Source organism: Vigna unguiculata, chromosome 11, assembly GCF_004118075.2.
Source record: "Vigna unguiculata cultivar IT97K-499-35 chromosome 11, ASM411807v1, whole genome shotgun sequence".
Classification (NCBI taxonomy): domain Eukaryota; kingdom Viridiplantae; phylum Streptophyta; class Magnoliopsida; order Fabales; family Fabaceae; genus Vigna; species Vigna unguiculata.
The window spans coordinates 34039073-34101661 of NC_040289.1; the positions used below are offsets into that span (position 1 = coordinate 34039073).

The window sequence follows — 62589 nt, forward strand, 5'->3', positions numbered from 1 at the left end:
TGTTATACTCTTCTAATTAGTGTATCTACAGTCTCGTCTAATGTGTATTGTTAGACTCGTATAATATTTTTTTTATACTTGTCTAATAAGTGTGTGAAAAAAATTGTTTGTTTTGTATTCCTGAACCCTCTTAATCAGTGAATCGACAAACTTTTCTAATATGTATTGCTAGAATTGTTCCATAAATGCACATGTGGCATCAAAATAAATATAAAAAAAATGTCAAATGACTAAAAAACTAATTCATAGGACATTTGTCAACAAAATAAAATAGGTAATAAAGTAAATTTTCTTGTATCTTCCTTTCTTATATTATTATAGATTATAGATAAATTTTAGGGCACTTGTCAATAAAATAAAACATGTAATAAACCTGGATGAGTCGGGTCAAAAATTAATCCGTACTGAAATTTATAAAACAAATTTAATCCAACCCAACCCAAACCCATGATGGGTCGGGTTGGCCCGCGGGTTTCGACCCACTTTGTCAGCTCTACTTTTACCCCAAGTACACACACAAACAAACACACACACACACACACACACACTTTTCAAAGCAAGAATTTAACCCAAACCTCACAACACTTTACTACAAGAGTATAAGAAAAGTGAATACAAGCTTAACATGTCTTTGATTTGGGCAAGAAACGCCATGTATTAGAGTCCATTATATAGTCACTAACACTCACTCCCTAACTTATCCTAGGCGATGTGAGACTTTTCATGACATTATTTTCATCAGTCCAACATTCTCCATCCTGATTAAAATAAAAGCATATTCATTGCCTATACCAGCAATCATACTCAACCCTAAAGAGTATAATCACTTTGAATTAAATCATCCTAAGAATTTCCATGCACCCTGCATCAATGCTAACCAATATATGTGTATTTAACACACCCTGCATTAATATTAGCAAATGCACGCGCATAAATACCATACACCATGCATCGATGCTACCTATGCTTGTGTATAATCACCACACATCTTGCATTAATATTAGCAAATGTTCGCACATAAACACTATACACCATGCATCGATGCTACCTATGCTTGTGTATAATCACCACACATCTTGCATTAATATTAGCAAATGTTCGCACATAAACACCATACACCATGCATCAATGCTAGCTAATGCTCGTGCATAATCACCACACACCCTACATCAATATTAGCCAATGCTCGTGCATAAATACCATAAACCCTACATCAATGTTAACCACCGCATATAGCTTTCATCCACCTTGCATCAGTGTTAGCCAATTCCTGTGTATAAAATTACCATTAGAAAAGATTGATCCTAGCACTCACGATCTGTCCAACCAGGAGCTGCCATATCATCTCATTTTTCCTTAAGTAGATCTGCAAACACAACCAACGTTATTCTTCATCACGCAACCACCACTGTCATCGAACACATGTCACAAAAGAAGCCACTGCACCTCACAGCCTTCATATGCCTCGTCGAAAAGCATTAGCCACTACGCAGATCCATTGCACGCAAATCATTGAAACACTAAGTTTCACCGCATGTAGATCCACGAACACAACAACCAAGATACATGTGCTACAACGCACGAACAATCGGAACAAATATGTAAATCATAAAGCACTTCCTCCATGCACATGTCGCTAACCGCTACTCATACAAATAAGATCTCCATCATGCATCACTTACTGAGCCACGCGAGCACGAACAACAACATCTTCTCCAGATCCAGCACAACTCACAGACCTTGCACCTCCACAAACCCGGTTGCAAATTCATCGTGCCAACATGACGTTGACATTGATCCTTCCATCAAATTTTTGATTGCAACTTCAGGAAACAAGGATGATTCTTCAATAACAAAGATTTGATCTTTTCTGGATGTGGAAGATCATACTACGTTACAACCATAGAGCATAATAAAAAAATCTATCGAATCATAGGCTCTGATACTACTTGTTGGAAAAAACGCATCATCAATGAAAAACATTATTGTATTTACTCGTAAGAATCACCCTATTAACATAGAAATAAGATCCACACAAGGAACACAATGATATAACATGGAAACCCTAAAATTGAAGAAAAACCACAATTGTTTCCTAATGACAACCAAAGAATAAGATTATGTGAACATTTGTTGAACACATAGATCACTTTCTCATTCCTTTTAACCCCAAGTACATCCACATTCTCCAAAGCAATAATTCAACTCAAACCTCACAACACTCTACTACAAAAGTATAAGAAAAGTCAAATACAAGTTGAAAGTGTCTTTAACTAGGGCAAGAAACATCATGAACTTAGAGTTCATCATGAACCAAAACTCACTCCCTAACTTATCCTAAACGATGTGGGACTTTCAAAAACATATTATTTTTATCAGCCCAACAGTTCCCTAGAGTCTTAAAAGAGTTAGTATCGGTGCTTGCATATTTTTGTAAGCATATCGAGTTCAAAGTTTTTGATATTTTTCATGAAAAAAATCATTGTGTTGATAAGTTAACTAATTTAGTTTCTATTCATGAAAAATAATATAAGTTATTTAATGTTTTATCTTTATGTATTTATGTATATTATTTTTCATAATAGACATAGTTTGTTTATATTTTGTGAGGTGTAATTTTTTATTATGGATTTAGTGTAGTCCTTTATGCTTTATATTAGTTTATTATTTTTATTATATTAATTTTTTATGTGATGTGACAAATGATTGATAAACTTTGGGGTATGAGAATAACTTAATATTAAAGTTCATAGGATACCTACCATGAACTTATTTGAAAGTATGAAAATAAAATGCTAGATTTAATGAAATTGAGTTATGGTTGGCATATTTACAACAAAGATCTACAAATTTAGTGTTTTAATATTTTAGGATTGATGTAATGTCAAATTTATTATGTAATTAATTTTAATTAGTAATTTGGTCTTATATTTAGACATTTGATTTGTTGTGGTCTTTATATTTATTTTTGACTCAATTGAATCCTAATTTTTATAAAAGACTGAACGTTACAATTTCTATTAAATTGATGTTAGCATTGTTTAAAATTGTAATATGTCAAAATTTGAATTATTTTTCATCTTGAAATCCTCTGGTTTTGATACGTGATACCTTTAATTTGGATTCTAATATATGACTTTGACTTTGATTTTGGCATGTGGTTGTAAACAATGATAACTCTATTGAAATTTTTACAAAAATGTGGATTTAATTTGTTATTATTATTTTAATTAAAAGCTCAATTGAATAAAAAAAATTTAGAAACCAAAATAAATAAAAAATCTTAATAGGTAAACTAAATTACTAATTAAGCTTGTTAAACAATGACTCATCAATAGACTGTGTATAAACTTTATGTGTAGCGATCAGATATTTTAGTATCTAGTAACAAGTTTATGGGCATGATTTATTTGCATATATCTTTTGAAATATGAACGATAATAAAATTAAATTCTCACTTATATGTATAACAATTCAACATCTCTATTAATACTTTCTAATAGTAATATTTATTTTGAGAAAATATCTAGAATGAATATAAATAAACAGATAAAAATAACAAAGTAGTATGATAAATATTCATGGAACAATAAAAATTAAATACTGAGGAAAAAAAACCCAAAAAATTGCATGACGGATACACTGTATATGAAATGAAACCATTTATTTGAAGAAATGGTAGCAAACCTAATTAAGCGGGAGGATTGTTCCCGCCAATATTTTTCTGTAATTATTAACTTTTTCTGAACCAAAAGAAAACAAGGAAAGGTTCTTTGGTGCAACATGCAGAGTCATTACGCTACCTGAGTTGACTCATCATTCATTGCGAGTTAACTCATTTTCTCATTTTTTAAATGTTTAAAAAATAGAATGCTTATAGGAGAAGAAACTATTAGTGCCCATAAAAAAAATACATTAACTACTATGCTATAACGGAATTATTAGTCTGATTGAACTGAATTCTATGAGAAAGGCAAAATATTAATTTATTTGCAATAAATAATACATTATATTTGCAGTTTTTATTATTTATGGTCAATTACTTGGTATTTGTGTGGATGTACTTGAAATACTCACAATTTAAAGAAGTTCTACTGAAAAGTAGTAATGCAGAATACGATGTAAATAGGACGCTAGGATACCCATAATAGTTTTTTCGTATTTTATTTGTTGGATAAATATTTGTTTTATATATGTATTTATATTTGTTAGGTATATGTTAGGAGAGTATTTTATTTAATTAATACAAAAAATAAAAGTAAATATTCAACAACATATTTTAATCATAAATTTAAATAAAATGAAATACATAATAAATTTTAAACAAAGTTTAAATAACTCATTTAAATAGTGTTGAATGTCAGATTAAAAAAAAATGATTTTCTTAAAACTAATTGATAAAAAAATAACTCATTCAAAATCAATATCTTAATATTTTAATCATTTTTTTAATACCCGTTAACATGCTGGTATTAAAAATTCTCGTAGCCAGTATCCGCGGGTATCCATTCATAATATTTATTTCCTATTGATTACGAATTTTATGCACAGATACTCCCAGGTACAAATTTTTTTGACATTTCTAAGTAGAGATGGCAAATAAACTCGTCCCCATTTTGACGGGAAATCCCGCATTGACTGGGTATGGGTATGGGTATGGGAAATCCCCGACTTTTTCAATTGGGTATGGGGATGGGTATGGGGATGTACATATCCCCGCCATATTACCCGCCCCCGTTTAAATTATTAAAATATTACTAATTAATTAAATAACCACACACACACACACACATATATATATATATATATATATATATATATATTATTTTTTATTTATTCTAATTATTTGGGTTGTCATGAAACTCATTTGCATTTCAATTATATTTTTCATCTTATCATAATCTTTATGTAATTATGTTCAAAATATGTATGTTAATTAAAAAAATTTATGTCTCACATTTGAATATTTCTATTATTTTTTAATATTTTTATTTAATGTATATTTTTCTTTCACGTGAAAATGTTTAATACTCTCAATTAAGTATTTAATAGCACAAACATTTCGTTTACTAGGTAATATAAAAAAAATCATTTACTTATTATTCTTATTATTAGTTTTTGTTTCATTTGAATAACTTTTTTATTTCACTAAAACATTTTTTGTTATTTCTCAACTATTGAGTATATATGTTGATATTTGAAAAGTTTTCTTAGATCTATAAGATATTTTTTAACTTATCATACCCTTAATTATACATTTATTTTCTTTTGTGCGATTTCTTTCAATAGTCTCTTAAATTGTTTGTAAACATTTGTTAACTTTTTAATATTTTTATTTCTTGTTTATTTTCATTATGTATAATATTATTTCGATATATTTTATTTAATTATTTTTTATTTTTTAACTCATTATCAATCATACTGTAATTTTTTCATTATAATTATATAAATAAATTTTATTTACTACAATATAAAAATTTAATGTAATTGTCATTAATATTTTTTTATCACCATCCAACATAATTGAAGTTCAAAAGATACAAGATCTATGTTAAAATTTTATTATTATGATTATTGTTTGTTCTTTGTATCATTTTGATTAAGTAATGTATTATAACTTTTATTAGTGTATAAAAAAAAGATTCATTAGAATTTAAAATATTGAAGTAAACAAACATTTAAAATATATTTTAATTTGAATATTTGTTTCCTTTTATATTTTTTTAAAAGTATTTTTAAATTTCATCAACTAGGTTTCATTAATGTTTGCAAATTTAATAAATGTGTTGGTTCTCATGAAATTTTATTTGGTATTATAATCTAAAATGTAAATAATTATAATTTATTTTAAACTTTTATTATGATTATTATTTGTTTTTTGTATCATTTTGATCAAATGATGTATTATAACTTTTATTAGTATATAAAAAAGATATTCATTAGAATTTAAAAGATTGAAGTAAACAAACATTTAAAATATATTTTAATTTGAATATTTGTTTTTCGCTTATACTTTTTAAAAAATATTTTTAAATATTATCAACTAGGTTTCATTAATGTTTGTAAATTTAATAAATGTGTTGGTTCTCATGAAACTTTATTTGGTATTATAATCTAAAATGTAAACAATTATAATTTATTGTAAACTTTTATTATGATTATTATTTGTTCTTTGTATCATTTTGATCAAATGATGTATTATAATTTTTATTAGTGTATAAAAAAGATATTTATTAGAATTTGAAAGATTGAAGTAAACAAACATTTAAAATATCAATTATGTTCTTTGTATCATTTTGATCAAATGATGTATTATAACTTTTATTAGTGTATAAAAAAAGATTTATTAGAATTTAAAAGATTGAAGTAAACAAACATTTAAAATATATTTTAATTTGAATATTTATTTTTCTTTTATATTTTAAAAAAAATATTTTTAAATTTTATCAATTATGTTTCATTAATATTTGCAAATTTAATAATTGTTTTAGTTCTCATGAAATTTTATTTGGTATTATTATATAAAATGTAAACAATTATAATTTATTTTAAAGTATTTGATATGGAAGAAACAAATCATTCTAATATTGAATATTTGATAATATTATGTTTCCTTTATCATAAAATTTTTATTATTTTATAAAAATTAATTAAAATTAATATTGAAGTAGTAAGAAAATGGGTATGGGTATGTGTACGAGATTATACCCGTTACCCGGTGGGGATGGGGATGGGTCAAAAGTTTAATACCCGTTGGGTTTGGGTATGGGGATGGGGATGAATTTTTTTTACGGGGATGGGTATGGGATAGCGAAACTCGTGCCCGCCCCGCCCCGTTGCCATCCCTATTTCTAAGATATAAGATTTTATTTTATGTTTGTGGAAAATAAAATTAAATATGGACATTAAATTGATATGTGAATGAATTAAATAAAATAATAACAATTATTTATTTTATTTCTATATTAATTAAGGCATTTTACTTTTAAGTCTTTATATTTACAAATTTGTATTTTATATTTTATTCATGTCTTTAATAAGCTTTAGCTTTAATGAGTTGAATAATAGAAACCAAAACAAAAATTAACAGTCTATGCATAAGAATAGAAAAGTAATGAACAAGACCAATTAAGAGTTGTTATATATAAAAAAATGAAAAACCTACATTAGTATGTAGTTATCATAAAATGTAATTAGTCGTAGAAGGTTCTGGATAAATAATTCACAATTAGACCAAGTGGCATGAAGAATTATTCGTACTTTTTTTTGTTTGAGATAAAATAATATTCTCTATTAACAAATAATCTTATTTCAGTGTAACACATGCGCTAACATTATTTCTTTATATAATAATAAAATTATTATTATTATTATTATTATTATTATTAATAGCATACACACAAAAGCAAAAACGTTTGTGTCTTGCACCTATGTGTATGTATTTTTTAAATATGATTGATATTATATTAGTAGATAATGATAATGTAATATTATTAAGTTAACATATAAAATAAAATTATATTTATTAGAAATAAAGTGAATAAAATGAAATATTTCAGAAAATATGAAATAATAATTGTTGATAAATAGAAAAAAAAATAAGAAAAAAACAGAGATAGACGATTTTATAGAAGAGTTTGTAAAAGTAACGATTAATTTTTAAAAATTTAATAAATAATTATATTTTAAAGGATAAAATTGGTATTTTGAAATGTAGATACAAAAGAGAAAATCATCCCTATATATTGTTATAGATAAAATTAAATATAAAAAATTTTACTATAAATAAATTTTATTTATTTTATAGTAATTTTATAATTTAAAAAAATTAAATTTTAAAGAATGGTCAAATAAAAAAAAACATTTAAATTAAAAAAAAAAACAGTTACTTAAAAAGTAAAATTAATAAAATAATTATTTTAATTTAAGAAAATATTTATTTAAAGGATAAAATTGAAAAAACAATTGTGAAAAATAAATGAGAATCACTTTTATATATAAATATAAATATTTATAAGGTTCGCAACAAAAATAAAAGCCATGTTATCCAAACTTATATATATATATATATATATATATATATATATATATATAAAACTTATTCTTGTTTAATCAATTTTTTTTTGGTGCTAGCGTTTCTTAAAATATATTAATTTGACAAAAAAAATTTAAAAACTAGTAAGAAATAAAGAAATTATTTGTAAGAAATATCACTATATGTTTCTATACTTTATTTATACAATTTAACTAGATTGCTTTTCTTTTTAAAAAAAATAATTAAATGCAAGTTCAACATGTTTAGAGAATAACGTTTTCAAACATAATATATTTCGAAATATTAAGGGGAATAATAATGATAGCAATAAACTATTGAGATGAAAGAGTCAAAACTATAAATTCCAACTTTGTAAATTGTAACGATGAATTAGTAAATGGAAATCTCATTGAATTTTTTTTTTTTATAAAAACTTAAACTTAAAATCTTATTTAAAGAAATAGAAAAAAAATGTTCGTTAACGCAAACTCAGTCTTTATATTTAGTAGGAATGATTTAAAAAAATAAATAAATATTTTCAGTTATATTTAATATATAAAATAGAATTTCAATTATTTGGTATTGATTTTGTAAATTTTATTATTTCTCCAAACTTTTCCCTCTCTATTCTTTTTAAATTTTGAAATTGTTTTTCATTTTCTTCTTCAATAATGAGTGGTTTAGTAGAAGATAATTGAATTTTTTAAATTTATTTTAGAATTCTCAAGGAGTAAGTTAAAAAAATGTTTAAGTTAGTATTTGGATTATCTATAGTGGAGTTTTGAATGTGAAGTAAGGGAAGGTAATAAGTTTTATTCAATTAAGTTGTTTTGAATTTGATGCTACAAATGGAAACACATAAGAATCTTGTGCAGAGTGAAGTTTAATTATAATGAAAATCGTATTTTATTTATTTAGGAGTTTAAGTTGGTATTTAGTTGAAGGAGTGTTTTAAGCTGTGAATATGTTACTTTAAAACTTTGAGATGTAGTATTTTTTTGCATTTAAAGTAAAAGTTTTACTATCTATGTTGAACAGAAAATTTATGGAATTAGAAAATGGTAAGTTATGTGGGAAATTAAAATGTCGGTCTTGGAACTTGAACTTTGAGTATGTTTATTATGTTGAAAATAGCTTGATGAAATAGTGAACAAAATGTTGAAAATTAAAACTATGATTTGATGGAAATTGATACAGATAATTAAGTTTATTGTATGTAAATATTTATATTTGTCCAAATGGTTAAAATTCGAGAGCTAATTCAATTCAATATGATTTCTAGTTAAATCGGGTCAGAAGAGATTTGTAGATTTTAGTACGAGTCAAAAATTAATCCGATCCATTAAGAATTTGTCATGAGTTTAAATCGAGCTAAGTTTAAAAAAATGTGCAAATTTCAGTACGAGTTAAGAATGAATTTGATCATTTAAGAACTCGGCTCATTTGAGATGAATCTGAGTGAGGCAAATTAATTCACCAACGCAGACATAAAAAAAGAAGCTCACCTCAATCTTAACTTACGGGTCTAACTCAAAACACAAACAACTTTTATTTTTTTTAATTTGTAGGGAAAGAGGTCATGTCCATGACATTTCATTCATTCTCTATCTTTGTCTTTCATTAATCATTCATTTCCATAGACTTCATTCTTACCTATGTGTTCTTGTTAGTCTAGAATCACACATACATGTCCCACTCGTACTCTCTCTCAATATTGATATGTCTTTTGCTAGGTATAATATATGTTTTTGATAAGGAGTCTGCAAAGATACTTTGACACTCAAATTAATAATTTTGACACTAATTTATTCGATAATCAAAATTTTAATAAATAATATTAGTGATTAATTTAAAATTTAAATTATAAATAAAATATAATTCTTTATTTACATTAAATACTATTTTAAATAATAATTTTAATTTTAAACTTATAAATTGATATTTAAACTTATCTCTAAAACGGATTGTTATTTAAAAATATTTTTATAAAGTGTCTTCTTGTAGTGTTCATGTCTAACTTTCCTACTAACTTTACTAATTTTGGATTTAGACCTATCAATATATGTTTTTATGCTAATTATAAATTATCAAGGTTCCAACAAAACACATTAAGATAACTAATAAGAATTTATATAAAAAAATTTCGTAACATTCAATGTTTCTTATTTTTAAACAAATGATCTAGTTTTTTTCTCAAAAAGAAAAAGATAATACATACTATTTAAAAAATATATTAAAAAAATATTTTTTTAAATAGAAGAAACTTCTTTATAAAGCTTTCGTTTTTGTTTTTTACAAGTTTAAACTTTAATTCTTCCGCTCATTTATAGCCAGTGAAAACATATAGCGTATGTGTTTACGTTTTTTATAATAATAAAAAATAATAAAATTATTACTATTGTTATTATTATAATTATAAAATTAAAATATTTTTTATAAATTTATTGTAAATAGTTTTTATTTATTTTGTAAACAGTATTATTGTAAACCCCCTTTTTACAGTTATAATTCTTTGGGCCTGGCCTTTTCGTAGGCCCAAGGCCAGCCCAACTGTAGGACCCCTTACCCCTTTCAGTTCATTCAGTATGCTCTTGTCTCCTTTTTTTTTTTAGAAAACAGTTTCCTCTCCTCTCTTGTCTTCTGCTAGGAGCTCTGCTAGGGCACGATCTTCATCCACTTTCGAGCCAACGAAACCCATCTAGTGCCTCCTGGTAAGTCGAACTCTAGAGCTTTAGTTTAATTCTTCCCCTTTTCTTCGTTGAGGAGCGCAGTGGGTATATTAAGGTTCGATCTCCTAACCCCGTGTTGGTCTGGATCTTCTTATTTCAGCTCTACTCTAGTCCTTGTAGCTGCGATACCTCATAAATAGGGTTGGTTGCTTTTGGTACTCCAAAACAGAGGTAAGGGGAGCTAAGTTTTTCGTCTCTTTTACTGCATGTGCTTGTTTCCACTACTATTATGCATGAAATGACTGAAGAATGTGTGTATTTGTGTAAGATGGAGTTAAAATGCTTGATGTGGTTGTTTCTAGGGTTGCATGCGCGGAACAGTGGGGGAGATCTGATATTCTCGCCCAAGCGAGCTCGTCTCACCTAGGCGAGAATATCAGAGGCTCGCCTAAGGTTCTGCCTCGAACGCTCGCCTAGGCGACCAGTCCACGTTTTGAGCGACGCCCTGTCTCGCTCAGGCGAGGAGGTCTCGCCTGAGCGAGAATTCGTGAAAACCCCTTGTTGCTTATCTCGCCTGGGCGAGAATCCGCTGTTTCAGTGAGGCCAGCTTCTCGCCTAAGCGAGTTTGCGAATGTGTGCTATGTTTCCTTGACTGTTTGGATGATTTGTTGCATATATTGTTTAGATTATTCCTCCTAAATATGATGTACGTGATTATGCTTGGGTGTTTAGGTTTTATGAACGAAATTGACATGCTTGGTATGAGATTGATCATGGGTTGGTGGCTTCGTGATGTTTTAACATAAGTATTGAATGAATGACCAAAAAGAGGTGGGAATTGTATGAGGAACATGATTCTGATTGTGAGTTAGGCGTAATTCCATAAGTCTCGCGGGGAGACTTCATGGTAGCGTGTAGTGTATATATTAAGATAAGGATTCAAGTAAGGACCGCATCCCGAAACTCTAAAGAGTCAGTGAGTCTCAAGTAGAGTAAACTGACCCAAGTGGTGAGAGTAGCGGGAGGCCCTAGTCCATGGCAGGATAATGGCCCTAGACGTTTAAAGGCTAACCTTATGCGTGGTAGGGTGAAACCCATTGGCAATGGCTCTGCAGAGCAGTAGAGGCCACCACAAGTGCAAGCGTCTAGTGAATCCGATCTTAGTATAATTATCCGGATAATTGAGTCATAGTGTCCTGCTTGTTTGCTATAACATGATGTTCTGTGCCTGTTGTGTTGCATGTTAAGGTATATTTAAGTACTTGTCCGTTGTATCATGATAAGATTAAATTACACTAGCTTACCCTTGCATTTCTGTTTGTGTTCCTGTTGTGTTTTCTCTTTTGCTATGATCACCCTTGGTGGGAGCAGATGGAGGAAATTCTGGGAGTATGCCCGGTGGTAGCAGTGGTGCAGCTTAGGGGATCTGTCTGTGTGACTCTCAGGGTTAACCTATGGCCCTAAGTGCCTTTTTGTAACCTCATGCTCTAGAGGAGCATCGCCTTTTGTTAAACTGTTAACTTTCCATTAGGTTGTTTATGGCATGGTGGTATGCCTAAATTTGTTTTCACAGTATACTTCTGGATGACTGTAACAATTACCTTTTCTACGTTTATGTTCATCTGGGTACTTCTCGTTACTATATTTTTGTGATGCTTTATTTAATAGTTTAATCTATTGAGAATGGGATGTCACAATTATCATTAAAAATAATAATTATGTTTTAAAGAATTAATCACTTCAAAGTAAAATAGATAAAATAATATTTTTAATTATTTTTTTAAGAGTATAATTAAAAAATAATTATGGAAAAGAAAGAAAAATCTTCTCTTTATATATAGTATAAATATCTACTCACCTTTTATACATTTAGATAATATTTCTTTTTGTCCCTTTCACAATAATTTTTTCATTATTATCTCTTAAATTACTCATATATTTTCTTTACTTAAAATAGCGAAAATAAAGGCACTGTCTTTGTGTTCTCATTTTTTAATTTCATACAAATTTGAGTTAGTATTAATAATATTCACTTTCATAATTAATTTTTAAAAGAGTTAAACTATTTATAAAATAATTAATTTTTAAAATAATAAGTAAAACTAGAAAAATAAAATATATACACAAAAGAACAAAAGAGGTTTTAAAATAATTGTTAAACACAAAAAAAAAATTAAAATAACGATTGAAGTAAATTATTTATTAAATAATTAATTTTTAAAATAATAATTAAAAATAAAATGGAAAAAACAAAATGTATACAGAGAATCTCTTATATATTATTATAGTTTTATAAACAACTTTTGCGACTTTGCCACATAACAATAGAGATCTTAGTGAAAATAAGCACTTTTATTGAATGATACTTAATTTTATTGTGAAATTATGAAAGAGAATAAATCTCTATTTTATTTAAATATGCTAATATCCTCCAAAATTTCTAGATTAGTCACAACTTCTAGTCATATTTCTTTTACATTTATAAAACTCAAGCTTGACTCAAATCTTATTTAAAGGAACCAAATTCAAGTATATTTTATATTTTTAAATAAGCAAATACATACTATTTTCTATTTTATGAAATTTGATTTATAGGTGTGATCTTTTATGAAATTTGATTTATAGGTGTGATCTTTAATAATAATACATGATAATTTAAGATTAAAATTAATTGCTTGTGTGTATATACATTAATACTTATTTTTTATTTAATATTTATTATTATTATTATTATTATTATTATTATTATTATTATTATTATTATGTTGTTGTTGTTGTTGTTATATGTAGATTCACAAGTGATATATTTGATAAACATAAAATATTTTTGTAAGACTTAAGAAATATAATATAATAAATACACTAGGTATGACGTTAGTAATTTAATAAAGTTTATAACGCTTAAAAATATATCAAAGTTATATATTAATAACATTAAATGAAAAATTAATGTTTGAGTTTAAAGGCGTTTTATCATTTTAATCGGTTTATTTTGAAATAAGTTTCTTATACGGAATATTTATAAATAAAAACATTTTAAATAAATAGTTAAAATTAATATGAGTCTCAGATTAAATATATCCACACACGAGTCTTGATTTTCTTTTTTGGATTTTTATAATATTATTAAAAACACACAAGTATTAGTATATTAATTTTGTTTGATATGTTTTAAAACATCAATATCAATCTTCATTAGTATATTTTGAAAACAACACAACAAAGAAAAATCTCAACAAATAATTCAAATTCTTACACACACGCATTAGTCATAAATTTAGGAAATATGTTATAGCCAATAAAAGTAATTATTAAATTTGTTTAGTTTAATGATATATAAAACATAAATAATGTGTAATAGTATTATAAAATTAATAACATGATATCATTGACAAAATAAATGTCTTTTACATCATATGAAAAACAACTTACGTAAATTTGCGTCGAATTATCCTTTATCCAACATAGAGATGACAATTTACATCAAACTACACCTAGAGGTGACAATGCGGGTGGGCCGACTTGCAAGAAAAAGTGTGGAGTGGGCTGAGATTTTGAGACCGCTTAGGCCTGCCCCGCATAACTTGCAGCCCGTGCGGGCCAAAGACGGGTCAGGGTGAACCAACCTGGAAACCCACATATTTTTTATTCAACTTAGGAAGAGAAACTAGATGTTTTATGTGAATGGCCAATCAATTGCTTCTCTCTTCCAGTTGTAATCTTATAAGGTTAATGGCAAAAGGCAAATGGCAAAAGGCAATTAACAATATTATGATGAACTAAGAATTTGGGACTATATTACACGAACAAGATGTATGCAAAAAGCAGCTTGAAACCCCCTACTAAATCTCAATAATGAAAAAAATAAACATTGATGTCAAAGAAAGTTTTGAAATCAAATACTTGTAAGCAGTTATGTTCATTGAATGCACCTACATATGTAGGTCATTCAAAATCATTTTAGGTACCAAATGAAAAATGAAAGATTTTGATAAAGCTGAAAAAAAGTTGGTGAAAGAGAAACCAAACTTAGGACAAAGGTTGGGCCACATGGGAAGAAGATTGATGATGGACGTCCTTGGTGGAGAAGTGGAAGGAGATCCATGGAGAATGCTTAGGATAAGTTGAAATGCAGCGGAATTGGAGAAGAGGTGAAGTGAGATCTCAGAAATGAAGGATCGGTAAAATGACTTTAATTGTGAGATGATATTTGTATCTTTTCATCACTACATTATGTTCAAAATATTTTCTAATTTTTTCCAACTTTTCTTTAATTTATGCACTAGTTTTAGGACTATTTAAGAAATATATTCATATGTTGTTAACTTATATTCCTTTTTTTTTCACCTATTAGTAGTGTGGATAAGATAAACATTAGAATCTAAGACTAAAAAGAATTTTACCAATTTAATTATATGTCAAGCTAACAAGCATTTTGGGTTAAATTAAAAAAAATAAAATTTTTAAATAAAAAAAATATGTATTTGTTAAATTTAAGTTACTTTATTAAAATGAATTTTATTTTGTAAAATGTGATTAAATATATAAATTTCAATATATGTATACATTTTGATAAAATAATATTATTTTATTTTTAAAAATAGTAAACCCAAAAAGTTTATATTTTGACCTAAATTTATTTGGGTTGTAGGCTAAAATGATAAATTATATTTAGTTAATTATTGTTTATTATCTAAATTGACACAATCATATAGGAGTTATAAAAGTTATAAAGTGATTTAGTTGTAAAGGAGGAAGAGATAGTAAGATAGGTTGTGAGTTCAACTTCCTCCCTAACAACCGATAATTATAAGGTTGGTTTAATTAGTTTGGAAGAGAGGATGATAAAAAAAATGTGATTTTTTTTTTTTATGGTTTAAGAATGATTAGGTTAATTTAATTTTTTTTGTCTTCTTACCTTTACTTTTATTTTTAAGACAAGGTTAACTGTTTTTTTTTCTTTTTATATATTTTGGGCCTGATTTTGTACTTGTGATAATTATTGGTGGGATCCAATTATGATAATAATGGTAATAAAAAAGCCTAGTTTATTATTTGATGTCTTGATAAATATGGCTGCTTAGGTATACAATTTCTCGATACTTCATTTCCAAATCTTCTTCTATCTTTTCTTTTTGTCGATTTGATAACCACATTATATATGCTTTCTTTCATTCCCAAATCTCCTTCTATTAGATTTCTCATTTCGTCTATAAACCAAGTCAAATTAAACCTTATAACCCCACTTGTATCCTTTATCTCTTGGTACTTAGAGCGAAAAAAAAAAGGTTAAGTTGTCAAAGATCGATTCTCTTTGGTCAAATATTTGGGTAATTTTAACATATTTGAATACTAGTAGATATCAGGAGGTGAATTTGGTTAAATGTATTTAGGTTTATTTTTGTTTTGATTTTTGTATTATTTTTGCCTTACTTTGTTCTTTGTGAATTACATAAACAATCCTTTACTTTTCATAATCAATTCAATATTCAATCTTTTATCTCACTCATTTCTCGTCTCAATTGTTACTTTAAGTAAGAAATATTATATTTTATTGAAGATGATTTCAATTTAATTGATTACTCAAGTAAGTTGTACATCTTTAATTACAAATAGATACCATATGGTATATATGCATATCTTTAGGTTTAGTTATGATTAAGTTTGCTTTTGTTTTGATTTGTGATTTTTCATTCAAGGGTAAACATGTTTTGTTATTGTTTGTTCTCTTTATTTAATTTTTTTATAGTGAGCAACATAAAATATGTTCGTTGTGACCAACTTAAGTTCAATTAGGTTTACAAATTCTCGATACTTCATTTCTAAATCTTCTTCTATCTTTTCTATTTGTCGATTTGATAACCATATCATATATGCTTTCTTTCATTCCCAATTCTCCTTCTATTAGATTTCTTATTTTGTCTATAAACAAAGTCAAATTGGACCTTATAACCCATTTGTATCCTCTATCTCTTCGTACTTAGAGCGAGCAAAACAAAAAAAAAAGGTTAATTGTGAAATATTGATTCTCTTTGGTCAATTACTTGGAAATTTAAACATATTTGAATGCATGTGGATACCAAGAGGTGGTTTTGGTTAAATATATTTAGGTTTATTTTTGTTTTGATTTGAAATATTTTATTTAAGGTTAAAGATATTTTGTATTATTTTTTGCCTTACTTTGCCCGTTGTGAATTATATAAACAATCTTTTACTTTTCATCATCAACTCAATATTTAATCTTTTATCTCACTCGTTTCTCGTCTCAACAATTACTTTTAGTAAGAAATATTTTGTTTTATTAAAGATGATTTTCATTTAAATGATTACTCAAGTAAGTTGTACATTCTCAATTACAAATAGATACCATATGGTATATATCTTGAATGTGTATGCATTTTCTAAGTTTAATTACAATTAAGTTTGCTTTATTTTGATATGGGATTTTTCATTCAAGGGTAAACATATTTTGTTTGTTTTTTCCATCTCTTTGTTCATTTTTTTTTATTGTGAGCAACATAAAATAACTTTATGTTTATTGTGAGCAACTTAGGTTCAATCATATAACTTACTCGTTTTTTTCTTTCAACTATTACTTTGAGCAAGTCAAAAGTTAGGAGGTTGGATATGATTTCTATTTGATTGATCACTAAAGTAGGTGAGACATTATTGAAGAAGATTGAATCCTAGATAGTGGAAAACTTTGTGTGTCTTGTTTTCAGTATAACAATATTAAATTCTACTTTAGTTTGTGATGATTTATTTAAGGTTAAACATATTTGTTATTAATTTCTCCTTTTTATTATGACTAACAAAATATTTTTGTGTCTATCACAACCAATTCAATATCTAATCTTGTAACTTACTCATTTTTCCTCTCAATTATTACTTGTTGCAGGAAAGGTAAAAAAAAAGGTGAAGTGATTGGAAATGACTTTTATTCAAGAATGTCAAGTTGTTGAAAATGACTTTGATTCAATTACAAGTAAGTGAAACATCACTAAATACAAATGAATGATATATAATAAATGTTATACATGTGTGTGGTTTTCATATTTAATTGTTCTTATTTTGATTTGTGATGTTTATTTGGGGTTAGTCATTGTTTTTGTCGTTTTCTTTTCATTTTTATCATTTGATCAAATATAAAATAACTTCATACCTATCTTGATTCACCCATGATTTAATCCCACTTCTCAATTATTTTTTCTTTTCTCTTATCACATGGATAAATCGAAATAAAAAAAGGTTGAGTTGTTTGACATGGATCTTTGATTGATTACTAAAATAACATATCATTGAGTTTAGGTAAATTAATGTCACTCATATAGTCATCCATTTGGTCTAAATTGACATTTTAATTGTACTTAGGATGATTATATTCGTGAAATCTTTCAAACTCATAGAAGGAGGTTGATAAAGAGTCTAAGATTGTTTTGTTGCTAATTTGATAGTCTCCAACTAGTGTAAAATAGTACGATGTTTTGTTACAATAACACTCTCTTATTGTATGGTTGTCGTCATGATTCATGTTGCCCTAATAGTATGAGGCTTATATGCCAAAGTATAAGGAGGGGTAGGCGATTTACGTGCCATTCTAAATGTCCAACATAAATTATATTAGAAACTAATTGAAATTTTTAACCAATTTCCTTAACTAGTTAAAACATTCAACCACATGTATAAGACAAAGTACTATGAGAGTTTACAAAACTAAAAGTACTTAAAACATAATCATATATGTAATATACGTTGATTGATCCCGGAGTCTATATACATTCACTTTAAAGGTACTAAAAAACCTTTTATACTACTCTCTTATAAGTTCAACTCTTAGACCTGATAAACATTTATACATGTATTCCGTATAATGAAATTTCATATACATAATAAATAAAGAGTAAAATACCAAAAATTCGTGTAATAATATTTTAACTTTAGCTCATATATCAAAATAATCAACTCATACTTAAAATGTTAATTCATTCATTCATAAACTAAAATCAACACATAAATCTACATGCATACAACAAATTATATATACTTGTGCTTTCAAGAATACCTACATTAAATATATCACTCCTTTAACTTCTCATCACATAAAGAACTTTTAATCTACTTATTTGAACACTCAATGTAGTTAAAAGTAGTTGTTAACACATATTTGTCTACTTAATACATACATAACTACAAATGTTTACATTTTATCCTATATTTGTAACATCAACTAATATAATGTCATATAGTCATCATTAGTAAACATGCAAATAACAATTAATCAATTAAAATAATTCAAACCCATAATATAATATTATTCCTTGATCATAAATTATCACTTAAGTTGTCACTTGAGTGACACAATCTCGTTTGAACGAGATTTAAATATAAAATAAGTGGATGCTTTAAAATTGTATAACTTGGTGAGAGTACTATCATTTGATAAACCAAAGACCATGATATTCTTTATTATTTGAAAAAAAAAATATTTCATTTGAACAAGAAGTAAACCAAAACATAATTACATCTAATAGATACAAAAACATTTATACGATCTATCAAATAACATCCACTTAGATTGAGGTCACAAATTACTACATAACACAATTCAATACACATCTCACTTAAATAAAACTATATTTACTTACTTAGCCCATATTTATTATTGTGAGCAACATAAAACAACTTTATGTTCGTTGTGACCAACTTAAGTTCGATTAGGTTTACAATTTCTCGATACTTTATTTCTAAATCTTCTTATATCTTTTCTATTTTTGATTTGATAACCATATCATATATGCTTTCTTTCATTCTCAATTCCCCTTCTATTAGATTTCTTATTTTGTCTATAAACAAAGTCAAATTGGACCTTATAACCTATTTGTATCCTCTATCTCTTGGTACTTAGAGCGGGCAAAACAAAAGAAAAAGGTTAATTGTGAAATATTGATTCTCTTTGGTCAATTACTTGAAAATTTAAACATATATGAATGCATGTAGATACCAAGAGGTGGTTTTGGTTAAATATATTTAGGTTTATTTTTGTTTTGATTTGAAATATTTTATTTAAGGGTTAAAGATATTTTATATTATTTTTTGCCTTACTTTGCCCATTGTGAATTATATAAACAATCTTTTATCTCACTCGTTTCTCGTCTCAACTATTACTTTTAGTAAGAAATATTTTGTTTTATTAAAGATGATTTTCATTTAAATGACTACTCAAGTAAGTTGTACATTCTCAATTACAAATAGATATCATATGGTATATATCTCGAATGTGTATGCATTTTCTAGGTTTAATTATGATTAAGTTTGCTTTATTTTGATTTGGGATTTTTCATTCAAGGGTAAAACATATTTTGTTAGTTTTTGTTCTTCTCTTTGTTCATTTTTTTTATTGTGAGCAACATAAAATAACTTTATGTTTATTGTGACCAACTTAAGTTCAATCATATAACTTACTTGTTTTTTCCTTTCAACTATTACTTTGAGTAAGTCAAAAGTTAAGAGGTTGGATATGATTTCTATTTGATTGATCACTAAAGTAGGTGAGACATTATTGAAGACGATTGAATTTTAGATAGTAAAAAACTTTGTGTGTCTTGTTTTCAGGTATAACAATATTAAATTCTACTTTAGTTTGTGATGATTTATTTAAGCTTAAACATATTTGTTATTAAATTCTCCTTTTATTATGACTAACATAAAATATTTTTTTGTCTATCACAACCAATTCAATATCTAATCTTGTAACTTACTGATTTTTCCTCTCAATTATTATTTGTGGCAGGAAAAGTAAAAAAAAAAAGGTGAAGTGATTGGAAATGACTTTTATTCAAGAATGTCAAGTTGTTGAAAATGACTTTGATTCAATTGCAAGTAAGTGAAACATCACTAAATACAAATGAATGACATATAATAAATGTTATACATGTGTATGGTTTTCATATTTAGTTGTTCTTATTTTGATTTGTGATATTTATTTGGGGTTAGTCATTGTTTTTGTTGTTTTATTTTTAATTTTTATCATTTGATCAATATAAAATAACTTCATACCTATCTTGATTCACCCATGATTTAATCCCACATCTCAATTATTTTTTCTTTTCTCTTATTACATGGATAAGTCGAAATAAAAAGAGGTTGAGTTGTTTGACATGGATCTTTGATTGATTACTAAAGTATCATATCATTGAGTGTAGGTAAATTATAGGTGTTAGATGTCTTGTACACTTGTGTGATTTTAAAGATTCATTCAATGTCACTCATATAGTCATCCATTTGGTCTAAATTGACATTTTAATTGTACTTAGGACGATTGTACTCGTGAAATCTTTCAAACTCATAGAAGAAGGTTGATAAAGAGTCTAAGATTCTTTCGTTACTAATTTGATAGTCTCCAATCAATGTAAAATAGTACGATGTTGTCCTAATTGTTTGAGGCTTATATGCCAAAGTATAAAAGTATAAGGAGGGGTAGGTGATATACGTGTCATTCTAAATGTTCAACATAAATTATATTAGAAATTCATTTAGATTTCTAACCAATTTCCTTAGCTAGTTAAAACATTCAACTACATATAGAATGTAAAGTATTTAGAGAGTTTACAAAACCAAAAGTACTTAAAACATAATCATATACGTAATATACATTGATTGATCTCGAAGTGTATATACATTCACTTTAAAAGGTACTAAAAAAACTTTTATACTACTCTCTTCTAAGTTCAACTCTTATACCTCATAAGCATTTATACATGTATTCAATATAATGAAATTCCATATACATAATAAATAGAGTAAAATACCAAAAATCCGTGTAATAATATTTTAACTTTAGCTCATATATAAAAATAATCAACATATACTTAAAATGTTAATTCATTCATTCATCAATTAAAATCAACACATAAATCTACATACATACAACAAATTATATATACTTGTGCTTTCAAGAATACCTACATTAAATATATCACTCCTTCAACTTCTCACCACATAAAGAACTTTTAATCTACTTATTTGAACACTCAATGTAGTTAAAATGTAGTTGTTAACACATATTTGTCTACTTAATACATACATAACTACAAATGTTCACATTTTATCCCATATTTATAACATCAACTAATATAATGTCATATAGTCATCATTAGTAAACATGCAAATAACAATTAATCAATTAAAATAATTCAAACCCATAATATAAGATTATTTCTTGATCATAAATTATCACTTAAATTGTCACTTGAGTGACACAATCTCGTTTGAACGAAATTTAAATATAAAATAAGCAGATGCTTTAAAATTGTATAACTTGGGTGAGAGTACTATCATTTGATAAACCAAAGACCAAAATATTCTTTGAGAAAAAATATTTCATTTGAACAAAAAGTAAACCAAAACATAATTACATCTAATAGATTAAAAACATTTATATCATCTATCAAATAACATCCACTTAGATTGAACTCACAATTTACTGTATAACTCAATTCAATACACATCTAACTTAAATAAAACTATATTTACTTACTTAGCTCATATTTAAAACTCAAACTAAAACATATACAAATTTTTCATCAACCATTAACCAACAATCTAACTATACCAAATTATTATTATAAAATCATTCACAAAAGTACTCACAACTTTTCTTCTTAGTATTGCACATACATGAACATAGTTATTTATATTTAGTTTCAACTAGATTCTCAAATATAATTCACTAATAACAATTCATCAAAGATAGTTTCCTATACTTAAAAAGTGATTTGGTGTCCAAGCAATAGTTAGAAAAAATCAAAGAAAACCAAAATTCTAAATATCTAAACCAACACTTCAATTAAAGGTTCAACCAGTTGAAATAATTACATTTCATCACCAACTAAACAAATTTAACCTAATAAAAAACTATAATTAGAAAACAATATGTTGAATTTAGTCTATTTTATTAGTTATTAGTTATCGTTTGTTGTAAGGCTATTTCAACTAAACATTAGCTTTTAAATGATCTTTTTAAACAACAATTGTTTGTATGAAGACAATTATTACATGTAAATATCATACTCACTTCAAAAATAAAATTCCACAAGAAGTATAAAATAAATTAACAAAGAAACTTAGAAATTAAAAAAGCTGGCACGGAGACCCAGTACATTTTCATCCTTAATTATCAATGGTTGATAACACAATGAGAGAAAAAAAACTACAAGGAATACCTTTTAAATCTGATGCTTTCCCGGCAAAATGGTTACAGTTTTTTATTTATTTTTTCATTTGAATTAAAATTTCAATTTCATAGGATGGTGAGTTGAGTCAGCAACAGCACGTAAGCACAATAACGCGTCCAAAGATCATTTGTTTTTCTTACATATATACCTTCTGAAATGGAGCTGACTCACTTGTGTGGGTGTTCAACTCGGACTCAACGAGTCAACACACTTCCGACTCGGTCTAGAAAGAATAACCAAAACGCGACTCAGCCACTGAGTCTAGAACAAACCAAATCAAATTCATTGTTCTCTCCAGTGTGCATTTTCTTCATTAGGGTAGGGTTATCCCTTCCATTTCTACTTCTCTCACACCTTATACCCCTAACAACCGCACTCTGCACCATTTATCTTCAACTCTTCGCTCAATTCTCGAACCCTATCTACATCTTCTTCTCCATTTCCAATCTCCAATCTCTCAGAATTTCTTTCTCCATTTCCCCAATTCTTCGTCAATCCTCACTTCGATTTTCGTCTTCACTCTCATTTATCTTCAACTGTTGCTAGCTGCATACGCCTCTGCAGGATCTGATTGAACCCTAGCTTTTGAATCAATTTTGTGCTAGAAAGCCTAAATCAAAGGAAATTTTATCTTAGGGTTCTAATTTTCCTAGGATGGAGGCGCCCGTAGCGAGACCGAGGGGGCGTCCGAGGAAGAGGAGAAGAAATGATGAGGAGAATGAGAATGAAGCAAAGAAGCTGGCGTCCATGGGGACGCGACCTGTGGCTTTGGTAGGAAGGTTCGTTTTGAAAAATTTTCCCAGGAATGGAGTGTTCCTAGGAAAAGTAGTGTACTACGAAAGTGGTCTTTATAGAGTTTGTTACGAGGATGGGGATTCAGAGGACCTTGACAGTGGTGAGGTTCGTTCTATACTAGTAAAAGAGGGTGAAATTAATGGTGATTTGGTGGGGAGGAAGGAGAAGTTAGAAGAATTGGTGTCAAAGAATGGTGGAAAGATCGGAATTGGTTCTAAGAAGGGACCAGTTGAATCCACTAAGGAGGAATCTGGGGCTGGAGTTTGTGAATTGAAGGATGGTGGATTGATTGAAAAAGATGAGGAAGAAGGTGATGAGGAGGATGATGAGGATGTCAATTCTTCGAGTGATTCTGGCACTGGCCTGGGAATGGATTCTGGTGCTGAGGCTGAGACCCTGCCACCACCACCTGAGTTGCCGGTGTCATCAGGTACCATTGGGGTTCCTGAACAATGTGTCTCACTGGTGTTCTCTGTATATGGATTCCTGAGATCCTTTAGTATACGGTTGTTCCTACAGCCGTTTACTCTGGACGAATTCATCGGTGCCCTGAATTACCAGGTCACGAATTCTCTGTTTGACGCAATTCATCTGTCGCTGATGAGAGTTTTGAGGCAGCACCTTGAATTCCTCTCATCAGAGGGCTCAGAGCGAGCATCAAGATGCCTAAGGTAGTATAACTATTCGTATACTGCTGTGTGATTGTTAGCTTGCTTACACTTTTATCATAGTTATCAATTTTAGATTTGGAATGAGGATGTAGTTGGCAACTCCTCGAACACTTTAGCAGGATAGCAATAGAGTTGTTAAATAGCTGATAATAGTGCCTTTGTGTGGTGGAGTTCTTTGCATCTGCTATTCTTGTTCTCTCTGGCAAGCCTCTGGCCAATTTAAGTTTTGAATCGATATTATGTGAATTTTTGTCTACTTTTAGTTTTAGTTGCATGCAACCTAAAGTTTACATATGTCTGAACCATATATTTCAATTATATATGTCATATATAATTGATATAGTTGATTATTGGCTTTCTGCCATTTTCTGCTATGTAATATGAACTAAATAAATAAAACAACATTGTTTTAGGGCTAAGAATGGGTTTTTTGGAGTCTATGCGAGACTATATGATGGTAGTGCTGTTAAAGCACGCAGTAAGCCACTATTGCTGCTGCGATGACTGCTATTGAATACCACTCTGCTGTTTGAATCCCATAGCAACTGTCTAAAGTTACTCTCTGCTACATTGCAATGGCACCACTGCAGTCTGTTTATTGACTCTATTTTATTTGGCAAAGTCGTTATATTTGAAAAGATATTTTGTTTGATGTATTTGCAGGTGCAATGAATGGAGCTTGTTGGATCCAGTGACATGGCCAGTCTTCCTTATACAATATTTGGTAGTCAGTGGACACTCAAATTCTCATGAGTGGAAAGCATTTTACCAAGAGGTGTCCACTGTAGAATATTATGTACTGCCGGTTAGTAGGAAGCTGATGATATTGCAAATTCTCTGTGATGATGTTTTGGAATCTGAGGATATTTTAAATGAAATGAACATTCGGAGAGAATCAGAGGTTGGGATTGATGATGATGGAGAAGATATCCTTCCTACAGAAGTTGGGCATAGAAGAGTCGAGCCAAGATACACCTTTACTTCAGCGTCTGAGGATAAAGAAGCTACAAAGTTTGTTTCAGCTTCAAATGCTGTGAACCAACCTGGAAGCTTTATTTCATATTCCAGAGGTACAGAAAGCACTGAAGATGGTGGTGATGATAGAAATGGAGATGAATGTCGCCTCTGTGGCATGGACGGGATCCTGCTTTGTTGTGATGGGTGTCCCTCTGCTTATCATTCAAGGTGTATCGGTGTGTTAAAAAATCATATACCAGAAGGGCCATGGTATTGTCCAGAGTGCAAAATAAATATGTTGGGGCCAACCATTGCAAAGGGAACATCACTTCGAGGGGCTGAAATATTTGGGAGGGATTTGTATGGGCAACTCTTCATGGGAACTTGCGAACATCTACTTGTGTATGCTCAACATCTTTGTGCTTAATTATTTTTTTGTTTTGTTATGCTATCAGTAGGTGGTATTTCTGACACTAATGAGATTTGAAGTTCGGTTCTAAAATCTTTAGACTTGAAACTTCGCTTAATCTTTTTTTAATCACTTCGACTTCTGATGTCATATACTTAGGATCTTGTAACTTGGCTTATTGCAGGCTGAATATTGGCAATGCTGAATCTTGTCTTAGGTACTACAATCAGAATGACATCCCCAAGGTTCTCCAAGTGCTTTATGCATCCTTGCAGCACAGACCAATATACCATGATATTTGCATGGCAGTGCTTCAGTATTGGAGTGTTCCAGAAAGTTTGTTGTTTCATTCTGTTTCAAGTGGAGCAATTGTGAACTCAGCAAATATTAAGGAAGAGACAAAGCCTTCTCCTTTTTTACTTCCTCCAGTGGGTGAAGGCAATTTGATGAAGGAAGAGTATCCATTAACCTCTGCCAGTACAGCTTACTGCGACAATATGGTGCCATCTATTGATGCTTCATCAGTTGCCCCTCCAAGTTCTGCTCTTCAGTGTAATGGCAATGGTAGCAGTAGTGAGTACCCTGTTGTGACTACAAAGCTTCCTGAGGGCACTAGGATCGAGTCCATCCTCTCAGCTGATTCTGCTTCTGTTTCTGTTAGTCATCATTCCAACATCAACCATAGAAATTTTGATGATAGGCCAACAATGGTAGATCCTGGCAAGTGCTCTTCAGTAAATGGTCAATTTAGTTATTATGGCCATGCAAACCATACCGGGTTTCCCATAAATATTTCTTTCCAAACCAAGGAAAGCACTCAAGCTAGTTTTGAAAAGTGTGAACGCAATGTAACCAATAGTTTTGCCTACATGGGTTTCTCCTATAAGCCTTTGTCGTACATGAATTACTATATACATGGTGAATTTGCTGCATCAGCAGCTGCTAAATTTGCCCTTCTTTCCTCAGAGGAATCTAGGTCAGAGGGCCATGTGTCAGACAATCAGAGGAAATTGGCATCTGGAAACACTTACTTGCAAGCAAAAGCATTCTCATTAGCTGCCTCACGTTTCTTTTGGCCAAGTTCTGAGAAGAAGCCTGTGGAGGTTCCAAGAGAAAGGTGTGGTTGGTGCATTTCTTGTAAAGCCCCTGCTTCAAGCAAGAGAGGATGCATGTTAAATCATGCTGCTCTAAGTGCCACAAAGAGTGCTACGAAAGTGCTTGCTGGTTTTTCTCCTATAAAAAATGCGGAGGGAGTACTCCCTAGTATTGCAACCTACATTATGTACATGGAGGAATGTTTACGTGGTTTAGTAGTTGGGCCCTTCCTAAGTTCAGTCCACAGAAGGCAATGGCGTAAGCGAGTGGAACAGGCCACAACATTTAGTGCTATCAAACCACTTTTACTTGAAGTAAGTGATTGTTAAAAAATGAATTTGTTTTAATGTTATATTTTCTGGTTTTTCTAATAGCCATTCATTGTTGATGAAGTCACATGTTAGGAATTTAGTTAGTTTAGGATTTGTTTTGGCCTATCTAATTTCCCATATAAATTATACTTCCTGCAACAGTTGATGATGATTCAGATGCCAAAAGATGCTGAGTGACATAGATATGATAAAGAAAAAATTGAGAATGATGTCACTCAGAACTAAATTAGACGTCTCTGTGACTTCTTTTCTTTGTTTAATGAATTTACAGCTTTATATAGCTCGCTATTTCTTTTGTTATGAAATTCAGCCCTTGCAACAGGAACTAAATCACTTATAAAGTAGTTATTTAAGGATGCCTAGCCTTTGATTGCCTTGCTGCTTTAAGTAACTTTATTTACTTGAGTAGATTTTGTATAGCGTGTTTGTGGCTTTATTCAACCAATACATGTGGGCTTATATATCATGGTGGTTGTGTTGATGAGTTGATACGATGTATTAGTTTTACATCACTTTTTATATCTTTGGACTTGTCCTGTCTACTTGACTGCTTTAAATAGTTTAGATGCTGATGTTGCTGCCTGTCAATGTGATCCTTTTCCAGAATTGTGTATTATCATGCCTATATTAGGAATATCTCATCATGACATTTCTTGCTTGTTCCATCTGAGCAATTTTGTTAATACTTCATTTTCAGCTCGAGGAGAACATTCGGACAATTTCTTTCTGTGGGGACTGGGTTAAACTGATGGATGACTGGTTGGTTGAGTTTTCCATGGTACAAAGTGCCACATCCACTCTTGGAACAGCACAGAAGCGTGCACCAGGTGGGAGGCGTTACAAGAAGCGGTCAGCTAATGACGAAGCTACAGCTGAGGGTTGCCCTGAAAACTTTGTGTGGTGGCGTGGTGGCAAATTCACCAAATTTATATTCCAGAAAGCTATCTTGCCAAAATCCATGGTTAGAAAAGCAGCACGACAAGGTATTTTATTTTTAACCACACAATATACCTGGATATAGGAAATATAAAATAGCAATGAAGTATAGATGGAACTTCAATTGCATGCCAGAATTAGGTCCTTCCTTATAACTAGAATTAACAAGAGTCCGGGAATGAAACTGAAGCTGAAAGTATAGAATATGTCTCTTTGCCCTGGAATTTTTTGAGTCCTGAGTCTCCCCCTTACTTCCCCTTTGCCCTCTATTCCCTTTTTATACAGGCCAATCTCTTGTTCCATGTACAATTAACATAAACTGTTATAATTGATAGATTCTCAACTAATTGATCAACTTGCTTGTATTGATAGATTCTCAACTAATTGATCAACTTGCTTGTTAAGCATCAGAACTGGGTTCAGCAATGGGCACTAGTGATCATCTTCCTAATTCTTCCTTCTAACATCCTTTTTCCATATTCACCTTTTGGGGTTGGGTGAGGTCTAAGAATGAGCTGTATTGAGGTCAAATCTTTTAAGCTATAGAACCAAGCTCAAAGATCAGCTTGGCCTGACTTTTTAATTTATTGTTATGAACTAATTATTATAAATTATATCTTAACATATATTTTTTAATTAAAATATCACATTACCTTTACATGTTAGTTGAGATGACTAGTGAGCTTGAATATTGTTGGGAGTAAGATAGCTGAGTGTTCAACATACAATACTCACCTTATATTGTCAAGATTCAGATGTTAGGTCGAGTCAGCCTACAAAGCTTATTGAATTTTACAATTTGGTTGTTTCCTCTGCTTCCCTGGACTCGTATTTGTGAATTCCCTTTTCTTTTTTTAATTATTAGTGAATAAAATGTTTTCTTTATTATGGGGGACAGGTGGTTCAAGAAAAATTTCTGCCATTTTTTATGCTGATGGCATTGAAATTCCCAAAAGAAGTAGACAACTTGTTTGGAGAGCTGCTGTACAAATGAGTAGGAATGCATCGCAACTGGCACTACAGGTTTCCTTATTTTCCTTTAGTTATATGTCAAGCATTGGCCGTAACCTTGTTTGGCTTGCAAGCTTGTTGACCCAGTGAATATTTGATTATTTGCATCAGGTCAGATATCTGGATTTTTATCTCAGATGGAGTGATCTGATTCGTCCTGAGCAGAATATCCAGGATGGAAAAGGTCAAGAGACTGAAGCTTCTGCTTTCAGAAATGCAAATATTTGTGACTCTAAACTGGTAGAGGGGAAAAATTGTTATGGAATAGTTTTTGGGAGTCAGAAACATCTTCCTTCTCGGGTGATGAAAAATGTTATTGAAATAGAGCAAGATCCAAAAGGAAAGGATAAGTATTGGTTTTATGAAGCACGAATTCCTTTATATTTGGTGAAAGAGTATGAAGAAGGTAAGGGAAACATGCCATATAATGAAGAGCAGCACTTGAATACTGCATCTGGGTTGCATAGAAAGCGGCTAAAAACTATCTGCAAGGACATATTTTTTTACCTTACATGCAAGAGAGATAACTTGGATGTGGTGTCATGTTCTGTATGTCAGATGGGTGTTTTAATTAGGTAATAATCCTCTTTTCATTCATATCTTCTTTCCTTTTCCCATTTTATTCTTTAAACCTGTTTTCTCTAAAGATCTTAATTCCTATCTATGTACTTTGATTCAGGGATGCTACCAAGTGTAATGCATGCCAAGGTACCTCTGAATGATCCATCCTTATTATTTACTCTATTTTGCTGTCCTAAATATCTGATTGTTGTGAAATTTATTATTTAATAACTTCTCTATAAATATAACTATACATCCATTTCTATATTATTGACATAATAGTTAATGCTAACAAAAGCCCCACGTTGGTGGGATCAATTGGTAGCCTTCTACCAATTGCTATAAAATGGGAGTTGTCTCCTCTTTTCAATCATCTTAAAGCTCTTCCTCCCATTTTGAATGTTTTTGAAATTTTGAGAAAAATTAAGAGATTTAATATTGTATTTTTAGTTTAAGAGAGAGTGTGGTATTGCTCTCGCTTTAAAATATAGATAGATATTCTCTAAGTTATTGTATTCTTTTATTTTTTATTAAAGAGAATGTGGTATTGCTCTCCCCTTTGAATTTATAGAGAGGTGTTCTACCTTTTTCCATTTAATGGAATTTCATTTTTGCCTGATGTGAGTTGTGTTATTCTTACTCATCTCTATTGTCATGAGTTAATATTCTGTCACACTAGTACGTAACAGAACTGGTGTCACTCTAGTACTGTGTGGCATTTCTAGGAAAGTTAAGACAAGGAAAAAACTTCATTAGTTCATGGTCCATCACAAATGTTGAAATAGACAATACTATTCATAGTGGAGAAAATTCTTCCAATAGACAATAATATTCATAGTATTTTTTGGAACTTACCTGGTGGATTATTTCATTAGTTCATGGTCTATCACAATTTTTGAACGGACAATACTATTCATGATGAGAAAATTCTTACCGTACTGTGGTTGCAATTAGTATGATCTTCCACATAAGAAAATAATTATTCTTGTTACTAGATATAAAGTGTCGTCATGTGAAAGTGGGCATGTCTAGGAAAGTTAAACAAGGTGAAATTTAGTATTGAAATGTGTTCACTTGTGATTCATCTCATTTCCTGAGGTCTTAGTATATGCCTTTCGGTTGCAATTAATATGATCTTCCACATAAGAAAATAATTATTCTTATTATTAGATATAAAGTTTGGTAGTGCGAAAGTACATTTCTAAGAAAGTTAAAACAAGGAAAATTTTTGTGTCCCTTAGTGATCCATCTCTTTCTTGGCAACTCATCGAGTGTATTAGTCCATAGTCTATCACCATTGTTCAAATAGAGAACACTATTCATAGTGGAAATTGCATAAGCCTATTTAGTTGAAAAATTTTGTATGACACCATGATGAAGGGCCTGAAGAAAAAAATTATTTTTTGCAAAGTTCAAGGGGTATGACATGCGAAGAATATATTTTCCATTAGGCAACTAGACAACCTTAGGTGGAAGATCCATACTGAAGGTGAGATCTTAAAGGTGGTAAGAGGAAATTGGTAATGATGAAAAGCATCATATAAGATTATGATCAATCTATACATGCTTTTGGGAGATACATTACAAGATGTATTAGTTTGCTAAAACAATTATTAGAAGCAAAGACACACTGGACTAGATCCATCATGATAATCATCATATTCCTAGGAGGAGCAAAATATTTTGTATTAATCATTGATGATTACTCTAAGAGATTGTGGGTGTACCTTTTTAAGAAGAATTTTAATATGTTTCTATCATTCAAGGAGTTTGAAGAACAAGTACAGCCTGAAACTTAAAAAAATATTAAGTGTTTGAGTACAGTTGCAATAGGGGCACTAAGAGTTGGTTATTTGCATATGTAAGAGATTTTATTTTTCATTCAGAACAAAACACATAAGTATATAGGTATCACTTTGTTCAAGAGGTAGGAAAGGAAGAAATTATGAATATGCAAAAGATTTACACCAAAGAAAATCTAACAAATATTATGGCACAATAGGTTCGCATTGACAAGTGTGTATGTTGTCAATCCTACCATGACCTATAAATGTAAGCAACTTACATGATAATAAATAAAGTTAGTGTATAGATTATTTATTAACTCAATCAAAAATCTTCGAGTAGGAGAATTGTTAAGGAAAGCACCTCGTTGGTGGGTCAATTGATAGACTTTTTACCAATTGCTATTTAAGGGAGTTTGTCTCCCCTTTTCAATCAACCCAAATCTCCTCCTCCATCCTTTTTTAAAAGGGTAATGATACATGGACACTCCATGTTTTGTTTTACATGTACATAACACTAATAAAATTACATTTTTAATTTCAAATATAAAACAGTTTAGGAAGAATTAAATAGAAAAGTAAATATATTACACTTTTTTACGTGTTGGATAGGTGTAGAAAAATCAAATGGTGTACATATACCATTTTCCTTTTTAAAATGCTGTAGAAATTGCGAGAAAAAGAGTCTCTTTTAATGTTCTCGTAGTAGTTGAATTTTACTGTTTTCAACGCTTTATCGTTTTACCCTTGAATACATGCAGAGAGAGAGATGTGATAATTTCTGGTATTCTTTCGCATCTCTTGTTTAAGTTAAACTTATGTTCTGGTAATTAACAGTTAGACATAAACAAAACTTTATATTGATGTTTGATATTTGAAATCCAAGCATTTGTATTATTCTTGTTCATGAATGTAATTTTTTCCTTATGGGGGTGCTAGGCTATTGTCATGAGGGTTGTTCCACAAGTCAAATAGTCTCTGCAAATGAAGTTGAGTACTTGATCACGTGCAAGCAATGTTACCATGCCAGATTACTTGCTCAAAAAGAGAATAGTAATGAATCTCCAACCAGTCCATTACTCCTACGAGGACGAGAAAATAACTCTGGTACAGTTTTGAAGAGATCAAAGCCTAGAACTCTTGATCAAGTACCGAAATCTTCCAAGACAAAGGCTAATAATCCCATGAAACAAGTTACTCCTGCGACGAGTTTGAAAAAAACAAAGGCTAAACGCTCTGAACTAGAACCAACTACTAGGATAAATGATAATCATCTTGACATGCAACAAGTTGCTTCTGTGGAAACTTCAGCTGCAAAACGCCATCGCAAAAATTGTTCTTGGGGCATTATATGGAAAAAGAAACATAATGAAGATTCAGGCGATTTCATGCTCAGGAACATACTTTTAAAAGGGAGCTCGAACATACCAGGACTAAAACCTGTTTGTCACTTGTGTCGAAAGCCATATACGTCTGATCTGATGTATATTTGCTGTGAGACATGCCAAAGTAAGTTTTTGTGTAGTAAATAATTTATGAAATACTTTATACTCTTTTATCTGATATGTTTTGCTTTTCAGATTGGTATCATGCTGAAGCCGTTGAACTTGAAGAATCCAAACTTTCTAATGTGTTGAGCTTCAAATGTTGCAAGTGTCGAAGGATAAAATCACCTGTTTGTCCTTACTCTGATTTGAAGCCTAAGAGACAAGAGGGCAATGGCAAAAGGTCACGCACAAAAGCAAAGAAAGAACAACATTCTGGAGCAGATACCGATTCTGGAGCAATCTCTGATATGAGAGAGTGTGAAGCTGCTACTCCGGTCTTTCCTTTATATGATGATACTTCCGCCTTTTCTGCGGAGGATCCTAGTCATGTCTTTCCTGATGAGGATCCTACTCCCGTCTTTCCTGTTGAGGATGATCCTCTTCTTTTCTCTCTCACAAGTGTTGAACTGGTAACAGAACCCAAGATGGAAGAGGATATGGAGTGGAACGGTGTCTCTGCACCAGGGCCTCAGAAACTGCCAGTGAGAAGGAATGTTAAGAATGAGGGTGATGATGTTTCTTTTGAAGGTGTACCTTTGGATGCTGAATTCTCTACCTACCCTGCGGAGGAATCTACACCGTTGGAATATACCTCTGGTGTTGACTTTGACAACAAGCTGCCGAATGAGTCTCAAAATGTAAATTACGATGATTACATGGATTTTGAACCCCATACCTACTTCTCTGTAACAGAATTGCTACAGTCAGATGATGGTGGTCAGTTTGAGGGTGTTGACATGTCTGACGACTTGTCAGGATATATGGAAAATTCTACCACCAACACCACCCTTGGTCCTGAACCGTGCGATGCTAGTTTGGCAGATAAATCAGAACCTATGACTTACACCGGCCATAGTTGTATGCAATGTTCACAAATGGAACCAGTACCTGATCTCCGTTGTGAGATTTGTGGGATTTTGATTCACAGCCAATGTTCACCGTGGGTTGAATTACCATCGCTTGGAAGTTGGAGGTGCGGCCATTGCCGGGAATATGGTAATAACTGATCTGTTGATTTTTTTATAGTTCGCTTGGCGGCGGCGGCGCCAAGAAACTGAGAAGTAATTTTGTGGTATATGAATCATGTAAGCTGGTAGAATGCTTAGCTCTGCGACCTAAGGGGCACATGATCAGAGGTGTGTTTTTCAGCCTGCAGTCGATGGATTTCGTTGTTGATCTGGAATCATGGCATTACGGCGGATTTTTGTTCCCTAGTTGCCGGGAATGCCGTTCCCATTTCGGTCCACAGGAAATTGCTCTGAACTCAGAGATAAGCAATATTTTTTTACAATGCTTCTCTGATACATTATTTGTATAGATTAAAAATTAAAATTCTCATTTTTTGGAGTTAGGTCAAGTTAAGAACTTGTACCAAATTTAAAGCGAAGCTTTTATAATGCGTTCACTTTCACTGCTTAGGATTTTGCTATTAACAGATGTAAATGGAGTGCGCTTGTCCGCATTCTGAAATGCTTTTGGGTGTTCATTGCCGAACGAGACCTGTAATAGAGAACTAGCATTGCGTCAGACTTGGGATAGTTGTGCTTTTTGATGTCACTGCGCATACAAGTTTTTTGTTCGTCTGTTATGAAGCCGATGATTTAAAGCATTTTAAAGGAAATACCTACCCTAATGAAACTAATTTTAAAGAGAATGACAATACTACTGTTACAATTTGTACTACCAAACTATCTTTACAAGCTGTACCACGAATAAGTAATCCAGTAAAAGAGCAATATAAGAAAATGACGAGTACTTTCTGCAGAAAGAATCCAAAAAATGCCGACCAACCCAGAAATAGCTCACGGTTTTGTGCAATCACTGGCTTGAGGATCGTACTTGTCGAATTAAGCTGTGGTATACGTTCACCTCAATTTGGGCATAGAACTGTAGCCAGCATGTGTCAATGCTAGAGGAGTGCTGGTTTGTTGGGCCATTTGATGTTCATCTTGTAAAACCAGTACGATAACAATCAATTAGCAAAAACAGTCTCGTATCTCACATCCCTGTCTGCATGCTTACAGGAAAGTACTGTGCAGATAGACAGCAGGAAAAAAATGGAAATAGATAAATATTTGCTTTAAGTCAAATGGTAGTAGCTGTTGAATATGCCTGTTCAGGCAGTGGAAGGGGTAAAACTCCTCTAACGGGCAAAATCAACAAAATATGCAACATTTAATTAACTCACTCAAAATTAGTATAACTGAATTGGCAAACATACATACTTAGAGCACAGTTCTTGAAGCTTTAAAAGATGGTCCAGAAAAGGACCTCCATCAGGGAAAAACATTTCAATAGATATAGATAGGTAAAGGCCGAAGAAGCTTACTTAGGACAGATGGAAGACGAGGGTTTTTGACCTACAAAAGGAAACAGGTGAGAATGAAGTCACATTTTGAAGCCCGGGGGTTCATTATTTGTTGCCTGTAAAATTGAAATTTAAAAGCTTATATTACAATATTGTGATATTTCAATTTCCTCACAACAAAGATCAGAATAACATAAAAGAACAGTTTTCTATCAACAAAAATTGCACTAAAACACCGACAAGACCTTCAAGCAAAATCAATACGATAAAAGATCAGATTACATGGTAGACATCATGAGAGATGTCTCAAGATAATATGTTTTCATGTTAAATGTGTTGGCCATCAGTTCGGTTAGAGGGAAAAAATCCATGATTTGTCATGTTAGGAACATAAAACAGATTTAAATTTATGTACCATATTGTTTCAAATGAAGAAGTCAAGAACAGCTATATCCCTGTTTGGGTTCAGACTAATGATTTCAATCGGAAATTGCACCCATGCAACCAAAGGAGAAATTTAAACAAAAATTGAAAGCAAAAGTCAGAGTACCAATGAGCCCTCTACTCTGCTTTAACACCAATCTGTTGCAAATACATAAATGTAGAGAACACTAAGAACATAGATATCTACAGCAACCTTGAGCCTAACTTAAAATAATGTTGTGACCATAATGGCAAAACCAAATAAAATGGTAAAAAATGAATTTAGTCCTAAAAGTCTAATGCAGCATTACTTGGTTCCCTGAAAGTGTAATTTCTCTTTCTCTATCACTTCAGTATCGTCCTTAGAACACTCTCACCTGATACACTTACTGTCATTTTGTTCCCTTAACATTGGCCTGCTATCATTTTAGTCTGAGTTTAACCATTTTAGTGCTTAAACTTGATCATTTACTATCATTAGTTCATGAAAGGGACTAAAATGAAAATAAATGGTTAAATTTCAAGACTAGAATCACAGTAAGTGGTTAAATTTAAGGAATAGAGTTTAAGGAAAGAATGTCAATAAATGATAGAGTTTAAGGACTTAAAATAACAGTAAATGCTAAAATTCAGTAACCAAAATGATTGTAAGTGTATCAGGTAGAGGGATTTTAATGACAGGACTAAAATTATTTCATATACCTGTTTTCAATTTTAATACTTTCAGGGTCTAAAGAGACTTTTTACCCTAGATAAAATTACAGAGTGAATATTTGCCTGCTTTTAATTAAACATTGCATGGCCATACTTCAATGTAAAAGTTTAGTTCAGATGCAAAAACAAAAGAATGACAATATACAAAGGGACAAGTTCTCCTTTCAATAGGGCTGACATTAAGATACTATATGAGGGAGAGTGGTACAAATAATAAATGCTATTACATGACCACAAGGCCAAGTCCCAGAAAAGATTAACATATTTTCCCTATGGCACTGGTACGTTTCATTTCAACTAATAATATCATTGCAGAAAGTATTTATTACCAATCTCAGAAAGTCATCATTTTCATTGACCAAAGGTGATGTTACGATGTACCCAACTTACAGCCAGCTGTTGCAAATTTGGCATTCCATTACCTCTATTGTATTATCTGCCATTTCAAGATTATTCTGGGGGTAGCAACAAGTCATTATAGAAAGTTTTGTCATGAGAGGATAAAATTTACCAGCTTTTCGGGATACTTGGGAGTAGATACTTGAGAAACAGCTTCCATGTGACAAAATTTCACATCACAGCCAAATATATATATGTAAAGAGGAAAAGTAGAAAATTAATACACATGCGTTACAAAGACTTGAAACGTTACAAAAAAAAAAAAAAGCAATTTCGCCTGAAACGTTAAAATACCTAAAAATTGTCAGTAAAGCCCGATAGTTTGTCATATGACATTCACAATTCCCTCCCACCATGTGATAAAAAGCCCCAAAACAAGTAAAAAATTAAAGTTTACTGTTACTACTTGAAAAGCATTTAACGGAATCTGACGAAACTAGAATCATTGACTCTCTACTAACTGAAAATAACACAAAAGTGCAGTGCGACGGCAGACAAATACAACCTAATTTTCAGAGTTTTAGGAACCAATTACAGGCTCACCGAACAATTCCCGCACTCAATGTCAACTACACCAAGGTTCCATTTCGAACGACTTTCTTCAGCACTTATCGAATAAGTACTTATCATGTAGGCACTTATGTATAAAATACTTTAATTATCCAAGAGATGTGGTTAAATTGTTTTCATAAGAGCTTATTTTGAAATAAGATAAAATTGCTTAAGGACATATCAATATAAACCCTTTTCATAAACTCTTCCATACACATGAACTAGTGCATATGTCATTAGATAAGTCCAACTAAGCAATAAATAAACTATTTCAAGGGGAACCTAACACCCAAGCACAAACTAACATAGTAAGTAATCTATACTTGCATTCCAAATCATGTTGGATTAAGCAGCAAGGTAAGCTGATATTCAACAAATCAAGGACCAAACAATACGACAATTGACACCTGAAAGGATGAGAGAAATTGCTGATCTGTCTACTTACTCCACAAGACACAAGTTAACACAACGGAGTTTATCTCACACCAGTACCAAATACTATTCAATTCATGCAACATGTTGTCAAACATTGCAAAACAAACATTAACAACAATTTCCCGCATGAAACGAACACCTGCATTGACATCACAAACTGGGAAAATCAAGTTCAAACTCCGCGAAAAAACAAAAAAAAAAGGCACGATTCGTTAAGTCGAAAATGCGATACAGAAACCCTAACCTAATCGTTTATAAAACGAGCTACTAGCCGATGTGAAGGCTTCGGCCAATTACTGATCTCTCCGATGAAGACGGAGAGCCCTGTGGTGCCAGACAACACCATCAACGGTCAGATCCACCTCCGCGATAGACCGGAACGCCGCCGTCTCCCTCATATCCGGCGAACACGTCCTCCGGCGGCGTGGATCCGCCAACGCAGGTGCTGTTTGATGAGATTCTGATTCAGCTCCCATTAGGAAAGGAAAATGCTCAGAGAGAACGGAGAGAAAGAACAAAACGAGAGAGGAACACGATTATTACTATTCCTGTAACACCTGCAATTTTGCTTCATTATCGTTATTTTTTCCTCACCTAATAATGATTTTATGTTTTTTTTTAATTATTAAAAGAACAATTTATAAATTAATGATTAATTTTTAATTTTCTGATTAATTTTCTTGATCAGTTTTTAAGGATAATAGCTTACTTGATCAAAGTTAAGAATAGAAACTACACTTGGAATTTCTATAGCATAATACAATATCCTTATCATTTCTATCACACTAATTTGTCATTATTCTATTATTAGAATTTGATTCACAAGCTATTGTATATAGAGAAAAATTATAAAAAAAAGAAGAAGAAGATCTATTTAAGGAAAATAAATAATTTTTAATCATTGAATGTGAAATATATTAGTTATGTATAAATAAAGAACCATTTTCAATCAATAATTTCAATTATTACTTAAATTTATTTTTTATCTTTCTTTTGTTAAAGCTCCCTTTTCTTTTTCTTTTTCTCTCTTGATTTTGGACTTATTTGTCTGGAATTAAATCATCGTTCCATTGTGTTTCAATACTCAGTAGTCTGCTTAAAAATAATACAATAAAATATTACTTTATTATAACTTATTTAAAGAATAGTGTGGAGATTTTATCATATTTGATCATATTATGCTTATGTTTATCTTATAATTATTGTATTCCAGTAAACTTCAAATATGTAGAGGTTGAAAATTTCGTGATGTTACATGTAATTTGTAATATCCTTCTTTTCCAAGTTTTCCCAAAATAGAAACCCAACCCCTTCTCTCTCAGTTTCTCTGCAAATTCAACTCTCTCCTCATCTGTCTATCTCTCAAACCTTGATGCCATCTCACAACCTCTTGATTCTTGATCAGGTTCTGGAGAAGAAACCACACCTGAGTCTCCTGCTGCCTCCACTCATAGCCTCTCTTCTTCTAGGTAAGCCTCTCTTTGTGGTTTGAAGTTCAATTTCGAAATTCAACTCGAATTCCTGCTTCCATTCAGAGTTTAATCAGGTGTTCATCCTTTTCATGTGGCTGGATGATGAATTCTTCAAGGTCAAGCTGAGGAATTTTGCTCCCCCTCTCTTAGATTGTCTTCACTCAAGTATTCACCCAAAAATAGGTAAGGGGAGCTGACTTTTCACCCAATTTTCGTATGAAATGTGTTCATAAGTGATAGAATAGCTTGATTATGTGTTTAATATGTGTTTGGAACTGCTTGTGTGTGAAATTGAGTGTTGGATGAAGTTGAGCGAGCCTGCATGTGAAGAACAAATGAGAAATCCTGGTAATTTCGCCCAGGCGAGCAGCTCTCGCCTGAGCGAAAATACCAGAAGATCACCTCTGTCACTGCGTGAAATTTCGCCTAGGCGAGCTGGAGTCGCCTGAGCGAGATAACTTCTCGTCTAGGCGGCCAGTTTAGCCTGAGCGAGAGTTTGCCCAGGATTTTTATTTTGCCACTGTAAGAGGTCTCGCCCAGGCGAGAGCAGCTCGCCTAAGCGAGACAAACTCTCTAGCTTAGGCGAGATTCACTGCAGAAATTGAGTTTCTTCCCTGTTTTGATTAATTCCAGCTGTATTAATTGAATTGGTGTGATAATGGTTAGTCTTGTATGTGACTCTTATGCATGATAGTCAGTGTAATGATATTGTGTGGAATTGGTCTGTATGGTTATGTGTTGGAGTTAGGATTTCAAGGGAAATTCTAAGGAAAATGGTTTTAGTAAATGTAAGGACATGAGGACTCATATTGGTGGCATCCTGACCCTCCTAGTAACCATTAAGACTCATGTAGAGTATGATGGATTACGTCGGGGGGAGTAGCAGGAGGTCCTGGTCTATGGACCCGATCCGTCATAGACGTGATGGGGCTTACCTTGAGAGTGGTTGGGTGAATACCCCTTGTGCCTAAAACTCTGCAGAGTTTTGGAACCGTCATAAGTGCAAGCCACCAAGAGCTCCAATGTCACTTACATAATTTGGATATCGAGTCTAGAATGGTGTTATGGTGTTATGGTTGTGATGAATTGGATAATTTTGATAATTGTGTGATTAACCCTGATTAATGCCTAACTATCAAAAGTTCTTGATTTATTCTTGGTTCAAGTTAGCTTACCCTTCTTGCATGTTGTGTGTTCTTTGTGTCTTCTATTTTTGCAATGATCGTCCTTATTGAATGGCGTGAACAGATAAAGGTGTAGGTGAGGATACACCACTCCTGGACAGGAGTTGAGTGGGTTCCGGGACATTTCCAGCAGTAGGTGTAATTTGTTATTCCTCATAGATGCTTAGGGTGTTTTGTAACCCTTTTGTTTAGTATAGACAGTATATAGTATATGTATAGTTATTTTGAGGATGACTGTATTGTACTTTATACTGGCCTGTTTCTATCAACTGCTTTTGAATTATTAAATTTAATATTTTGTTTAATAGTATAACAACTATGAAAACGGGATGTTACATAATCAAAGTCCCATTGGTGTTACTTATAGTTTTTAGAAGAAAATTCATATTAATATTATAATGAAAAAACTTAAAATTTGTGGATTAAAGTAATTTGTGTGTTTTAATTAAATATTTCAGGATCATATTGATAATAATGTTGTTTAAATATGAAATAAATTGAAAATCACTCTTGACAGAAAAAAAAAAAGCTAAATATTTTGTTTTTCTTTATCTGTCGGTTATTTTACTATTTTCAAATGTATTAGTTTGATCTAAATTTTGTTTAAAAAGAAATTAATATAATTCATTTTCTTAAAATGTTGTATTAGTTTATGAGTGTAGGATTGATTTAGCATCGAATGTCTTACAATTTGATTTAGCTTATATTTTTATGTTCCATCATGAATTGCTACTCCATGAAATTATACATACCAACACCTTAATTGTCTTAAATTATAAATATCTTCCAATGGTTTTATGCAATAAAAAATTTTACACTTAAGGATGTACAAGAAAAAAAAAATTACAAAACAAAAAATAGAATACAAACTCTACAAATTAAGTTAAATCCTAGTTTTGTTTTTTAAATCCTTCCTTCATTAAGTTAGAGTCTACATGATCGAACTATACTATTGGTGTTTGTTTTAGGTCAAACAAAGTTTTATGTAACTTGTATATAATGAAATCATCCCATTCCTTTTTGTAACTTTAAAATTTGGACGTTAAAATTCACAACTTTTGCGCATGATTTCTGTAACATGAAACCATTTTTTAAAATATTTCTGGAAACTCTTATAATTTTTTAAATTTTTTAGAAGTCGTTTACTCTTTCCAATGAATATTCTTTTAAAGTTGTTGAATTTGTCCTAAACTGGTTTTGGTTAGTTTAAAATGTTAAAAAGTTTTTTTTTTTTGGAAAAATAAAATCATAGAAATATTATTTTAGTCATTGTATACGTCAATGGTTTTTCTCCATAGTTTTGCAGTCTCGATTTATATTTTTCCGTAAATCTAATTTTTAAATGGTGAAATATAATTTGAACATTGTAAGATTTAAAATAATTAGTTTTATGTTTGTAAAATTTGAAAAAAATAAATGAATGTGATGAGTAAATATAATAATGTACCCTGGATTTTCATCAAAGTTTTATAAGTTGTTAAACACTTTTTCTTTTAATGTGAAAAATAGAAAGAAAAAAAACAGTGAAAACTTTAGCAAAGTTAAACGTCGCCTGAGAGATTCGAACTCTCGCGGGGAAACCCCATGTACTTAGCAGGCACACGCCTTAACCACTCGGCCAAAGCGACGTTATTGCTTTAAGTCTATGCATATATATATATATATATATATGTATATATATATGGAGAACATTAATTGCTTATGACTATATATTTTGTGTTGGTTTTTTATTTCAAGAAAACATATCACATTATTTTGGTTCTATATATAAATAAAAACATATTCTTGACAATGTCATTTGCAATATTTATTTAAAATAATTTAAAGAAACAAATTTGGGGACATCTTTGGAAAAGTATAAAAAATGTAGGATTCACCTTCTTGTAGGTGTGTATCTAGAAATTTTAGAACTTAAACAATTATTTAAGAGACCTCAGTGTGATATAAATTATCAAGCTATACATTGGTTTGTTCATTTTTTTTTTAATTATAAATAATTTATCAGAGCTTATTAATTAAGTAATTATAATATATAACTCTTAATAAATAAAATGACTGGGTATTAAACTTGTCTTGTAATGTCATTAATATTTTAAGTGATTTTAATTCTGAAATGATTCTTAATTACGAGAGCATTGATATGCAATACTTTCATTTAAATAAAATAGTTATTTTTTTATCCCTTTTATTTTCACATCATATATAACACCTATATTTATATATCTGTATGTGAACCACAAATTAACGTCCAACACCAACCTTTTTCCAAACAATGGTACTCTATAAACAACATATTTTGAAATAATGTAATCTTATGATAGTTATTTATAAATCGCTCATTAGGAAAATAACACAATATTATGATATAAAACATGAATTGAAGAGTTCATTTTAATTTTAATTTAATTTTCTTATGTTAATAAGTGATTTTTTATTCTCAACTAATTTTAAATATCTTTATCATGGTAATTATAACCGTCACATAGAAGTATAACTGAAATGAAAATTTTAAGAGTACCTTAGAGTTTTAAATAAAATAACTTAATTTTCTCATTTTTCTAATCAATGTAAAATTTATAACTTATACTTAGATTTTTTTTCAAGTGTGAGTTAACTCCATTTTTTTTCAAATGTGAGTTAACTTTTATCATGGGTTTAATATGAAATATTCTACCCATTTATTTCAACACATTTTTTTTTTATATTAACTAATGTTAGGTTTAACACAAGACATAGTGTTCACTAGTATCTGTTCAATCAAGATAAAGTGTACTGGAATTTTTTTATTTGGAAAGATTTAAGAGAGTAAGCAACTCTAATATACACGAGTTGTGTATATAAAACACTAGAACTGTGACATTTGTTCACATTTTTCATGTATACATAAAATTTTCCAAGTGTACCCAAGTTCACATCAGTTAGACCCACACAATTATTGTGGTTGAATTCTTTTTCAATGCACCCGCTCATCCATACCAAGTACTAGGTGGTTTCACCGATTGTGTCACATGGGACGGTTATAGGAGCTGGAACCGCATTGTCACTGTCCAATGCATGGAGACATATAGTTATTGTGGGTCCAATTGTGATTATTCATAGAAGAACACTTACGGCAAGTCATATTTTGGTTGCTACTTGATATGTGATATAATCAAAAATTTAAATTTAAGAACCAAATTTTATAATTAAAAATATTTTACAATTTTAAATATTATGTGTTCAATAACTTTGCCAAATCCACCAGCAATTAATGACTCTGGTATTGGTTAGAAAAGAAACCCCTGGCTTTCCATATTGAAGTATGGTATCGCTTGGTTAAGAGGAAACACTGTGATCCATCAAAATAGATAGAGCTTCAACCCTTTTGCTCTAATTTTAATAGTGTTCTAGAGACCAACTTAGGCATGTCCTTTTAATTAACTTCTTTCTGTAAAATTTAGATTTTTTGGAAAAATAATCAATATACATTTTTTATTATAAAAAGTGTGTCAAACATATTTTTAAAAATTCCACCGTCCTCTTTTATAAAAAGTGTCATAACGGAAATTTCTGTGACGATGCTAATTTACTATTGTTGCCCCCACTAAGCCGCGGTGACCACATCTTAATTGAGTTTTGCTAAGAATGTCGTGAGAACACTGATTATAAATATTAACCATAATTTATTAAATACTATAACGTAATTAACAAAAACATTAAAAAACTATTAAAGAATATACAGATGTTAAAAAATATATCTGATAATAGATAATAGAGAGGGAAAAAGTAACAAAAAATAACCATAGAATAAATTAATATTAAGAAGACATGACTCTTAAGAGGGTCAATACAGAATGATACAACTTACAGCTGACCCGGAAGGACAACAAAACAATGTTGGAGAGATCCCTAAAAACACTTAAAAAAAACATCTTCTCTAATATTATAAAATGGCTCAACATGTTTAGTAACGCAAAGTCTACATTAAAATTACATAGCAGCACAGATTGCCCTATATATAAATTCCTACTTCTCCAGAACATACATTAAGGCAATGACTTATGTGAGCTATTGCCTACTGGCTAACGAAACCGAAAGGAAGAAAATTTACCATTTATATAAAATCAACCAGTGAAATATGGCAGAAAACTTAGGCAACCACACCCTTCTCCAAGATAGCAAAATCACCATCCCTGTAAAAGCTTAACTTGCAACGGGTTTTGCAATTACTTTCTTGATGGCTTCAGCATATGTCTTGTGCTGATAGGTCAGAGTGGATTCCAGCAGGTCGAAAAGCGAAGTCTTAGGATTCCAACCTGGAAAATTTTCAGGGCAAGTTAGATACATTCTATTAGAAGATCAAATAGTGAGAAAGAGTGAGGAAACTTACCAAGCTGCTTGTTTATTATGGTCATGTCAGGAATTCTCTTGTCACTGTCATCATATCCCTCACCATAAAACTCTTTGGAGCTCACATCAATGGTTGGTGTTGCAGGAGTTTTTTCTCCGCTCACCTTTGAGTAAACCTGTAGAACGAAATAGAATAACAATTCATTATTGAATTTCAGAAACATTAGGCCTAAATTCTAACAGTAGGTCAAATAATTAAAAACTAGATCACTTCACCTGAATCATTATTTCAGCAAGCTGCCTAACAGTAACCTCGTTGTTTGGGTTACCCACATTAAATATATGGCCATTAGCTCTGGCAGGATTTTCCTGTTAATTAGGACATGACACTCAGTGAACCAACCGACAATAACAATAATTTAAGATGAACAAAATCACATGGCCTGTGTTTAGAAAACAAGTAGTCCCAAAAATAAACAAAAAAATACACTAGAACCTACAATCATCAACAAGACAGCTTCAATAGCATCTTTAATGTAGACAAAGGTTCTTTGAGACTGTCCACCGTCTACAAGCTTGAGGGGCTCTCCTCTGAGAAGATTCTGCAGTGGAAGAAAAATGGAGGAATTTTGAACAAAATTTTGAAAACTCAGAACAAAATTCGGCAAAACCTATAGCAAAAGAAGTAACTGACATTGCTGAAGCAAGCAAGAACCCGAGGAACACCCTCACTTGGACCATCGATGCCAGGAATGAAATCCATTCTAGGTCCAATCCAATTAAAAGGCCTAACAATGGTGAATTCCAAGCCATTTTCAGCACCCTCACCTGCCAACAACCACATAAGTGAGAACAATCAAAATCATCACCGGATTATTTAAAAAGAAAACCTACATCTGAACAAGAAGGTAAAATAAATCTCACCATAAATCAGCCTCTCAATCAACTGTTTAGCACAGGCGTAAGACCACCTCTGCTTTTCAATAGAACCAAAAATACAAGGAGATTCATCTTCTTTAAGAACATAGTACGCCGGATCCTAACACAATATAACAAACAAAACATATCATCTAATCTCATGGCAAGAAAAACAAAATACCAACTCTCGCAGCCAATACAAAACCAGAAAAATAGATAGGACGAATTCTGCAAAATTGAAAAAACCAACACTGATCTGATCCTAAAGAACAAACAAAAAACATAAGGATAATTCATTAAAACACACAATACGTCAGCCTCATATAACTGAATTAATAACCGGAATGCATGTGAGAAACGTACATGCAAAATCCAAAGGCAAATCCATCAAGAAAATCCACATTACCTCAACAACCTCAAATAGTACAAAGTCAAAATCACATGATAAAAAAGACAATCATCAGACACTAGTAACAACCTAAACATAACGTTAAAAACAATTAGCCACGTCACTTCACGAAATCCAAATCACCGACAAATTCCATATTAAGAAAAAAAGCACAATTCACAATGCACAGATCTGGAACGGTCGTAAAAGAAAACGGTTAAAGAGAAAAAGAAAGATTACCTTACGAAGAGGACTATCCTTGGGGAGAAAGGCTCCAATCGTTTTCCCGTACACTTCGCAAGTGGAGAAGTGGATAAGGCGCTTGTTATTCTCCGAACAGTATTTCACCTACAAAGAACGAAACGGCGTCGAATCGAAACCAAATCTTTAAGATTCGCATTTTGAATTGAAACGTAACCGGAAGAGGAGGAGTACCACGGGGAGCGCGTCGATGAAATTGCTGTATATGGTGTCGAGCGGGCGCGTGTTGTAATCCGCGGGGGTGCAAATCGCAGCGAGGTTAATGGTCTGAAACAGAAAGCGAAGAGAATAAAGAAATTGAACAGAAACAAAAATGGAAGAAAAAAAAACAAAAGAAAATGAAAGGAAATGGAAGTGGTTAGGGAATTACGAGATCTGCCATCTTGATGAGACCTTCGAGGCGAGAATCGTGTTTGATGTTGAGGCGGTGGAAGGTGATGCGACCGGCCCAAGGCAGAGAATCGGGTTCGAGAAGGTGCTTGATCTTGTCATTGTAAACGTCCAAGGCGAAAACCGTGTGAGGGGTTTCGTGCATGAGTTTCTCGCAGAGGTGCGAGCCGATGAACCCACCGGCACCGATCATGCAGATCGTGATAGGCTTGATGGGGTTACCGTCCAGATCCACTCGCGCCATTGTGCTGCTTCGTTTAACGCTACCTGCAATTCGTGGTGATTATAGCGCAACTCAGCGAGTGACAATATATAGAAGACGGAAATGCAAAATTAATAATAATAATTTTTTTATTTAATAATCTTGGAATGAAAATGAATTAGAAGAGTTGAAGAACGTGCATTTCTTCTTCCGAGTGTAACAAGCGTTTCTCGGACCCTTTCCAAGTTTTCCACGCGCGTTTTTTGCGTCTACTCTCTACTCGCTCTGCTACCCGCCAGGGATAAAAGAAAATCACTACTTCCATTTCATAGAAGCTAATTTTTTCTTATTCAAAATAATTTATTTTATTATTGCAAAAAGGATATTTAAATTAATTTTAAGCGGTATATTTATATTTAAATTCATCTGTTCACATACAATCTATGTAGTTATTTCTCACATGTTTCTAGAATAGATTATATAAATTCTTCCAGAGAGAAAAAAATATTATTAGTCTTAAAGTTACAGTTATTTTCTGCATAAATGATTTTTTTTATTCAAAATCTGAATTTTAATTCATTTGTGGATTTTAAAATTTAAAAAAAAAATGTAAAATTACCTTCGTTGAACGTATCTTTCTTTTCATTGCGTAATCAACTTTTTAACTAAACATTTGAATTATTATCGTTTTTCCGATCTATTATAGCTGCAGAGAGTATTCAAGTTTTGCTTCCAGTTTTACCTCTTCAGCTTTGATATGTATTCAATTTTTCTTCCAATTTTACCTCTTCAGATTTAATATTCTCTTTCTTCTTCTAACACTAACAAACATGGTAATGATATTAATTTTTTTTTTTTCTTTTGGTAACGAACTGTTGACAGATTTGATCAATAACTATCTTTTGTTATTAAAGAATATGATTAACTTTCTTTGATGGGATTCCTTCTAAACCTTGATTTATTTCATTCACACTATTTAATTCTACAATCTTACTTATGGATAGGGCTAATAATTGTTCATGAAAATAATTTTTATCCTTTCTATTTCAGATAAATTTCTACAAATTATTACTAAAATACAAATTAATTCATATATTATCATTAAAATATAATTCAATCTTTATTATCGTTAAAATACATCATAATTATATTCTAACGATAATATATGAGACATGTTTGAAAAAAAAAACATTTATATTTATGTACAAAAACTAAATTATATTACAATGATAATATATGAGAATATGCTTCAACGAAATATGAAAAACAAAAAACAAATTACACATTATTTATTTGTCATCATTTAAGGACTAATTTTAAAATGCAGCAGAACGCCAAACGAAGTAATAAAAGTTTGAAATGAAGTATATAAAATAAAAGCAAAAACAAAGGTCAAATTTCATATTTCAACTTTTGCATGATTCATATAAAAAAATTTAAATTTGAAAAATAAAAATATAGTTAAGTCTTTTTTGTTACAATAAAAACATGTAGTACGATAATTTTTATTTAATTTTCACGTGATTAGCTCAACAAATATTTGAAATATATAAATATTTTATTCGCATGGTTATTATAAATGTAATAATATAAAGGAGTTAAATATATTTTGTGTGTCTTAAATTTTAGTGAAAATTATAATTAATTAATTTTTAAAAGTTAATTTAATTTAATCCTCTAAGTTTATACCTGCATAAATTTAATTTTTTTAATTAAATTTGTTAACATTTTTTATATTTTAAATATTTTTTCATGATATATAATACTTAAGTTGTACATATTTTTATTTTAATGTTAATTAAAATATATATTTAAAACGTAAAATATAAATTTAATAAAATTTAATTAAAAAAAAAAACTAATTGAACGCATTTCTAACATTAAAGATAAACTAAGTTAAGGATCAAAATATATTTAAAATATATTTAGCCCTAATATAAAGTATATTATCTTGAATGACATGTGTTTATGTCCTGAAAAAGTTTGTTCACCTGCTAAAAGTGTTATTGGTAAAACAATTTTAAATAGTTTCTTTTGTTCTCATCTAAATTGTGGGTTATTAAAACGTCAAATGTCAAGTGAAATATATTATATTTTTTTTTGTACCTTTTGAATCGTTATATATATATATATATATATATATATAATCAATTGATTTTTTTCATTTTTGTTGGATTTGACTTGACAACATATATTTTTATTATGATGATATAAATAAAATGTAATCATTTTTGTTTATTTTGTATTTTGATAATAAAAGCTTTAGGAGTTAGAGAAAAGCAAGCATTAAATGAAAAAAAAAAAAAAAAAAAACTAAGGTAGTTGCGATAAGTGTAAATAATGTACGTAAATTTATGATGACTTAACATGAACGTTAAATGACTATGAAAATGTTAATTTGGATCTAAATGCTACGAAATAAAACTGTTAAAATAAAATAAAGTAAAAACTCTTAAAAGATAAAGGAAATTAATTTAAAATAATTAAATAAATTGAGATATTTCAAAGGACAAAAAGAATAATATTGAAATTATAATAACATATATATTAAATGTAATTTTTTTATTGTGATAATTTATTGGTTTAACATATATCTAATAATTTTAGTGTAAGTTCAGCGAATTAAAAAATAGCATCTCGCTTTTAAAAGAAAAATAAACATAAAAACGTATATACATACCTAGCTTTTAAAAGAAAATTAAACATATACATATTCATATTAGAATATTCCTAATTTATTTTGGATAAATTTATATAAAAAGTAAACATTTTAATTAGTAATTCATAACCAGTTTAATCTGATCAAAGATTAATAATACACATAATCATAGAAATTACACATGGATATTTGTTAAATAATAATTATTCAGATACTCGTATTAAGCATTTATTATCATATATTAACACTTAACTTGTTTTATAACACAAGTATACACAAATTTTGATTACGTAACCAGAACTCATAGTTTGTTTGATGTTATAATAATTTTTTTTAAAATAGATCATATCGAGAATTTTGATATTTCAACTAAGATTACAATTCCAAAATTCATCGATCATTTGTCATTATATAAAAATTTCTTAAAAAGAAAAACTAAAAGAATACAAAATATAGGGTATCACATCAAACATATAATAAAAATTACACTTCATAAAATATGGGTAAGTTATATCTATTATGAAAAAAAAAATCTAAATAAATATATAGAGGCAAAACATTGAACAACTTATATTGTTTTTTATAAATCAAAACTAAATTAACGAACTTATCAACACAATAATTTTTCTAATGAAAAAATGATAAACTTTAAATTGCATACTTACAAGAATGGAAACAAGTGGCGGAACTTTAGCTAAAATTTTTGGGATGCCAAAATTTTGGTTGAATTAATCTTTTGGTCTATTTTTTCATCCAAAAATATTATATTAATCCTCTAGTTTTTTAACCTCGAATTGGTCTTGATTTTTTAAAAATTGATACAATTTGATCATTTTCGTTAAATTTTTTGAAGGAAGAAAGGAGTTTTTATCAAAATTGATAATGAAATTATGTCAGTTACATCAACAAAGAAAATCATCATTATTTACAACTTCAATTTTTATGGAAAAATCTTGATCCAATTCAAGAAATTTAACAAAAATAAGACCAAACTATATTATTTTTTAAAAAATTGGGACCACATGTAAACTAAAAATAACTAAAAGATCAACTTGATATTTTTGAACTGAAATAAAAACCAAAAGAGTAATCTCAAATCTTTTATATAAATTAGTAAAAATATTGTATTTACTTTTTTATGATAATAAAAAATAATAAAATTATTATTATTATTATTATTATAAATTAAATATAAATAATTTTTATTTTACTATAATTAATTTTCATTTATATTGATTAAGTTTAAAAAAATAATTAAATAAAAGATAGTTAAATTAAACAAGTAATCATTTAAAAAAATATTAAGAAAATAATTATTTTTATTTAAAAATATTCAAAAGGCCAAATTAAAAAATAAATGTAGGTAATAAAAAAATATCTTATACATTAATATATAATTTTTTAAAAATATAAAATATATAAAATATATTAAAAATATTAATTTTTAAAAAAATATTTAAAAATATATAATAAATTATATAAGTATAAAAAAATTTGGGGGGACCATGGCCCCCCTATGTCATAACGTGGTTCCGTCACTGATGGAAACATCGATGTTATCTACCTTTTAGACTCGATCTACCTTTTAGACTCAAGAGAACCACTCGTTGGTCAAAAAAATTGATAAACTAAAAAATAATCACTTTTTAATCAAAATTTGTCTATGAAAATCCTCCCTTCAAACATGTTTTAAAAGTATAAATGGTTCTCATAAACTTAGCATAAATAAAATTTTGCATCTTTGATAAAGCTAAAAAACTATTCACATATTCACTATAATTTTCTCTAAAAGTATAAACACGAGAAACTAAACAAGCATAACCCCTAGCATTAGTATTCACCTTTAGTCAATTAGAATATGAAAATTTTCATATTACGTCCATAAATAAAATCATCGTACCATTTATAGTTTGAATATAATAAAAAAATTAACTTGAGTAAAATATTTCACTTGAGAAAGAATAAAACCGAGAGAAAAAGTTGAATTTCAACTCTATCACTAGTAAAGAAAATGAATTTTAATTTATTATGGTTGTTATAATCCAACTATCGTAATAAATTAAGTGGTGGCAAAATTGTAAATGTGATGAGATTTTTTATGTTGATTATCATTAGAATAATACAAAAGTTGAGAAGAAAATGTTAGAAAAATTACGAAAAATAATGTAAATATATCATTCTCACTTTTTTTGTCGTGAAGGAATTTGTAAAGGAACTCGTAAGAAATGCCTTAAAAATTAAAAAGTAAATTATTGTATTATAACTAGATATGTATAAAACAAAATATATGATTTATTACATTAATATACACTATTAAAAAAGAAAAATGATATTTTAACCCACTTTTTTTGACTCACTTTTAATCCACCACTCTCATCACCCTTAGATCATCTATTTTAATTTTTTATAGTGATGTGATGTGATGATTAAGGATGATGAGAATGATGGGTTAAAAATGGGTCAAAAAAGTGGGTTAAAGTATCATTATCCATTAAAAAATCTCTCATTAATAACCAATTTTAACGACCAAAAGTTATTAGTCATTATAGTGATCAATTTAGATAATAATTTACAAAATAAAAAGATATTGGTTACCAAAATAGTAATTATTACGAATAAAAAATCATAATCAGTCCTTAAATTAATCACTAATTAATTAAAGATTCATTTAGAAACTAGTTTATTTGGTAGCAAAACCTCAGTAGCTAAACTTTGGTAGTTAAATTTTAAAAATCAATTATAATTTTTTTATTCATAATGGTGACTATTTTAGTAACCATAAATTTTTTATTTTGTAAATTGATATATAAATTGATCATTATAATGACTAACAACTTTTGATAACCAAGATCAGTGGTTAATGAAACATTTTTCTTGTAGTAATATATTATATTATAATAAAATGATAATATTAAAATAATTGGTTATATTAAAATAAAAAATACTAAAATTTATTTTAATTAGATTTAAAAATTTAATTTTAAATTATTTTGTAAATAACTTTATAAATATATAAAAAACATTATTACACTATGTCAATCAAATTATCTACAATCTTCTTACCTATTTTCACTCTCTTTCTTTTAATCAAATAAACTCACTTTCACCTTTTTTTTTCTCCTTATTATCTTATGTTTGTGTTTATAACTCAGTAAAAATGATTTTGAAAATGATATTGGAATTTTAAATTATATTTAAGAATGATACTTTAAAAGGAATTTTGAGTAATTGATTTTATTTGAACGACGAAGTAATTTTTTAAGTATAAAAAATGTATTTTTAAAAGGTTTATGTTTCCTCGTGTAACCATTTATATTTAGCATATAATTAAATTTGCTATTTTTAATTTTAAGTTAACACCGCTTATTTATGTGTTTGTTTTTATATATTATTCATTGTCACAACATGAGTCTTATATTATATATCTTGAGATCAATTTTCCCTATTTTTTTTTTCAACGTAATAAACGACATTTTTAAAATAAAATATTTCAGAATTATATCAGAGCCCATCTTTTCATTTGAAATGTTATTCGTTTTACAGCTTAGAATTTTGTTCAATTTTATTATTGAAAAATATTTCAAAAAGTTAAAGGAAGAAAGCTTTTATAAATTATTTTTTATTTCTAATTCATGAGTAATATGAAACTATTAAAAGTATCTAAGTATTTTGAATATTTTTTTATTAATTATAGACTTATAAATAAATAAAAATCAGTGGTTATTGTTTAAAAAGGCATTGTCTAATCATAATCATATATGTAATGAGTACCATCTCATTTGAGAAACTCTGTGAATTATCAAACGTTAAACGTGAATTCTTAGGATTGAAAAAAAAGAATCTTAAGCTTACTTCACCAATTAAGAAATTAATGTCCAAACACAAACAAATAATATATCAGTGACGTGGCAAATTTACCTACTTATATTTGATCTCCCACATTTTGTTGGTGCAAAATATATATGTACCGACACATAATGAATTATCGATATTTTAGGTTATTTAAGGATAAGCGGTTGAAGATAGTATGTTACAATCGGACGATCTCTTGAATTGTTGATGTGATAATTTATCCATAGTGATTTAAGGAAGTTCATGACCGAATGACCTTTGCTGTTCATTCTAGTAACATAATTATAGGGACCTCCGTCAGAATGCATAGTCCTTCGGTCGGACGGCTGCACAAAAACTAAATCAGTAAGCTAAAAATAAATTAAGGTAATACAAGTCAGTAATCAAGTTTAAAAAGCAATTGAACCATGATTAAGAAAACTCTAATAACGGGTCTATGTCAAAAATTATACATAAAAGCCCAAAGTAAGTTGGTAAGAAGTTTTACTTCGCATTTATTATAGTATTAATTGCACTTATCCAAACGGACTTGATTTGACGTAAGCATCAGAGTCTTATAGATAGATACCCCGATCGTTTGGACAAACGAGCGGGAGGAAGCGAAAGGAAATCAAACGGAAGAGAGAATAGAGAGATCGAACGGTAGAGGTTGGTACAAGAAGAGTATAAGGACAAGTTGAATATTTTAAATAGGTGTTATAGGTCCCTATGCTCGAAACAACGTCATTTTAGTTATACGAAAAAAAATATTATATATATTTTTTACTTAATAGAAAATATTTTTTTGACAATAATAAAAAGTACATTTTACTTAAGTTGAAATATATTTTTTTCTGTAATAATTTTTAAAAATAAAACTTCAAAATGAAACTTAAAATAATTTCAGGCATATTTACCTTAAAAAATAAATAATTTTAAATTTTAATTTTATTTAATTATTGATAGATTCAAATAATATAAGAGAAAAAGAACCATTTATGTATTAGATACATACAACTTTTTAGAATTATAATTATATTAAAATATATATTTTTTATTGTATCAGTGAAATGATAAAAAATATATAAATTTTATGTATATTATGTTAGTACTCCCGAGATTTATAATTAAGATCCACCTAATATAAAACCAAAAGAATAATTCTTTTAGGTGTCATTCTCACAATTGAAAATGAAAATGAAAAATTGAAAAAAAGAAAAAAAATATTTATATATATAATAACTCTGGGACCAAAAATTTTGTTAGGTGTCACTGTCAATCTGACAAAATCTTTAAGAAATGAAAAAGAAAGCTAGTAAAAGTTTGACAAGAAAAGAAAGCAAAAGAAAATTAATAAAAGTTTGAGAAGACCTATTGAAAGCTTAAGACGAGGCTCTCGATTGTTTTTATTAAGTTTGATTTTTAATAGTTCTGATTTTTAACATTTGTTTTTTTTAAAGATTCAATTAATAATGTCATCATACATTTAACATGTACTATTTAAAAAATAAAAGATTAATTATATTCAACCTTGAATGTGATGTGATTTAATATGATCGTAGAGATCGCGTGTGAAAGAAGTGATTTTCCGTTCAAATTGGAAAGAAAAAAAAAAATTGTAGACGTCATTTCACGGGGTTCACGTGACATGGACACACGCTATATAACACGTCAACGAAGGAAGTAGTTACCGTTATGTGTGGCACTGAGCTAGCCAAGTTTTATACCCAATTTCGTCATTTAATGTAAGCTTCACACGTGCTTATATTTCATCATTTTTTTTCCTCCATATACTATCGAATACATAGATGCCGTCTGTATCTGCATTTTTAAATTTTAATATTTAATTTTAAAATATATATTAATTTTTATAAAATTAATAATATTTATTTTACAATATATATAATAAATTTTAAAATAGTTGTTAAATAAAATAAATGTTAAAGAAAAGTTTTTAGAATAACGGTCAAAATAAAAAAAATTAAAAAAAAACGGTTAAAAAAATAATTATAAAATAAATAATTTTTAAAATAATAATTAAGGGTAAAATTAGAAAATGAAAAATGGACACAAAAAGATGAATCTCCTTTATATATTGTTATAGATTATTATTATTATTATTATTATTATTATTATTATTATTATTATTATTATTATTATTATTACTGGCGTTGTCGGGTCTATGTATCTGCATTTTTAATTTTTAATATTTATTTTTAAAATATATATATTAATTTTTATAAGATCAATAATATTTATTTTTAAAACATATATAATAAATTTTAAAATAATTGTTAAATAAAATAACGGTTAAAGAAAGGTTTTTAAAATAACGGTCAAAATAAAAAAAAAATTAAAAAGTGGTTAAAAAAATAATTATAAAATAAATAAATTTTAAAATAATAATTAAAGGTAAAATTGAAAAATGAAAAGTGGACACAAAAAGAGGAATCCCTTTATATATTGTTATATTGTGTTTAATCAAATTACCTTTTAAATGAAAGCTTCTCTGTATTTTTTATTCTTTAAACAAAAATATTTTATCATAAAATTTGAATATTTGTTGTCTTTGTAAAATTTCTCCTTTTAGTTTTTCTTATTAGTTTTAGTCTTTTCAATGTATGTTTTCATTTTAATTCTTATAATATATGTTATTTGGAAAAATATATAATAGAGACTTTAAAAAAATAAATTACCAATGAAAATAATTAAATCAAATTAAAACATATATCAGAGTTAGAACAAAATAGCAATTTTTAATCGAGTAAATAAATTATGTAGATAAAAGCGTGTTACTTCATCCAAAATCATTAACATGGTTGGTGAAAATTTAAACAAAAAGAAAATATAAAGTCATTATTAAAAAAATAAAATAAAATATTTTAAATTACAATGAATAAGTTTAATAATGTTACGATTTCATATCCCGGAGTTATATGGAATAAAATTTGGACAAATCGATTACACAATTCACTTAAAAATATGATGGATTGAATTGGATTTAAGTATTTTTTATGTTAAACTCAATTCAATCTAACCGGCTTTTGAATGGGTTAGATTAAGTTTAGTCAATTAAATTGGAATTTTGAATTTCACTTAATTAATTTTCATTTTTCTCGTATGATTTTCATATGTGTATGTAAGTTAAAAATCCTATATTTTTCTTTACATCTTTTGGGGGTGTAGCATGAAACTCGTTGGGTTTGCCCGACACGTATGGGTCGTCAGGCATGCCTAACTCCTCTAGGTCATCTAACTCGCCAAACACGTTTGGGTCATTGGGCTCGCTGTCCTGATTGGGTCATTGGGCTCGCCTGTCCTGATTGGGTCATTGGACCCGCTGACATGATTGAGTTGTGAAGCTCGTCCGACTCGTATGTGTCATTAGGTCACCCTAGTCCGTATAGGTCGTCAGACTTGCTCGACCCATTTGTGTTGTCAGGTCGGTCTGATCCGTCTGGAGTGTCTGGCCAGCCTAGCCTGTCATGGTTGTCGGGTTTGTCGGGTCTGTTTGGAATTGAGTCTATAGTGTGAGGTTGAGTGAGAAGAATTTCAAAATTCACTTTTTTAGGGTATTTGAATTCCTTCTAATTTAGCTAATTGAAATACTTCAAAAAAAGGTATGTATTTTAAATGTTTTTTAATTTTTCAATCCAAACAAAGTATTTCATTATAAATAATTTCAAATTCTCTAAATAAATGAATCACCCTCTTAAATTGTCTAATCAAACAAAGTGTCAAAGATGGTTCTACATCATAGTTCCTTTTAAAAAACACTTTTCTTATGTTTTTATTATATTCTTTGGGTTGTTTTGTGTCATATAGAATGTGTATCTTTGTATATTTCGATGACTGTAATAATTGATTTAGTATGTTTTTGGATGTGTGCTCGTTTATATTAAATTATATAATATTTTATTTAATAGTTTTTTTTCAACGAATGAGAATGAGATGTTACATTAATTAATTAATTAATTAATTACATATTATCTTAAATGTGGATTCTTAAATAATTAAATAATTTTAATTGTTTTGTATTTTCAGATAAAGTAATAGTGTATAAATAATTTTGTAGTTGAAATAAATTTGAAAAGAAACATATAATTATATATAAATACTTAATTCAAAATAAAAATTTCAGAAAAAAGAAAAGATTAAAAGCTTGAAATTGCATTGGTTGATAAATTGCAGTCACCGCATCCGTCAGCGACAAAAGGGCACAACTGTCAATTGGCACTCACAAATTAGCACCGACACAGACCATGGTTGCACAACGCGATTGTGGCGCGCTTGAAAAACACCGTTTTTTTTTCAATTATTTAATTTATAATCCCGAGGTCATTTTTTTTAATCTTTAATAAATTAATAAAGATAAAAATTAATCAAGTCGTCAACCATTGATATCAAATCTGGCAGGAAGATTTGACCTTCATTATCTCATTCCTATTTCTTTGTTTAAAAACCATAGTTATCACAGTAACATTATTATAAAAAAAATTTAATATATATATATATATATATATATATATATATAGACTAATTTAAAATATATTAAAATTATAGACCTTTATATTTATTTGAATAAAAAATATTTACGTAAAATAACACTCATGTTTTTGTATTACTATTATAATATCCTGTGTCTTGTATGGGTATTAAACTTAACTTTATACTCTATAAATTTGTATATTGTTGTCTTTTTATATTTTAAGCTTTTTCAAATCCCACTTTTAATTCCGAAACAAAACATTTATTAGTTGCCTGTAATTTTACAACAGTTTTGGCTAAAGTCAACCACTTTTTACAAATGTTTTATGGTGAAACATTTCTAGTATTTAATAAAATATTATATTGTACGTAATTATTTTACATTTATGTAACTGTATCTATTTTAATCTACATAATATTTTTTTTTATTTATATTGTCTATTTATTATTCCGATATTGGTCAGACATTATAAATACTTTTTTTCTTTTAATATTTTTTATACAGAAACAACTCATTTCATATGTAATTAAAAGAAAAAAAATCTGGGTACTGATATCGTGATGAAACAAACATGAGCAACTTAATTAATGAGACCAAACTAAAGATTTAACGACACGAGAGTTTTAACTACAAAGTAGACACTTTTTGTTACAGCATCATAAGAAATATCAAGATTGATCTTTGAATTCTTTATCGTGTTATTTTTTTATTTCTGTTACTTCTTCAAAATACAGTGGTTATTGATTTTTGAAATTTTAAAATATTTTAAAAAAAGTTAAAGTAATAATGTAAAATGGTCAGCAAAAAATACGGTACAAAATAACCTAATAAAAAATTTCACTCGACTACTTCTAAAAATACCAATACATATAATTAAATTAGGATAATCTCTTACTATATTATAAATAGAGAAGACAAATAAATTCGTTCCCGTCGGTATTGTCCGAACCCGTTCCTATTTTGACGAGAAATCCCTAATTATAAATATTTATCCTAAGTGAATTAACGTATAAAACTTGTTTTATTATATATATAAAACTTGTTTTTATTATATATATAAAACTTGTTATATTATATGTGTATCTTTAAGTCAATTAATATATAAAACTTGTTACATTACATGAAATCATTTCATTATCCTTAATTTAAATATTAAAAATATTTATTATAAAAAAATTAAAAGTAATATTATTTATATGCTTGTTATATTTATTTTCAATCATTAACACCAACTTTTTAATTTGAAAATAAGTAAAAGTCAAAATAAAATTTCAATTTATAATGATTTTTTATTTTAAATTTTAAATTATATAATTTAGAATATAAATTTATATACATAAATGTATAATCTGAAATACAATCAATAATATATAAATCTGTATTATGAGTAATGTAATTGAAACATATTTTTATTTTATGTTTTGAGACATATAGCCTGAAATACATTCCATAATAAGATTTTATTTTAAATTACACATTTCAAAATATAAAAATATTAATATTAACATTCCTATAATTCAAAACTCATTTAAATTAGACGATCTTTAACTGAAATTGAAAATCCTAAATCATAAAATAAATTAAAAAAATTTAAATTTAGATATATGCAGGTTGAAATTATGGGATGCAGGAAGAAATGCACCAACAAAAGTCCCCTTAAAGCAAAATCCAAGTTTGATACTTGGTTAAAGCTTCTTGCATCTCTTCAAATTTCGTCTCCTACCTCATTAAACATTTTTTTGAAAAATGTTTAACGTAAGAGAGAGAAGCGGTTGATTGCCGAAAAAAATTTCCGAAATAGTTTATTATGTTCAGAAAAATAAATTTCAGAAATGATAAAATAAGTAATAGGGTGTAGGAAGAAAATGATGCGGTGTAGGAAGTAATACCCTTGATACTTTTACTTAGTTTCTTTAGGCCCGTTTTGTTGTACTTGTATTCATACTGGACCATGAACATCTAAAAGTTCCACATGATTTTTGTATTTTTTTTTTCTTTTCTAAAACTTATATTACTAAGTTATTCCGTTTTAACATTTTTCAACCACTACAACCATAATATTTTTTCACACGTCATTGAAATTACTTGAAAATTTAAGGCTAGACATTAGACAAATACTTTTCATATTTTGAAGAGTCACAGGTTGAATTTGAACACTCAATTTTTACATATCCTTGTTTTTCATTAGTGAAACAAGTAAAGGTACGTGAGTTTAAATATTTTTTTGTTACAATATCTTTTCTGACTGATTTTTTTTTGTTTTAAAATTTTTCCAATTTTCTTAATAATAAAGATAAATGTTTATAATCACTTTCTTTCATTTATTTTTCTTTACTCGTCTCTATCTTGTGTAATTCCTTTTTTCTGCTCTAATAAGATTTGAGTCTGACCTTATTAGAGGGCCCAAGTAAGCCCACTAGTTGTCTCCAAGACCCCACAATACCCCACTCAGCCTACTCACTCTCATTCTGCTTCTTTTCTCTAAAACAGTTCCCATCCCTTCTCCATCTTCTAAAGCAGAAGCTGTGCTAGGACAACTGCGAAACGTCCCGAAAGCTCCTTCAACGTAAGTTAAACACCTGAACCTCATGTTTTTCCTCCTTTTTCTGTATGGTAGTGTTGGTTCAGCTTTGATATCATCCTTATAACCTTCCTTTCGTGTATTCTTGTATCTGTTTCAGCTTCTTAAGCTACCGTCATACTGTGGTGAGCTCCTCTTAGGGCTATCTTCCACCGTGGTTCTTTTTCCAAGTAAAAGAAGCTAGAGCCTTTGCGTTTTCTTGAAATATTTTGTATGTTGTGACTTTACTTTGTGTTTAAAATGCATGTTTGATGATTGTGGTTGTATCAAAATGAGTTTTGTTGTGTTTCGTGTAAAGTTGCTAGTATGCATGTGTGAGAGCAGGTGAGATCTGCTAGGCTCGCCCAAGTGAGTGGGTTGTCGCCTAAATGAGACGCTCTCACCTAAGCGAATAACTCTCGCCTAAGAGAGACTAGCAAAACCTCACATTTGGTTTCTGCCTGATCTCTCGCTCAGGCGACGAACTTACGTTTTGAGATTTTGAGCAATGAGTCATCTCGCTCAGGCGTAAGGGTCTCGCCTAAGCAAGAACTCGTGGAAACCTAAAGTGCTCACTGTGCGAGCTCTCGCCTAAGCAAGAGAACATTTTCGCCTGAGCGAGGACCTCTAGCTTGGGCGAGGTTCGTGCAGGAAACACGTGCGAATTAAATTTGTTCCATGATGGTTTGATTTATCTTTGAAAATATGAAATATGATGCTCTGTATATTGTACGTAATATATAATGCATATGGAATTCATGTTTTTGGTATGAATTAAATCGTGAATCATGGTTGGTTGGTTTCATTTTATCTTTTTATGATTTACACTGTTATAGAAAAATGTTTCTCTAAAATGTTATTTTACTTTTTTATTTATTTCATTTGTTTTTAAACTGATTTACCATAAAAATAACAATATATTTTAATTGTATTTAATATTTAAGAAATTATTATTTTAGATCTTAAATTAGACAAGTACTTTCGCAAATTAAAATTTTTTATATCAATCTCCAAAACGTCAATTATATGCATTAATAAATAAGTAAATAATTATTTCTTTAATATGTGTTCTTAGATATAAAAGAGAATTTTAAAAGAGAATATACAGGCCTCCTCGCACGAAAATTACTAAAATTACAAGAAGATCATACGAAGTAAAAAGCTACAAAATCATAAGATAATCGAGCAGAAGTCATAATACGTTATCTAAACATCATAAAGCTAAAAAAAGAAAGACATTATTTCCATAAAGACAAAAAAGTATTTATTTGAACAATACTATTAAAAAAGAAACATTAAGGGGCTAAGAAGAAAACTTTGGAGGTTTTTTTCCCATAATGGTGCAATTTATTTTTGTAATCACCAAAGTAGAAATTTTTCAGCAAAAGGTAAGTCGTGCCAAAATGGTACGATTTAGCAATAAAGAAGTCATGTCAATATAAGACGACTTTAATTAAAATGATATGAAGTCATACCGACATGGGAAAATTTCCTTGTTGTTAAGAAGTCGTGCCAAATCGAGATAACTTTAATTAACTGTCTAACCAAAGTCGTGCCAATATCGGGAGACTTCAGTATTAAATTTTTAATGAAGAAGTCTTATCATATTAGAGACACTTCAGTATTATATTGGTAATGAATAAGTTGTATCATATTCGAATGACTCCAGTTGGACAGAATAAAAATTAAATATTTTTTTAGTGATATTAATTAATTAAATAATAATGCATATAAGTAGTTAAAAATTTCATGATGATTTTTTTCATTATAATAGGATGTGAAAGTTATTTATGAGAGCATGTGTCATAAGGAGGTCTTCTTCATTGTCGTCTAGGTCTTATTTGAGGTCTTATTTCAACCTGTTCAGAATGAAGATTATTGGTCTACTTATACTGGTCCAAATTTAACTGATCCTCACATGCGACACAACAAACCAGGAAGACGAACTACAACTCGTATCCACAACGAAATGGTCTAGTCACTGCCAAATAAACCAAAGAAATGCTCCTTTTGCAGAAGTATCAGTCATAAGAGAACCAA

General features: G+C 29.5%; 2 protein-coding genes, 2 long non-coding RNA genes and 1 other non-coding gene across 10 annotated transcripts; 2 read left to right on the forward strand and 3 right to left on the reverse strand.

Annotated features, from left to right (window-relative positions):
• The first annotated feature begins 10658 nt into the window (after nt 1-10658).
• LOC114168748 lies at nt 10659-12313 on the forward strand. Its single transcript, XR_003600756.1, has 3 exons — nt 10659-10746; nt 10865-10935; nt 12076-12313. It is a non-coding gene; the product is annotated as an uncharacterized LOC114168748 (long non-coding RNA).
• A 10810-nt stretch (nt 12314-23123) lies between these two features.
• On the forward strand, nt 23124-34562 carry LOC114169277 (DDT domain-containing protein PTM-like). The gene is made up of 10 exons (XM_028054352.1): nt 23124-24403; nt 25067-25762; nt 25954-27178; nt 27894-28179; nt 29031-29155; nt 29255-29718; nt 29823-29851; nt 32428-32997; nt 33069-34031; nt 34126-34562. The coding sequence occupies exons 1-10, from the start codon at nt 23592-23594 to the stop codon at nt 34152-34154; spliced, it is 5199 nt and encodes a 1732-aa protein (XP_027910153.1). The 5' UTR covers nt 23124-23591; the 3' UTR covers nt 34155-34562.
• A 31-nt stretch (nt 34563-34593) lies between these two features.
• Nucleotides 34594-38450, reverse strand: LOC114169278. Of its 6 annotated transcripts, none has more exons than XR_003600875.1 (3): nt 36810-38450; nt 35365-35459; nt 34594-34983 (listed from the first exon to the last, which is right to left on the reverse strand). It is a non-coding gene; the product is annotated as an uncharacterized LOC114169278 (long non-coding RNA). The 6 variants fall into 6 exon arrangements; XR_003600878.1 differs by having other exon boundaries at nt 34594-35066; XR_003600876.1 differs by having other exon boundaries at nt 34678-35459; nt 36810-38005; nt 38111-38450.
• Nucleotides 38451-42068: 3618 nt separating this feature from the next.
• On the reverse strand, nt 42069-42150 carry TRNAS-GCU. Its single transcript has one exon. It is a non-coding gene; the product is annotated as a tRNA-Ser (tRNA).
• Nucleotides 42151-44288: 2138 nt separating this feature from the next.
• On the reverse strand, nt 44289-47108 carry LOC114169802 (UDP-D-apiose/UDP-D-xylose synthase 2-like). Its single transcript, XM_028055115.1, has 9 exons — nt 46789-47108; nt 46593-46685; nt 46398-46505; nt 45776-45890; nt 45546-45679; nt 45352-45453; nt 45128-45220; nt 44892-45027; nt 44289-44817 (listed from the first exon to the last, which is right to left on the reverse strand). The coding sequence occupies exons 1-9, from the start codon at nt 47050-47052 to the stop codon at nt 44705-44707; spliced, it is 1158 nt and encodes a 385-aa protein (XP_027910916.1). The 5' UTR covers nt 47053-47108; the 3' UTR covers nt 44289-44704.
• Nucleotides 47109-62589: the final 15481 nt, after the last annotated feature.

Bases quoted from the DNA above. Each gene is read 5' to 3' on its own strand.
- LOC114169277 (XM_028054352.1), top strand. From the start codon at position 23,592: ATGGAGGCGCCCGTAGCGAGACCGAGGGGGCGTCCGAGGAAGAGGAGA. The intron at 29,156-29,254 runs GTTTCCTTATTT...TATTTGCATCAG, and splicing joins CATCGCAACTGGCACTACAG to GTCAGATATCTGGATTTTTA. The intron at 34,032-34,125 runs GTAATAACTGAT...GAATCATGTAAG, and splicing joins CGGCCATTGCCGGGAATATG to CTGGTAGAATGCTTAGCTCT.
- LOC114169802 (XM_028055115.1), bottom strand. From the start codon at position 47,052: ATGGCGCGAGTGGATCTGGACGGTAACCCCATCAAGCCTATCACGATC. The intron at 46,686-46,788 runs GTAATTCCCTAA...TTTCTGTTTCAG, and splicing joins TCATCAAGATGGCAGATCTC to ACCATTAACCTCGCTGCGAT. The intron at 45,028-45,127 runs GTGAAGTGATCT...TTCGTTCTACAG, and splicing joins TTGCTGAAATAATGATTCAG to GTTTACTCAAAGGTGAGCGG.